Source organism: Notothenia rossii (genome assembly GCF_949606895.1).
Source record: "Notothenia rossii genome assembly, chromosome: 2".
In the NCBI taxonomy this organism is placed as follows: Eukaryota; Metazoa; Chordata; class Actinopteri; order Perciformes; family Nototheniidae; genus Notothenia; species Notothenia rossii.
In genome coordinates, this window is record NC_136904.1 from 30242070 (window position 1) to 30310858 (window position 68789).

The 68789-nt window shown below is 38.6% G+C and overlaps 1 long non-coding RNA gene across 1 annotated transcript; it reads left to right on the forward strand.

The window, feature by feature from the left end:
* The first annotated feature begins 30541 nt into the window (after positions 1–30541).
* Positions 30542–60517, forward strand: LOC307028638. Its single transcript, XR_013805052.1, has 2 exons — positions 30542–31669; positions 60051–60517. It is a non-coding gene; the product is annotated as an uncharacterized lncRNA (long non-coding RNA).
* The last annotated feature ends 8272 nt before the right edge of the window (positions 60518–68789 follow it).

Consider the following 68789-nt stretch of genomic DNA (forward strand, 5'->3'; position numbering starts at 1 on the left):
TGGACAGGCTTGTAGCATCCTTTATAGTAGAGGAAATGTTGCAATTTGCACAATGGTGAAATCTTGAAATGCTCTTTAAGTTTTCTCCGACTGTTAGCTTGTGCTAGCCTATTTTATTAAAGAGCATTTAAAAGAAAGACTTGTGTTATGTCTTCCTTATTGCAATAGTCATTGTTATGTGTTCAAATGTAGGCCTAAGTTTTAAGTTTTGGCTATAGGCTGATGCTGAGTAACGCAAAAGTAATGTAAAGAAACGAGTAAAGTAACGAGTTACTTTATGTAGAGAGTAACGATGTAAAGTAATGTATTAATTTTTTTAAACTAATAAGTATAATATGTAATATATTACTTTTTTTGAGTAACGACCCTATTTCTGGTCATCTGTCATTTCCATCAGCAACCTGCTGCCACTTTACACTTTCAAGCTGCATTGTTGTTACATTAATTGGTACAATGATGGATGGAGTAATGGCCCAAAAACAATATTGATGGTTTGGTATACAGGCTCAACAGATGACATACAGAAAACGGAGCTCATTATCTGGGCAATCATGTTTATGGTTCTGCAACAACACCTTTCCATCAGTGAAACACTCACTGTGAACACTTAGAACAGTGGAGGATGGAGAAATGAAGGGGGGACAATGCCCCCTTGTCTTCTTCTGTCGTGATTCAATGTACATTAAATCTGAAGAAGGCATCTCTCCTCCAGTTTTACTTTCAGGAAAGGTTTTGCTTGTTTCATTTATTTGTATTTAATATACTATATTTACAATGAGTTGCCAGTTTTTTTGTGATTCCTGTCTACAGTATACTCCAAGCAAACGCAACAGCCTTGCAGTAAGTAAAACATTTGGTGAAGCTCAATATATATTTGACATTATGTCACAAAAGCCTTTATTAAACTATTTTAGGATCGTTGGAGTCCATAGTCTTTGTTATTGTTGATAAATGCATATCAGTGTAATGCAGACACAACACAATTAATCAGGATTTCTTGTATCTCCTTACGTTTTTATATTCATCCTGTGTTTAGTGCAATGAAGTCTTTGTAGTTAAAAAAACAATATTAACTGAGCCTGTTGTGTTTTGGTAGAACATCACACAACTATATTAAATGCTGAGTAGGCGTCCCGCAAGGACCCATTTTCGGGGTCCTAATATTGAGTCTTTAAATCATATCTTCGATGTGCACCTGGGGCTTATCAAATCAAAGACACTATGAAAATCGTTAATTAAGATTCAAAACCATTTTCATTCAAAACGACTTCTTATGCTTAGAAGGGCTCCTAACTGAATTAAATGAAAACAGTTTGACGTGGCAGCCATGACAAGAGCTGTTAAAATTCTCGAATTGCTCAATGCTTCCCTTCTTAAGGCCCAGACACACCAAGCTGACACCAAAGAACACGTCCCGACGGAACACGACTGTTGTGTCGCCTCACGTCTTCTGCGTCTTGGCCAGCAGTTGCACTGGAACGCACCGCAAAGACTTCAGCTGACGGCCAAGTAGCACGCACGAACTGCGCATGCGTGAGTGGCAATAACTCTCCTTACCAGCAGGTGCCGGTAGTGTGTATTCGTCATTCAAAAGAGGCAACCGGAAGACAGACTGTGTGATATATACAAACTTCAGCTCTCTGAAGCAGAAATAAACTATTTAAGCATTGTGGTTGGCAACCTTAAAGTACTGCTGCTACCACATTCCATGCATCAGTAATTATAATCCAAGATTATATTAACATACAACATCATAACACTGACAGGCAAATGATGTATGATCATGTACATCTGGATCTTCTGACTTTTATTGTAGTATGGCTAATTGTATCCTCATTATAATGTTATGTTATCTAATGGCTGTAGTATGAAGGTCCAAAATAAAGTTTTGTATTTTGCAGTAGCGGTAGAAAGTGGTTTATTATCAAATTTAGAACTGTACAATGTAAACAATTGACTAAAATACAATAAGATAAAAATAGTAAGTAGCCTACAATAAAAAAAAAATAGCCACATCGTCCAGGGTCCTGTCCGTTAAATACTTGAAGAAGCTATATTGTCCACCTCATGCAGGAAGTGTGGCAGCATATTACGTGGCAACTGAGTTGGTCTTCGTGTTCTTCATTCCAGATCGCCATGATGTAAAATAAATGATGGCGTCCAGGTGAGATGAAAATAAAAATAATAGCCGTCTGTGTGTGCCTTCTTCACTTCCGTTTTGCTTCTCATGCACTGATTCGCTAAGCTGAAGAGCCAATCAGAGTGATTTATTTTGCCGACAGCTCCCCGATTCGAAATGTTGAATCGGGGGCGGAAGGTGTCGGCATGGACGAAAAGACACAATGGTGCGGGACACACCAATCTGAGTAGGGCGACAGGACACTCATCGATCGCCAGACATCTATCGACGTCTATCGACGGCCGAAATCGGCTTGGTGTGTCAGGGCCTTTATCCCTTAACATAGCCAATTACTGGACCATTCCCTATACCAAAGCAACGTTTAAAGGGATGAACCATTAAGCCGTCGATACAATTCAATGTTGCTATTTATCTGTATTTGGATAATTGGAAACACATTTTTTCCTTTGTAGGATGTTCAGTCTGGACAGGAATCCTTACTTGAGTGAGGAGATGAAGTTCAGGATGAGACATGCATGGTGGAGAAACCCATGTAAGGATAATGTGAGGATTAGACATCTGGTATATGTTTTTAGCTCACATGAGTTACATATCTGCGATCATTCACATTAAAAACATGATATGTTTATATAGTTTTTCCCAATATTTGTATACTCTAAAAGCATAAAGCCACATTAAATTACTACCGTAATCAATGTGTCATGATACAGATATGAAGAATATTGTGTGAGTCATTCCTGCTGAAATGTCATTTTTCCGCCCCGATGGATCACAGAGACTCTGGCCATATCGGGGAATACTTTCATGCTCAGCGACTATTTCCAGCAGACACCTCGCTATTGAACACACCATTCCTTTCTTCTACAAATCTCTTTACTGCCACTCTTTTAAAACAATATTTGGTAACACTTTATATTAAGGTACACAAATTAACCATCAACTAGTTGTTAATTAACATGCATATTAGCAGTATATTGGCTCTTTAGTAATCATTATAAAGCACTTATTAAAGCCTCATTCTACATGACCATATTCTACAAGTAACAGGCCATTAGTTGAGAGTTTTTCCACAATAACCCTCTAATTAGTGCTTATTTATTGCAAGTAATGAATTTGTTGTACATGAGTTTTGGTCTTAACCCTTTCATGCATAGAGGTCACTACAGTGGACAGCTATTCAAAAGGTGTTTTCTTGTATATGCATTGTTTTTTTTTGCATAGTTGCACCATCAGCCACTACATAGGACCCTATTGCATCATCCCATACACTGCCCCTCAGTGGAAAGTCAGTGTAAGTGCATGATACATCTCTCTAAACCAAGATGGACGACAGACCGCCAGATGGACCAAGTCACCTGCCGATATCCTGCCAATCCTTTTATGGAAAGCGATCCCTGCAGGTATAAAAAATGTGGTGACATCAAGTAACAACTAAGGAATCATACAATTCATAAATTGTCGAAGTATTGATTTTCTGTTGGGAGGAAATTGTGATTAATCATCTGTCCACTACAGTGGACGTCATGCATCACTGGCTATATTTCAACTACAATTCATACTGTTACTGCTACTGTTGTTCTTGAAAATACTTCATTTGAAATATCTTTTTGGGCCGTAAATCAATATACTTATGTTATTATAATGTCATTTTAAGATTTTGTATATCTTTATATTTTGTAGTGCTCAAAAGCAGACCGTGATAGAAAGGCCTACAAGATAGTGGAGGAAATACCATCTGACTCGAGTGAAGATGATGTTAGTGGCAGTGATGACGACATACTGCCAGAAAAAGGAGCTAATGAAACTGACAGCGCAGCTGAGGATGCTGAGGGAGATGAGGTTGAGGAAGCTGAGGATGTGCCACCTACCAGAGCAAGCATCTGGAAAATAGGAGACAACCAGTTTGAGGGAGACTTGCCTCTTTTTTTAGGACAGTGGAAAGCAAATGTTCAGGGAACAGAACCAGTAGAGTTCTTTATGCATCTATTTCCCGAAGAGCTGATCAATGACATAGTGTTTAATACAAACTTGTATGCACTCCAAAAATGAAACGAAAATCTGGCTGTGACCTCAGACGAAATGAAAACATTCCTAGGAATAAATATGGTCATGTCATCATCATCATCAGATACCCAAGATCAAGAATATTCTGGCTATCAGAGAAAGGGCTTCATCTTGATTTGATAGCAGATGCCATGCCAGTAAACAGATTTGAGCAGATTCTGAGTTACATTCACTTTGTTGATAATTACTCACAGGCCCCTTGAAATGCTGATAAGCTCTTCAGAATCAGACCAGTGTTAGAAGCACTCAAGGAAACATTCCGTACAGCAGTCGATCCTGAAGAATTTAAATCGATCGATGAGCAGATGATTCCCTTCAAGGGCCGTCTGTCTATCAAGCAGTACATCCCCAAAAAACCCAAACCCTGGGTTGTAAAAGTGTGGGTGAGAGCAGGATCCTCTGGATACATGTACAGGTTTGAAGTCTATCAGGGTGCAGCTGTGCGTGGTCAGATCAGTCAATTGGGAATGGCTGCAGATGTAGTAATATGCCTCTGTGACGACATACAGCAAAAAAATCACAAGGTGTTTTTTGACAACTTCTTTACTACCATTCCACTCCTTCAGGTATTGAAAAGCCAGGGCATCTGTGGCACTGGTACATGCCGAAGAAACAGGCTCCATGGAGCACAACTGATACTCAAGAGTGAATAGCAACTCAAGAAAGAAAGAAGAGGACCTTGCTCTTTTGTCACCAATGCTCAAAACCTGAGTATTACACGTTGGCTCGACAGTTCAGTGATCACCATGGCCTCTACCTGCACTGGCCAGTCCCCATCAGATGTGGCCCAGAGATGGAGCAAGAAAGAAAAGAAGATGCTCAACATCCAAAGGCCATTTTCTGTGAAGCTCTACAATCAGCATATGGGAGGAGTGGATCTCATGGATCAATGTGTCGCGATGTATCCCCACAGACGCAAAAACAAACGGTGGTACATCAAAGTGTTTTTCCACTTCTTGGATGTGACCACTGTGAATGCCTGGCACCTATACAAAATGTCTGGTCTGGAACAGATGGATCTTCTGCACTTCAAGGCATCTGTAGCTCGTGCGCTCATAAATGCAGGATCCATCAAGATACGCAGAAGAGGAAGACCCAGTGCCACCCCACCTCGGAAGCGCAGAGCAGTGTCCAAGGCACCCCCTGAGATCAGGTTTGGCTCTGGAAACCACTGGCCTCAGCTCACTGAAGCAAAAAATGCAAACAGATGCCAGGATGCTGCATGCACACGAAGAACCAAGTACATCTGCATGCAGTGTCACGTGGCTTTGTGCCCTGGGTGCTTTGCCAATTACCATGGTAGATAGAAAAGTGAAATAGAGTATTCCTAAATGGTGTTTTGGATATGTATGCAGATTTTCTTTATATTTACATATATCTTTAAACCTAAACGCATACTGTCCACCTGAGTGGACATATAAATATATCTTTGAAAAAACTGTATAAAAAAAAAATAAAGTTCAAATCTTGTTTTTCATGCCCCAAGAGCAATAAAAACACTTGGTAAAAAAAATCCTGATTGAGGCTTTCATAATTCATGCATGAAAGGGTATGCACTGCTCAATATGGGCCTAATAAGGCAGTAGTACCACAAGAATAGTAATTCTCCCTTAACAACACTTAACAAATATGATCTATTCGTATGTAACAAGACATGAAACTATAAGTGTTAATTGTATATGTATATCTAAGAGCATGTTGCATATTTTAAAGTGCATTCTTGTTCATAACCAATAGTCTAGTAGTTTGACTCTAATTAGGTATTTATATCAAAGAGCACATTCCCTATTTTAAAGTGAAGTCTTGTTCATAACCAATAATAATCAAATATAGTAGTTTGACTCTAATTGACCTCAACCTTTTCCCTATTCTGAAGTTGCCTCCTCTTCACACTTTGTAAATACATAATAGCACACAACTACTGAAATTAACCTCAACAGTAAATGAACAAAGTAGGTTCACGTTGACATATCTGTTTTATTAATGGACCACTAAAGAGAGGTTCAGACACATACCAAAACATTTGAAGTTTCACCAAGGCTGAGAACACATATGCAGCCTGTACTTTTTATGTATTTGTGATCATACTGTGTGTCCTGCTTGTATGTACTTACACAATAGGTGTACTGTTCTCTCTATGTGTTGTACTGTCTCAGTGTGAACATAGATTAAACAGACAGCCAAACTCTTTTGAAAGCCAGGGAATGAGCAGCCATGCTCCTTTATTGACTTATTTGCAGTCCACTGACATTCAAACGGAGTGAAACTATAAAAGAAGAAGTTAAAAGGCACTTAATGATCTCATACATGCACGTGTACAACAATATAACTGTGCAAATATGAAACATACAATATCACATTAGTATTGGAAGCTGAACTGTCAATACCTCAAAACATATTCTTAGATATAAATACCTAATTGTGAGTTATTTAGACACAATTAACCCTTATAGTTTAATGTCTTGTTACATAAGAATAGATCATATTTGTCAAGTGTTATTATGGGAGAATTACTATTCTTGTGGTAGTACTGCCTTATTAGGCCCATATTGAGCAGCGCATATTAAGACCAAAACGCATGTACAACAACTTCCTTACTTGCAATAAACAAGCACTAATTAGAGGGTTATTGAGGAAAAACTCTCAACTAATGGCTTATTACTTGTAGAATATGTTCATGTAGAATAAGGCATTAATAAGTGTTATATAATGACGAATAAAGAGCCAATATACTGCTAATATGCATGTTAATTAACAACTAGAGAATGCAATTCCTGAAGAAATTGCTAGTGGGAATGCTTTATGCTGAAAATATGACGCTAAACTGCTATGCTGAAATGTAATGTGTAAGAAGAAAGTGAATAATTTAGATTGAAATGATACCTGAACACTGGGGGCTTGAATGTGTGATGAGAGAAGAAATGAAAGTAAAAAGGCTTGGAAAAGCAGCAAAATATTTGAACTGCAAACTTCTGAACTAACTTGATGGCGAATGATCTGTCGCCATGGCAACGGCATTTGAAAAAATCTCAAAACTCTCCCGTAGATGTCTTCACGGCTGGACTGTTAGCACACTTGTGAAGTTTGAGCACTTTTTGAACATTTTCATAGGAGTTATAGCGACATCATGTTTTATGGCGAGGGATCCGTTTCCATGGAAACGGCATATGGTGAGATCTCAGATTTGGCGTAGAGCTGTTAAAGCATGGACCGGTGATATACAAGTGAAGATTGGGGGACGATTGGACCGTGTCGATGGGACTAACAGCCACATCGTGTTTCATGGCGAGTGGTCCGTCGCCATGGCAAAGGCATTTGATGACACCCCATACTACGCTTAGATAAGTTGATGGCTGCATCGTTACCAAACCTGTGAAGTTCTGGGCTGTAGGAGTATTTTCAGTGAAGTTATGAGAAAACCGTGTTTCAAGGCGAGCATTATTTGAAGAAATCTCAAAACTGTCCCGTAGATGTCTTCACGGCTGGACTGTTTGCACACTGCTATCTGAAGTCTGCTGTTCTGAGCATGTCAGTTGGAGTGATGACATCATCGTGTTCCATTACACAGGTGTTTATAGTTGAGCTAACGAGCTCTGTAGAGATCAAAGGCTTCATTGTTCTGAATGAGAGATGAACCTCTTACATGTGAACGTTTTGTGGAAGAACGATAACAGATATCTGTGAAATTTCAAAACGTGAAGCATGTCAAGGAAGTTGAGTATCTGAGGTGTAATTTGTGTGTAGTTTCAGGTTAATAATGTGGCCTTTTTGGCAGTTTAACTAAAGGTGTGCGGCTGCTGCTTTGAGGAAATATCTGCCTGAAATACAATGGGCTTTAATGGAGACATGTTGAACGTTTTTGTCACTTCATGCCCTCAAGAGGCACTTTGTTTAATTATTTTTGCTTAATTATTTATCATTTTTCAAGCTACGAGATGTTTTCCTAGGTTTATCATGAAAAATTATGTCTCAAGAATGTACAGTAGGGTTTGGGAATTATGGCAGTTTTTAAAAAATATATCAAGGCACATTTCAAGATTTCTTACCCTCTAGCTGTGACGTCACGCACTCTAATTAAGGTTCAAATGTGAAGAAAACCTCTAAAACAAGGTCTGAACAATGTTTAATATCTCTAAAAGTAAGAATCAGATTTAAAAGTTGTTTTACACGAATAATGTCAGAAAGATGTGTAACATTTGAAAGTTGGAATGAGGTTTCTGAGTGAAAGTATGAATGAACAGTTAGAGGTTGAAGTCGCATGAAGATTTGTTGAAGTTGAAGAATTTCTCCATTGACTTCAATGGTTAAAAATGTGATATATTATGGGATGTATCGCTGGAATTATGAAATTTATGAATGAGAAAAGTAATAGCAATCGATTCCCGACCGAGCTGAACGTTTTGATGTTTGAACGGAGTTTCTGCGATGTTCAATGCGGGAGGAGAAGCGCGGCAAAATAAGTCGGCGGAATAATAAACTTTTCGTCAGTAGAATAACAGTTAGTTGGAATCCCAACTAGACATTTTTGGTTCTAAAAACATTCTGAGAATGTTACAGTCATTGTTCTAGGAAGGTTTTCAGCGGGAAGTTTTTGTTTGGTTCCCAGAACGTTCTTCTGAAAGGTAGGATAACGTTCTCTAAAAACATTCTTAAAATGTTTGGTGATAACATTGTTAGAACATTATGCCCTCCTATTCTTAAAACGTTTTCAGCGGGAAGTTTTTGTTTGGTTCCCAGAATGTTCTTCTGAAAGGTAGGATAACGCTCTCTAAAAAAATTCTTAAAATGTTTAGTGATAACCTTCTTAAAATGTATTTGAAAACATTGTTAGAACATTATGCCATACTGTTCTTAAAACGTTTTCAGCTGCAAGTTAGATTTTTTATGTTCCCAGAATGTTATTATTTTAGAGAAGGATAACATGCTTTATGTTAAAGAAATCATGCAAATTCTCTATGGTAACCATTTACTAAAATATGTTTACATTATTTAAACATAAAGACATAATATTCCTGTAATTGTTCAACTCAAAATTCCTGGGTAAGAGGACTGACCACTGTGGTCATTAGGATAATTATGATAGTTTACTTAACTATTGGAATTTGACTATTAACACATGTCAAAGGATGACACGGAATCAGCTGGTGTAAGTAACATTTGTTTATTAGAAAAGGGGAGCTGGGAGTGGAGATTGGTTATGGCGGCAGTGGGAAACAGTTGTTCCAGGGAGGGTAGAGAGGCCTGGCTGGTCTTGGGAGTGTGGAAGGCCTTGGATTCCTCCTGGGAGAGACACAAAAATCAGGCTGAGGCAAAAGCAGGCAAAGTCGTCAAAGAATATGCTGGTAAAAAGCTAGAGCGGCACGCAACAAACCGTTCACGGCAACAATCCGGCAGGGAATGAGTACAGGCTGCAGGCTTTCATAGTGTGGCTGACGAGCAGGTTGCAGGTGTGGTTGATTGGAGATTGCTCCCAGCCGTGTAGAGCAAACCAGCAGGCAGAGAGAGAGACACACAGTAGAAAGAAACACATAAAAACACTAACAGGGGTTTCAGGGACGGAAAGTGATAGTCGGTCCGTTCTTCTATATGTCTGTCTTTGGTTTTCTAAGTGTTATTCGATCCATATGACAATAGAGATACGTATGTGCATAAACAACAAAAACACTTGGGGTAGAATGTTCGAACAATGTTATCACCAAACATTTTAAGAATGTTTTTAGAGAACGTTATCCTACATTTCAGAAATACATTCTAGGAACCAAAATAAAACTTCTCGATGAAACCATTCCGAGAACAATGAATGGTAACATTCTCAGAATGTTTTTAGAACCAACAATGTCTAGCTGGGAACTCAGACATGCCTACGCAAACATGCAATATTATGAATTATGTGCTTGTTTTTTTCTAAAAAGGAAAATGTGGTGACATCAGATTTCTTTTAAACATCCTTTTCAAACAAATGCAAAAACTTTGTTTTTTAAAGCGCACTACAAATAAATCTGACGTTGGCCATTACCCTGTTAATATTTCGCATCACAGGAGCATTTTATAAAAAAAATAATAACGTTCTTCATTTGTTATCATGTAACATTGAGGGAACATTTTATACAACCCTTTCTCTCATCTCAGGCCTCAATAACATCCTGAAAACATTATCCACATGTTGCTTCCAAAATGTTCTTCTTTGGTTATCATGTAACATTGAGGGAATGTTCTATAAAAGAACATCTTTAATGTGTTACCCCAACAACGTCCAAAACACATCCTTAGAATGTTGGAGGCAAAACATTCCACCTTTGTTGACTTATCACATTAAAGGAACATTTTATAAAACACTTTCTGTCATCTCAGGCCTCAATAACATCCTCAAAACATCCTCTGAATGTTGCAGTTAAAACGTTATGTCTTAGTTAACCTTAAACCTTATAGGAACATTATTTGAACAAATAAACATCCTAAAAAGGTTCTTTGAACATCAGATTAAAACGTTTCTTTAAAACCTTGTTAGAACCAATAGGTAACGTTAGCCAAAGTTGTGAGAAGGTTCCCCGCTAGCTGGGATGTATTTATTATAAACGTTAGTCCTTAACATCTATCACTGTGTATATCACCATTCAAACATATTTTAAAAGTTGAACAAATCCCTCACAGCTCTGTGAAATGTTGACTTTATTTAATAATTTCAGTAAAAACTAACGTTCATATTTCTATTTTTGATTATAATACTGATGAACGTTCAAAACAAAGCACTTTGGCAACTTACCACATACGTTTTAAAATAAGCACCGTAAGTTTCATGATATAATTTCTCGGTCATAATCGGTTGTTTCCGTGAACGGCCGACTGTTGTGTGATGGCAAATGCTGCGGCTGCAAGGCATTGTGGGGCAGCATTTTCTCCTCTCCTTTCGGTAAGGGAGGTTCAGTGGTTCCTAAGCTAAAGGAGGTTATAAAGGAAGTTTGAAACCTCCTTTCCTATCATGTAGAGAATTTGAACGGCACTTATTATTAAGATGTATGCGCTCATACATCTTAAGAAAGTTATCACTAAAAATGGTAAGAATGTTTTTAGAGAACGTTATCCTACCTTTCAGAAGAACATTCTGGGAACCAAAATAAAACGTCCCGCTGAAAACGTTTTAAGAACAGTAGGGCATAATTTTTTAATAATGTTATCAAAAACATCTTAAGAAGGTTATCAAAAACATCTTAAGAAGGTTATCACCAAACATTTCCAGAATGTTTTTAAAGAACGTTATCCTACCTTTCAGAAGAACATTCCGGGAACCAAAATAAAACGCCCCGCTGAAAACGTTTTAAGAACTGTAGGGCATAATGTTCTAATAATGTTATCAAAAACATCTTAAGAAGGTTATCACCAAACATTTCAAGAATGTTTTTAAAGAACGTTATCCTACCTTTCAGAAGAAAATTCTGGGAACCAAAATAAAACGTCCCGCTGAAAACATTCCTAGAACAACGAATGGTAACAAACATTTCTAGCTGGGAACTCACACATGCCACCACAAACATGCAATATCTGCTTACAGCTTATCGTGAATTACGTGCTTGTTTGTTTTTTTCAAAAGGAAAATATGGCGACATCGGATTTTTTTTAAAACATCCATTTCAAACAAATGCAACAAGTTTGTTTTTTAAAGCGCTCTAGAAATAAATCTGACGTTGACCATGACCGTGTTAATATTTGCCCTAACAGCGACGTTTTATAAAAAAAGAATAACATCCTGAAAACATTTTCAGAATGTTTCTTGGAGACTGTTCTTCCATTGTTATCATGTAACATCGAGGGAACGTTTTATAAAGAACATCTTTAATGTGTTACCCAACAACGCCCAAAACACATCCTTAGAATGTTGCAGGCAAAACGTTCCACCTTTGTTAACGTATCACATTAAAGGAACATTTTATAAAACACTTTCTGTCACCTCAGTCCTCAATAACATCCTGAAAACATTTTCAGAATGTTTCTTGGAGAATGTTCTTCATTTGTTATCATGTAACATTGAGGGAACATTTTATACAACACTTTCTCTCATCTCAGGCCTCAATAACATCCTGAAAACAATTTCAGAATGTTGCTTTGAAAATGTTCTTCATTTGTTATCATGTAACATTGAGGGAACGTTTTATAAAGAACATCTTTAATGTGATACACAACAACGTCCAAAACACATCCTTAGAATGTTGCAGGCAAAACGTTCCACCGTTGTTAACATATCACATTAAAGGAACGTTTTATAAAAAAGACTTTCTGTCATCTCAGGCCTTAATAACATCCTCAAAACATCCTCTGAACATTGCAGTTAAAACGTTATGTCTTAGTTAACCTTAAACCTTATAGGAACATTATTTGAACAAATAAACATCCTAAAAAGGTTCTTTGAACATCAGATTAAAACGTTTCTTTAAAACCTTGTTAGAACCAATAGGTAACGTTAGCCAAAGTTGTGAGAACGTTCCCCGCTAGCTGGGATGCTGTTAACAGCATTCCCACTAAACTAGTTGATGGTGAATTTGTGTCCCTTAATATAAAGTGTTACCCAACATTTTGCTCCTCTTTATTCCTTGTCTTTCTAATCCTGCACTTTGTTCATATCCTTGTGATCACTCACTTATTCTTCTGATCAGTTCTTGCCTCATTGTCTCTCTGTTCACTAAGCTTTTAGAATGAGGGGGCGAGAAACCCCAAAGCATGAATCATTAAAAGATGTGAAGAGAAAAATAGATCACTGCAGATGCACCTGCAAAAATAACAGCATGCGATGAAGAGAGAGGGATGGGGACAGAGGAAGAGGGGGAGGGTAGCATATGTCTTCCCCTCTCCTCATATGGGGGAGAATCTGCCCTATGCTTACAGCTTATAGTCTTTACACTGTAGTGGTTCTGTCGTACTACAAGTCGTGTGCTTTAACAGGCAAGCTAATTCACAAGATCATATCTTTAGCCACAGCTTTTTGTGGGTTTTTCTGACTTTCTGCTTATAATTTAGTTTTAAACCTTAAAGGTCACCTATTGTGCAAAATCCACTTGTTCATGTATTTTATACACACAAATGTGTCCCCTCTTGTAAAGAGATTCTGAAAGTTTCAGGAAAAAATATTTGCTCTCTTTTTGTCCTCCATTTAAATAAAAACCTGTCTGAAAATGAGCTGATCAGATTTTGGCCACTTAATGATGTCATAACGATTTTTTATCACCTGAATCTCCTCCTAAAGCACCATTGTGTTTTTTTTAACCAGATATCTCTCAGAGGGGCCTGGGGAGTGGCTCCTTATTTTCATCTAAAGTAACAGATAATCAGCACTTTTGAAACAGGGCTGAAACAGAGGGGGTTATGGGATGCTACAATGCATGATCTGTTTGGTGTTTCAGCTAAACACTTTCGAAACATTTTTGTATATATCCGAGACCTATAATATATTGTTGAAAAAGCGTATAATAGGAGACCTTTAATTCATATTTATGCAAAAGTAGGCAAAGGATGAGGTCAAACCAAGCGGCAAACTCTGTGGAAGAGCCGGGACGCCAATACGGAAGCGCCACAAACTGCAGTTCATATTGGCCGATAGGCGATGGCTGCAGAAAGGAGCAATTTCCATAGTCTCCCACGTTAAAATGCCCAATTTTACAGCAGAAAAAAACATGTTTCTATCCCTGGCTCCATACATTTTATTATTGATATAGTTAGATTCCACTTTCATTATTATGGATATGTGAGTGAAAATTTTTCTAACACGACCATTTTATTTATATTAGGTCTTAAAGTTTTTGCATAAATTAGGGCGTGGTAACATTGAGTGACGGCTCTGTGAAGTGACTGCTGCTGCTAGCTTCTTGTCTCTCCGCTAACTGCTCCATGAAGCTAGCTGCAGGGACTCTGCCTGGTCAGTTCATCCAGGCAACACAACTTGAAGCCGGCCGTGGTTGTTTGTTCTTCATCAGTGACGTGCGGTGAGGTTCATGGCTGGTGAGGCACTGACTCTTTCAGAGTCAGATTTACAAATATTATATTTTGACCTTAATCCAAATATTCGATTATTTTCAAAAGCTTTTTTAGTCTGATGCTTCAATTCATTTTAAACAGACCGTTCAACAAAAGGATACCCAAAATCTAAATATTGGATTGTTTTTTCTTAGTAAGATCCCATTTTCATTACAATTGTGGTCTTACCTTGACTTGAAGATTAAGTCCATGCTCTCCTTCTGGACAACAATCTCTATTAGTTATTTGTAAAAGTCCTCCTTATCTTCCTGTAGTTTCAAAAGTCTAGTTTGTTGTTTGTGTCTACCGTCTCTGTGTAGAATAACAGTAGCAACAAGAACCTGTGGGCTCACGTGCGCCCCCTTCAGTGCGGCAGAGGTTATGGCTGCCTCTCCTGCTGCTTTTTTCATTGCCGTTATATGATGAGACCAGCGAGCCTAAATATCATATATACGTTAAATAAGTTATTTAGAGACTATGGATGGCGATGATACATTTTCTAAAAGGGATCTACAAACATTACATTGGTGACCTACAGTGAGATGGTAACAGGCATGCGCTTAGGGCCCGCTTTCCAAACAGTTTCTGTGGGGTGACACATTCTGAGGTGAGGCAGAACTCGTCTGTGCCTCACCTCACCCCACAGTAACTGGCTTGAGCGCGCTCACAAAATAAGTGCCCGCGCTAAATTAGTGCCCGTGGTCCAGCAAGTTACTATGGGCTTACGAGAGGCAGAGCTCGTCCCTGCCTCACTTCTCATCGCTACCCGTAGTTGTAGCGGAGCTCGGCACATTTGCTGATTTTTACTTTAAAAAGCGATTGGAATCATACAGAAATCACACTTACATCATAGATCAGTGGAGCCATTTTATTATTATTACTATTTAATTTTTCTTTAGTTGTTTTCCCGTTACATTGGAGTATGACAGGTGAGGCTCTGCCTCCCCTGCCTCCACGTCGCTGTTCTTCATGCTTATACAGGACTGTCTCAGAAAATTAGAATATTGTGATAAAGTTCTTTATTTTCTGTAATGCAATTAAAAAAACAAAAATGTCATACATTCTGGATTCATTACAAATCAACTGAAATATTGCAAGCCTTTTATTATTTTAATATTGCTGATTATGGCATACAGCTTAAGAAAACTCAAATATCCTATCTCTAAATATTAGAATATCATGAAAAAGTATACTAGTAGGGTGTTCAACGAATCACTTGAATCGTCTAATTAACTCGAAACACCTGCAAGGGTTTCCTGAGCCTTGAAAAACACTCAGCTTGGTTCAGTAAACTAAATCACAAGTATGGAGAAGACTGCTGATCTGACTGCTGTCCAGAGGACCGTCATTGACACCCTCCATCAGGAGGGTAAGACACAAAAAGAAATTTCTCAAAGAGCAAGCTGTTCACAGAGTGCAGTTTCAAAGCACATCCACAAAAAGTCTGTTGGAAGGGGGAAATGTGGCAGGAAACGCTGCACAACCAAGAGAGATGACCGCAGCCTTAACAGCATTGTGAAGAAGAGTCGCTTCCAGAATTTGGGGGAGCTTCAAAGACAGTGGACTGAAGCTGGAGTCCAGGTATCAAAAGTCACTGTTCACAGACGTGTCCGGGAAATGGGCTACAATAGCCGTATTCCCATGGTCAAGCCACTTCTGAACTCAAGACAACGGAAGAGGCGTCTGACTTGGGCTAAGGAAAAGAAGCACTGGACAGTTGCACAGTGGTCCAAAGTCCTCTTTTCAGACGAAAGCAAGTTTTGTATTTCATTTGGAAGTCAAGGCGCCAGAGTCTGGAGAAAGGCTGGAGAGGAGCAAAATCCAAGTTGCTTGAAATCCAGTGTGAAGTTCCCACAGTCAGCGATGGTTTGGGGAGCCATGTCAGCTGCTGGTGTTGGTCCACTGTGTTTCATCAAGCCCAGAGTAAATGCAGCTGTGTACCAAGAGATTTTAGAGCACTACATGCTTCCGTCTGCTGAAAAGCTCTATGGAGATGAGGAATTCATTTTCCAGCATGATCTGGCACCTGCCCACAGTGCCAAAACCACCAGTAACTGGTGTACTGACCATGGCATTACTGTCCTCGATTGGCCTGCAAATTCCCCTGACCTGAACCCCATAGAGAATATGTGGGGTATTGTGAAGAAGAAGCTGAAAGACACCAGACCCAACAATGCTAATGAGCTAAAGGCCGCTATTGAAGCATCCTGGGCATCCATAACACCTCAGCAATGCCACAGGCTGATTGCCTCCATGCCACGCCGCATTGATGCAGTAATCCGTGCAAAAGGATTCCCAACCAAGTACTGAGTGCATTAATGGACATTTTCAAATGTTTGATTGTGTTTTGCTGTTATAAATCTTTTTTTTTTACTTGGTCTGAGGAACTATTCTAATTTTTTGAGATAGGATTTTTGAGTTTTCTTAAGCTGTATGCCATAATCAGCAATATTAAAATAATAAAAGGCTTGCAATATTTCAGTTGATTTGTAATGAATCCAGAATGTATGACATTTTTGTTTTTTTAATTGCAATACAGAAAATAAAGAACTTTATCACAATATTCTAATTTTCTGAGACAGTCCTGTATATCGGACTATTGTGACTCGCCCTGCGGTTAAACAGACGGTGCATGAATGCGGTTTTGCGGTAAGTGAAATTCGAGTGCTTTATTTATGTGTTAATGATTTTAATCAGCTACATAATTAATGTTAAGGGTTAGCGTGTAAGCGAGTGGTAGCAATCCTATGGGTGACAGCAATTGCTGTGAGCTAACAGCTGGACCGCTGGGCAAACATTTCTGTCATGAAATATTTTACCAGTCTGAATTGTGTATTCTTCTTTCACTACCACATGAAACAGCTTGGCCCCAATCCTTTGCACTTCCTCACCTTTGCATGTTATTTTATCTAATGCTTTAAAAATAACAATTATGTTTCACGCCATCAATCATACCCTAAAAGTCTCACTTATTCTTACCCCCACAGGATGGAGTCACTCAGTATGCTCCTAATGAACCCAATTAGCTGCACCTGTCACTCCTTTCTACTAATGCCTGCTTCTAACTACCCATCACTGGCAGTAATAAAACTGGGTGGAAGTATATTACAAAGGACACCAAAATACATTATTATGTGTTGCCAAGCGTACTTTCACATTTTGTTTTAGTAACTCAGACACTAAATGTAACATCAGAAAAGCAACAAAAATAGCAACGTGAAATGCGAATACACCCACACATGAGAGGACAGCTTCAACACAATGCTCCATCTGCTGATCACTACACAGTGCAGAGATGGCTAATTGCTTTATAATTGTTGTTTTTTAGCCACACTATTTCAGTCAGTACACCACTTCAATTCAGTCTTTCAACAATGGATTGCGCTGGATTTTTATTAAAATACTCATGGTGCCCAGAGGATGGATCCTAAGGTTCTCTGTTATCATATCTACACATGTTTGGTTGTGCCGCCATGAGTACAATTACTTATCAGATGTTGGATGGACTGTTTTTGAGCTTCATAAAAACATCCATCTCTGCTTAAGCATCACTTCTAAAACATGTTGCGATCAAAAGTGTTCCTCCACAGTCAATATGTAGGCAGAAGCAGAGTGTATAATAGTTTGATTTATGAAAAAATACCTGCAAAACTTTTGATATTCCCAATAGCGTCTGATATCATTTCAGTTTGGATCTATTAAAACACTGTAGAATGCTTAACGATTCAACTAAGACTGTGACAATAATGAACATTGTACCTGAACATCATGTACAATTTCCTTACTGAAAGAGTTAGGCTACCTACTCTTACCAAACCAAAGATAAAGTTTATTAAGAAGCATCTATGACAGGGGTGCCCAACCAGTCGACCGCGGGGAGATTCCCAGTCGGTCGCGAGATGTGTCTAAAAATAGAACAAGAATATTCAGTTTTATCGTTAATGTTCTATAACAGGGGTGTAAAACTCCAGGCCCGGGGGCCAAATCCGGCCCACGACTTCATTTTATGTGGCCCACAAGAGCTTGCAAAGAATATAATATGTTTATTATACGGTTACGTGCCGCTTTACAGGAGCACGTTGCCCATACATGGAGCACAATGCATCTCAAATTTGACTTTTTTCTCACAATTTGACTTTTTTTCTTCTAAATATGCCTTTTTTCTTAGAATTTTTAAATATTTTTTGTTTTCTTTTCAAATAATTTTGTGACATTCTCACTGAAGAGACTTGCAATTATTTGCCCTAGACTTCTGCTTTCAGACTTAGTTAATTATGAAGTTATTACCCTATCTTATAATAATCCAATGCAGAGCCAATAATGTAATATAATTAGGGTTGCAAAATTCCGGGAATTTTCAAAGATGGAAACTTTCCACGGGAATTAACGGGAATTAACGGGAATAAACGGGAATTTATAGGAATAAAATGGGAATTTTCAGAATTGAAGGTTGGCTCTTTACAGGGAACTTAAATATAGTTGGGGAAAGTATATTTTAACATAATCTTGACTAAAACAAACAGATGCCATTCAATTACACTTGAATATCCATGCCATAGCACACTGCCTACTGCATGGCTATTGAGACCACACAAAGGTTCGCAACAGGCTCACAAATGTGAGAGTGGAAAAACTGGTTGGCATTCGGGCAAACCTAAGGCTCTCTGAGCCGGACACAGAGCCATCCTCAACAAGGCTGGACAGTGACACTGAAGAGGAAGACTCAGAGTTGGATGTTGATGAGGCCCAGGAAGAGGCCATTGACTGAAAGGGTAAAAAATGCAGAGGATCGCTTGAAGGAAGATATGCATGTTTAATAGGACTTTTTGGAGGGAGAAGGGATCTTTTCATTTAACATTTTTGAATGGGACTTTGTGGCGATTTTTGGATGGGGGGTGCATTTTTGTTCATTTTTTAATGAGTAGGGTTGGGGTGGATGAGTAACATTTAACTCAACATTCCTGTTTTCGTTCTTCAATGAGACAAATAATTGTTCAATAAAATAATTAAAACTTGTTCTCTTCTACTTAAAAAAAAAATGTTTGAAAAAAAAGATCTGTTGAAATGTCATGTTTTTTTGTTTAATTTTGCATCTAATATTTCCAAAATTCCCCAGCTTAACTCCAATCATCAGTATGTAAATTATCTGTGTGTGTTGCTTCATAAACCAGCAAAGTGTGTGTGTGTGTGTGTGTGTGTGTGTGTGTGTGTGTGTGTGTGTGTGTGTGTGTGTGTGTGTGTGTGTGTGTGTGTGTGTGTGTGTGTGTGTGTGTGTGTGTGTGTGTGTGTGTGTGTGTGTGTGTGTGTGTGTGTGTGTGTGACACACACTTTCCGCCCCTTTGCAACCCTAAATATAATACATTATTTTATATATATGATATATTTATATATGTATTTTTATATAGTCTTAAAGTTACAACCGGCCCTTTGAGTGCAACCATATGTGGCCCGCCATGAAATTGAGTTTGACAATCTTCCTGTGCCAGAATAATGCACTTGAACGCATCAAAGCTTTGTGATAGAGAGGCGAAGTCACGCCCATCTACTTCCGGACCATGGGACCCCGGAAGCGAAAAATTATACATTGAATTTAATGGAGAGAGAAAACGTATCTTTTGATCCCGTTTGAATTGTGCCACGAACTACACATATGATGTTTGTCAATCTTAAACAATCATTTCCATGTCAAAAAAGTCACATTTTGTCGTAAAACTGTTGAAATATAAGAGTATGAAAAATACGCGACTACAAAGACTACAAATCCCAAATCCCATTCTGGGTCGCGTATGTGATGTCACAGACGATAATGCTCCAAGTGGTTGAGACTCGTAATTAAAGCGAAGAAGAAGATTTCATAACTGATTTATTCCCTTCAATAAATATAAGAGATTGCTCCAATAAATTCACTTTTACAAGATGCCTATGTACTTTGTACCATGTTGTAATCACAAAAGTGATCATACCACTTGCTCGTTCTATCGCTTCCCGTCTGATGAAAGGAACAGGAGTCGCTGGATCAGACATATCAGGTAATATCATAGGTAATATACATGTTGTGCATGGAACATAGTCAAGTTAGCTACCTAGCTAGTAGCGACGAGTAGCGAGCACGTTAGTTAGCATTACATTACTTAGCCTTGTCATTTTTAGTAGCCTTACCATGAAGTTATTATTTTATTACATGAAGTACACCAACATGTTAAACAGTAAGAGTAGTCATCATGCTAAGTATTTCGTGAAACATTTGAAGAGTAGCCTACTGCGCCCTCCACCGGGTGCTAAGGAAGCAGTTCAGGGAGAGTCGAAGGAAAGCAGGCAGGCAGGGAGCTTTGCATGACATTCTTCTGGACATGTGTCATTGTGATGACAGTGAGGGTGAGTCAATCTGTTTGTTGGAAAGACAGTAGTTGAGTGATTACTGAGAGAAAATTATTAAAAGAGATAATTATTCAGTGTTGTTACTTTAAAGTGTTGTTACTGACCTTTTTCTCTTTTATTTTCTTTACCTCACCTGTAACTGCTGAGACCCTGAGGAACATGCACACTGGACTGACCTGCTCTGGCAACCTGATTTCCACTGTACGTAATAGTATTTGGTTATGGTATATTATTTATATACATCAAAGGCACAATGCACCCCCCAGAGACAAACATGTATTGAGTGTGATATTTTGCATAGGTCATGTGAAATCATCTTTACATACTAGAAAACTGTAGGAGCGGCAACTTGTTTTGAAATTGAATTTTTAATATCCGATAATAAAGTTGATCTGTTTTCTTTATTCTTCTCTCTTCCCAGCTCCATCCATCACCGTTCTCTGTTCCTGCAGGTCCTGCTTGCTAATCAATGCTTTATTTTTTTACACAATTACAAATAAAGTCAATGTATTGTATGACATGAAGTTGTGCTTCATTCTGAGTCAATAATAAATTCATTCTGCCTTCAACTGCAAAATGATTGTGGACTGCACCAACATCCATGTAGCTGCCCCCAGTAAGATGAACCAAGCAAAGCTGACACTCAACATACAGCTGTGCTCTTAAGTTGACATGAAGAATTTGTGAAATATTGGTAATTATTTGGAAAAAATGACTGACGATGCAGAAAACTTTTTTTATATAGGAACAGTGGTCAAGTGAAGCATTTATCACTACATATGTGTCACACTTAAAAGGCCAAACACACCTCGTTTACAACTCCCCAGTTGACAGCCATGACTCCGTCTAAATTGTACCCCCCAAGCACCCTCTTCATGAGGGACGCGCATGGAGTGGATGAAAGTCCCGACCTCAGCACAGCACCAAAATTGCTGGCTGTCAACCTGAGGATTTGTCCGCTGTCCTACGGTGGCTGTCTGGATGGCAGCTTGCTGGTCTCTGCTCAGTCGCATTGAGGCAAGAATTGCCTCAAGCCCCCGACCCCCATGCTCCTTCACCAGCTCCGGCACGTTGAAAATGGCCTGATGTTGAGGCTGCAGCTCTGGCTCAGGTGACAAAAGCCATGCCATGCCACGCTGCGCCCCTCAGTGCAGACCTGAACCAGTCTACTTCCTCAGTGGCGATGTCTCTGGCCAGTGGGTTGTATGTCTCCTCTTGCTGTTGGTAGAGTTGAGACACCGGCTGGACTACTTTTGAAGTGCCAGGCTTCCTCCACTGGCACTCAACTTCTGTGGAGCTGATCTGCCACATGGCAAATATTGCCAATGCTGCAGCGTGGCTGCATTTGTACATCCCCCGTGCACAACCACAGACGGCGCTCTGCATCACGCCATCCTCTCCCATGTAGATCTGTACAAATAAAGTAAGTACCATATTTGTTAACATGCTATAATAGATTGAATGAGCAATACAAGGATGTTCCGGATCTGGGGGTGGGAGGGTTTATTTTTCCATAGTTTTGTCCTCTTGTCTGATTGTTGTTATTGTTTGTTTTTTCTGTATTTTTTGTAATTTGTGTTGTATTGGTTGTGATTGTACATTGTATTTTTTTAAATGTGTATTACATTTTTGAAAAACATTTGATCAAAAAAAAAGGATTTGGTCAGGATCTAGACTCAGTGTGTAGTTTATGAATTAATCAATGCTCTCTACATGAGGAAAACACATACCAGTGTACCAGAGGGAGTCACACACAGCTGTGCCTAGATAACCAAACAAATTGACAAGATAACCAAAATCCTTGAATCTACACACAGCAAATAAACTCAAATGACACAACGAAATGTAAAAAGGAGATCACACATATAGTCGATATAAAACTGGCCGCTTCAATCTGAAGAGCAACTAAAACAAAACACGGGAGTGTACCTTGTTCTTGTGAACACTAATGTTATCCATAGCATACACACCCGTATACACACCCGTTCTAGGTTCTGATTGGCTCTCTAGGTTGGCATTCTAGCTTCTGACTGGCTGTCCAGGTTGTCAATCACAGCCGTGGGCATATTATACTAGTCGACTCGTAAGATCGCTAAACTTTTTTTCTTGACGGTTTTCTCAGTCAACTAATGCTATTGATAACAGTAACATAAATTAACACAGCCCTGCACACTGCAGTCATTATATGCCGGGTCTGTGGTTCATCATCTTCTTTTTCATTCTCCTCCTTATTGACTGACATTAACGTTAAACATTGCACTCATGTTACTCACCGAAACCTTGTAAAGCCAGTCCCGCATGCTGGCTCTTACAGAACCGACTAACTCCCCTTTTGTGTATGTACAGCTCTCAACATGCCCAGACTTGTAGTGATTTTCACCTCGTTTTATACTTTTATTCTCATTCTGAAAGAATGAGGTGAAATGTGCCAACGTGACGGCCATCTTTGTGTTGGTGACGCATATTGTGCGGGACCAGAGACATGTAGTTCACTGAGCGGATTAACACAAAAAAATGTGTTACTTCACAGTTTTACGACACATTTTTATTTTTTTGACTTGCAAAATGTTCTTTTAAATTGACAAACATCATATGTGTAGTTCGTGGCACAATTCAAACGGGATCAAAAGATAAGTTTTCTCTCTCCATTGAATTAAATGTATAATTTTCCGCTTCCGGGGTCCCATGAGCTCCCCCGGAAAGGGAGGGACTTCGCCTCTCTATTGGCGTGACCCCATGTGTCGGGGCGTGGCTGGTGGGCAGTGGGCACTAGTTAGCTGACGTTGTCCATGTCAACAGGAGTGACAGGCCGTTTCTCAATCGCGAGGAAACTGGCTTCCAAGCCAATATTTCAAGGATACTACGTCATCGAGTGCCGCCGAAGGACTGTTCCAATCTTCAGTATACTTGGAATTCCACCGAGGCCACGTCCTTGATTTGGGGGTAATTTCGAGGCTGCACATGGGTAGACTTCGCGTCCTTCAAATCCCCACAATGCTTTGTGCACGGACCAATTTCAAAAACCCTTGCGGAGAATGGCTGAACCGATGCAGCGCAGCACACATTTAAATGTAAGTATGTAATGGCGTAGAACATGTGTTGGTAAATATGTTACTTTGTTGCATTTGTTATCACCAAAAATGTGTTCCGTGAAAGTAAAGCAAGTTCATAATTAGATAGACATCGTGAGGTATTTATTTTCGGTACAGTTTATGTTGAAACCATTAGAGAGAGGGGCACACTTGTTAGCCTGTTCCATTCTTCTTTGTTTTCCAAATCTGTGGCTTGGAAGTATACTTGCTTCGTTTCTGAAGGAAGTGACTTGGAAGTATGTGACTACCTAGCCAGTATCCTCGCGATTGAGAAACGGCCACAGTCCGCACAAACACAAGACCGCAATTATGGCAGAAGCAAAAAACCCCAAATATATAATTTTCACTCCGAGTGGGAGGATGATCATTATTTTTTAGTTTATTCCAATTCAAAGTCAATGTGTCTCATCTGCAATGCGAGTGTGGCTTTACCGAAGAAGGGTAATTTAGAGCGGCATTTCAAAACGGTGCACAAACGCTACGGGACGGAATTCCCTCCTAATTCTGCCCTACGCTCTTCTGTTCGTTGCGTGCATATGTAACAGAGTTAAACATGTGAATACATCATTATAAGTTTGTGAATGTTTAATTCATAATAAGTTGTGAATTTTAAGAGATGAGATTGTTTAATTTAATATTTTAAGTTTTGTTTCCCGTGGGAACACCTTCCCGTTGCACGTCTTTGTTTACTTCCGGTATGGATTTTCCACCCTCCGTGGACTGGCCATCTGTGGAATCTGGAGAATCACAGAGCAGCCGGCTCGATTCGCTGACGGCTGTCACCCCTGATCTATGACGTTCGTCTGTCACTCTTGTCTTATAGGGAACACATATGCTTCCGGTTTAGGGGTGGTGGGAATCAACCAAGCCCACCACCCGCTGCCCTCAACACACTTTCAATAGCCTATGTGTATTTTGATCTTATGAATTATATCTACATTGATTGAACACGAGTTGTTGAACATGTATGTTGATTTAATAGTTAGTTTTGGATAATAATGTGTAATAATCAGGCGTTTGTGCCAGTTCCCGAACAAAATGCAATCATTGTTAATTGATAACAAAATAATTATTGCATTTGATCATGAAATCATTCGTTACAAAAAGGCCATATAGGGAAAATGCGCACAGCGCCAAAACCATGTCCCGATATTCTGATCTCTTTTAGCAATGCTTTTGTTCTCCACATGGAACATTCACACTTGTTCCCTTGGCATTGCCAAAAGCAATTTAAAAATAAATCACATTACTAATGGTGTAGAAGTGCAGAATGCACACAGAAGCAAACCTGGTTAAAATAAAGGTTTTTCTCAAGTGCATTGAATGATTGTGTACTTGATCCGACATGAATAGTATTTTTGAGGAACATCTGTGCATAGTTAGTCTTATACAGTGTTCCAGATGTCATCTTTAAGGGAGAGATAGGTTAAATTGCTTGTGATTAGATCATCTCTACTTCCGACTGTGAAACGAGACCTCTGGGTAATTATTCCCTAAGCTCCTGCAACGCATCAGAAAATCGTTTTATATCTCATGTGCTGGTGTGCTTCTGGGTACACCATCATTATATTTAGATGTGACTTGAGCTGTGTTAAGGGCGGTTTGAAATTAGAACATGTTCTCCTGTTTGTCATAGAACGTTAGAAAAACTTTCCCAAATACATTATATTTTCCCACACCCCTGAAAGATTAATTTGGGATTATCTTTTGCTGCTACTCTGGCACACTTATATAAAAAAAACAACCAGATTAGGGAAGAGCCCTGCAGTTACCTCAGAAAGTGAGTGATGGGACACTTTTGAATGTGCTGGTCATTACTCCTTTCAGAAGGCCATTTCCAACATTGTACAGTCACCGGCTGAGAGCACAGCTGTTGCTGATCTACTTTATTGTGGCGGTTGAAACTGTGGATGTTGTTAATGCTCGGGCTACAGCTGCATTTGTGGTTAAAGCTAGGATTGCTGGATTTGGTTAAGAAGCTACTGTAACTAGTCTTCACTTTTCCTATCAACCTAAGCCAACCTTCAAAAAATGTAAACAGCTGTGTTCATACCCAATATGAAAGACATGTTACCAATACACTGCAGGAGTAAAGGAATAACGTTTCCTATACATAATCTCCATTTCAGGACAACCACACTATACCCCCCTACATTAGCTATAGTGATGACGTATTTGCGTAGGCCGACCCGGAAGTAAACTGCGCAAGGGTTCCCTTGACAAAAAAAGCAATGGGATTTATCCATAGAATTTTGGAATATTGTAAAAAATTAGATCGGTGGAAAATGAACCTAATTGATAAATGCACGTTTTGTTCAGCCGGATTATCTCTCCACAAAAAAAAGAAGAGTATACTTCAGCGTAGGGCCGCCCATCCTACAGGCCAATCACGCAGGCTGCATGGGGCCCCGCCTTGCGCAGGGGGCCCCGCCCAGAGAGCCTCAGCTGCTGTGCGCAATTCTCCGCTCAGTTCTCCGCGCACCCCCCGCGAGAGTGAGAGGTGACAAGGGGAGCACGCCTGTAACCCGACACCGTTGCAATGAATCGACATCTGACCAATCACGGCTTTGATACGGCCACTAGTGCAGGTGAAGAGATGTCGGTGAAAAGACGGTTTCAGTCCGGCGCAAAAAACAAAACATCAAGGAACTAGAGCACCCTCGAAGGTGGGTTATTGTATGAGTCAAATGTACAACTTGCGAATGTTGTATAAGTCAAATTGCCAATTGCCATATTAAAACATCAGCTGCAATTCACGACATGAAGAAGGCAGTCTCTGCATAACATATAGGCTGATGGAGATGTAGTTATTTCCAGCATTCTTTATTACCGTTCATTCAAGTCTGTTATGCCTTTTATCTGGTAATGTACAGGAGGAAGAGTGGTAAACTGTCTGTCTAGTTGGCTTACATAACAGTTAAAGTTTACAGCCTAAAAAACATGGAGCATTTTTTCCCCTTTTATTCATTTTTATGTCAATTTGCACATTTCATGGTGATACTCAGCCTTTCCCCTTAACTCCTAACAGTCATCATCATGTCAACCACAACACAGAGAAATACTGATAGAAATGGGGGCTCATTTCACAATGTTGCTTGGGGCCCCAAGTTGGCCAGGGGCGGCCCTGCTTCAGCGGAATATCAAAACAGCGGCCCGGGGGTGCAGAACGCATCTATGACAGCGACCCTCTACCACACAAAAAAACTCCATTTATATAAACACCTATCATGACAGGGCACCCACAGCCAAGTAACAATTGCCCATATTGAAAATGACTTAGGCCTACCTTTGATGATCAAATCACTTAAACACAAAGTCCATCCTCCTGTCCTTTTGGATGAAGTACTTGATGGTGGGGTCATGCAGCTGATCCTTTGCCACTCCAGTTTATCATTGTAACTCAATCTTGAAAATGACTCGGTTAATGATTTCGAAACGATCTCATCACTATCACTGAAGTGAGACCATCATGAACGAACTTATGCTAATCATAAATCTATCGATCATAAATCTATAGATCATAAATCTATCGATTAGATTTATGATAAGAAAATAATAATAGTAGAGTATGAAGCCCTCTGCATCGCAATGCATTGCATATTACAATTATTAATTTCATATTTCAAGATGATTACTTAGATATTACAATATGGTTGGTTGAGCTGGAGTTCCTTATTGAGCTTACACGTTAACTCACAGTCATCTGAAGAACGAACCCAAACCTTGTTGTTTTTATGAATTGCATTACCAAATTGGTATCAAATAAACAGTAAGCATTGGTAACACAACTTCCAAAGTTACAGTAAAATAAAAAGGACCCTGACTCGGACAATACACAATCCAACATGTTCAGCAGTAGAGAATCAGTTATATTGTTTGTACACATGATACTTTACATACATGTATATCTGTTTGTTTAAGGTGTCCAGGTGATGCAGACAGGCTGGACCAGAGAGTGAGAGACAGAACTGGACTCCTCACAGCAGTGAACTTCAGCTCAGTTACAAAGACTCTTTTTTTCATACTGTACAAAGAATCAAGAAAGATATTGGTTTAAATAAATGAAGTATTGACTTTAATACACTGATATACATTCCATTAAACAATACTAGATCACCTACACACCAGTGAAGTTGAGGGGTTTTTCCATGCAAAAAGTTACATTTAGATGTGAACAAGCAATATGATTTTGTCAGCTTTCTAATTTAATGTATTAAAGGCAAAGATATTTAACACATAGTGAGAACTGCTACTATTTATCTCTCAATATTGTCTGTAAAAAACGTGGTAAAAGTTATTCTTTCAGTGAGACAACAGAGCAAGCTTCTACAGTTGCACTACGTTTTGATAACAGTTACATATTATTTTGATAATAACATATGTTTCAATGTTGATGAACTTCATACTGTTCATTCATAATCTGATTGACTTTTTTAGCTCACTGTTGAAATAAAAAAAAAAACATTAAAATTACAAAATAATTATATCTACAGCCCCTAAACACACAAACACACCGCTTTCATAAATAACACACTTGTTCTGCAATAATATGTTTTATGTTTCCTTTAATTTTTGTTAGGAAAGGACATGCCTGAAAGACACGACATGTTCTCCTTCTCTGAGGGTCAAGAAGAACATCCAAGAGGAAAAATAAAAGCTGATGCTATGAGATTTTAAGACCAGTACACTAAGAAACTACTTTTATTGTAAAAACAGTCAGCTGATCGAATGCACCTATTTCCACATCTACACTCCATCAGCAGATTATTTATATTTGCCTCGCTTTATGAGCTTCACATCACTTGTGCCTTGTACCGCAGAGTTTGCAACGTCACAAATAAATGGGGCCAATCTTCAGTCAGATGTGAATGTGTAATCTAACATTTTCAGTAAGAATAATGGACAAAAGGAGTGCAAATACAATTTATTGAAATGTGAACCAAAAGTTAATCAAAAATGTTTGAAATAAAAAGCACATATGGACAGAAGGTGTAAACCTATTAAATGTATAAGTAAACACATTTAGTCAAATAAAGTGACAGACTAGGCCTGTGCAGTTGGTATCAGCTATGCCCAGCATGGGCTCCTCCATCAGGCCTGGTCCTCCTCACAGAGGAAAGACCCTCAGTCCTCTCCAAACCAACAGACAGGACGTCCATCACACGGAGGTTTCTCCCTGAAGTCTCTTCAGCTTTCTGGACACCACGCTGTCTCAATCCGTCCGAACTGAATATGAGAGGGGGAAAATGAAAATAACAAAATGCTTTAGACAATAACAAACATAAAGTTGACTGTTGAGTTGCTAATTTTTTTTAGATTGTCAATACTATTACTGTATAACTAATATATCAGGTTAAGAGGCACATTCAAATAAAGATTGGTCTTTAAATACATGTTGTCTTTTGAATTGTTTGTCTAAAGTCAAGGATCTAGAACTGGTACTTAGTTTTAATGATACAAGCTGTGTCCCAATTCAGAGGAGGACCCAGCCTCGCAGCCCGCGGAGGACCGCGAAATGAGACGGTCTACGGAGCATGTCCTTGTACGTCACCGGCAGTTACCCCTACATTTTGCCGCCCCCGTCACCTAGCAACCAGCTGCAGTCACAAGTGCCGGTAATAATTTCTGACACTAGGCAAAATATTTTCAAACTGTTTTCAAACTGTTTTCAAAACTGTTTTCAAAACTGTTCAATATGGAGTCAGATCTAGCTGTACTTATTTTTGGTGTTATATAATATGCAGTGCTTGAATTGGGCCGGTACTCACCGGTACGCAGTACCGGCACTTCTGATTTTTACCCATGTGGTACCGGCACTTCTTACTGAGTACCGGCAAGGTGCCGGTACTCAGTAAAATGCCGGTACTCAGCCGCTGGCAATATACGTATATATTGTAAACGCAACGCAGCGCAAATGTGGGTCTGACTCTGCCTCACAGAGGGTGACTGGCTGTCTACATGACGTGGCATGCCGACATTGCCACTTTCATACAGATCATACTAATGCCCTCGATTGGTCTCTGTGTGTCATTCAAGCTCGGGAGGGTGTGTGTTGGTGTATGTGTGGCGCGAGCGAGCGAGAAAGCGCGCGCACCGGTTACGTGTATTGTTGTTAGCATCTGGTGCTAGCTAGCTGCGCTAACGGATATAAGGAGCTTTTTCAACAACAAGGTGGAGGGAGAGTCCTTTGCTGTCAGACTGAGAGGCTGATAACTACAGCTCTGGTGAGGTAAATTACTCTCTGAGTCTTTAGATAGTTAACTTAGTTTAAGTTATCTCAGTGGGTCTCAAACGGTTCGGTCACCATTTATGTAAACACATATTTCCATTTGAGGGGGTAGTGATTAGTAAAATATGCATGAATAATACAAACAAAATGTTAACTAGGTGAAAAAAGGTAAGATAAACTTGTTGAGAGCTAAAACTAGTCTTTGCTGTTGCCTCAAAGAGGAGCAGGGGGGAGAGGAGGGAGACAGGAGAGGCCGATTCAGGAGCCCAGACACACTCACAACTATAAATGAACCAAAAACAAATAAATAAACAAGTTTCAATGTTTTTTCATATTGGATATTGTATGTTATTGGTTATGGCCATGTACTTATGATTTTATGATTATTTAAATGTATACATTTTTGTTTCATATGGGTGTAGTCTCTTTATTTCCCCCTCAAAATGCACCAGATTGATGCATTTAAGTCCAACATTTAAAAAAAAATCAAATAGATTTGCAATTTTTTTTAAATAGTAACCCATCTCCATATGTTTCTTTTTGGGTAGTAGATTTAAACTAGAGGGCTATCACTTTGTGCAGCAACGCTATTGACAAATAAATCCAGCAAAATGGCACAAAAAACTGGTAGTGGCCTCAGAGACGAGGAGTCATTTAACCAGCCAGTAGGAGTCAAGCTTTACTTTCTTTTATATCCATAAAGAAAAAGTAAATCTGTTTACAGTTGTTTCATTATGGATGTTGAGAGGTATCCATATATCTCTTCATTTTGCTCTCAAAGTGCACCAGATTGATGCATCTAACTTCAATATTTAAAAAAAAATGTTCCCGGGGGAGCATGCCCCCGGACCCCCCTAGACTAGAGGGTGTCAGGTCCACTCCCCACTTATAAAAATAGCACTTTACCACTGCACCCCCTCTAATCTCAGATGCACCCTGAGTCATTTTGTTTAAGTACAGTGAGCCTTTCTAAAATATACAGTAAAGAGACAAACCCACCAGCATTATAGGATATACTATGACTTTGTGCCAAATACTTGTTGCTGATTTAGAGTACTGGCACCTTTTTTATTCCAATTCAAGCACTGATAATATGTTTAAATTATTTTCCCGAGGTCGCAACAGGCCCCCGTGAAGAGGGCTTCATTCTCCCCGCGCATCTGGATAAATTGCGCAGTCTGCTCCTTGCTCCCTATCAAAACAAAATTGTTGCAGTAAGATTTGTATAACAAAAGCAGTTAAATAAATAAATTAGCTTTATAATGAATCCCAACAATATGAAAACCAAACAGGGTTTAGACATATTTTCACTTCATATTATTTTATGTATGTAATATAAAGAAGACATCTCCAATTGCCCGTATATTTAAATACAAAAATTAAATAGGTTTACTTTTCTCTCATGTCGTTTACTATTTGAGTGAGTACATTTAAAAACGAATCCAGCTGAAACCGTTGTAGCCGTTGATGGGACGTTACAAGCCATATATTTTTTTTAAAACTCATTCGTCACCGTCACCCGTTGCATCCTGGGATATGGTACACCGCGGCGTGTACATCAGATGTATCCTCTAAATCTGGGGAAAGAAGGCTGCATTTGCGGGCCGCATTCGGAGGAGTCTTGTCTTTTTTTTAAATTGGGACAGCCTTCGTTTGGAGGAAGTGACGTATGCGGTCTCCGAATGCATCCTCAGGAGGATGCGGCCGCTGAATTGGGACACAGCTCCAGTCTGGTTATTATGCTGTTTGGAGGAGGCCTCACAGGTAAGAGCACTAACTAGCTACCATCACATGTACCTTAGCTTGACTTAAATGTATTAAACGTATAATTAAGTGATATCAAAATATAAATAACTAATGTCATGCAAACATATTCATATTTGCTTGATTCCAGTGTTGAATTCAGCACAATTGCATACAAACGTTAAGGGATTTTACGATTCTGAAGTATTATGCTAAAAACGCAATAACTTAGATTATTATTTATAGTTTTGCTGAATAGTTTCATGTCCGCTTACCTTAGAAACGTAAAATGCCACGGCAGTGTGCAGATGGGGAGCATGTTAGCTTAGCTTGGTAGCTTCAGCTAGCTCTAGAACAGGGGTTGCCAACACGTCGATCGCGAGCTACCAGTAGCTCGCGGAGGTTTTCCGAGTAGCTCACCAGAGGGCGCTAAAGTGCAGTTGACATGTTGAGACATATTTATTTATGTAGTATATTTTGAGAGTAAGAAAGATAGAGAAAAAGAGATGTAAGATGCAGTCATGACAACTGAGGAAGGTCCGTCAAAGAAGAAATCTAAAATATACTACTTTCATGACGAGTGGGAACATGAATTTTTATTTACGAGCATCAAAGACAAGTGTGTGTGTTTAATTTGTGGCTCGAGTGTTGCGGTGGGGAAGAAGGGAAATGTCGAGCGGCACTTCACAAAACTTCACGAAAACTTTTCAAAGGAGTATCCCGCCGGCAGTTGCCTTCGCGTTGAGAAGGTACAACAATTAAAAGCTACGCTACAAAGGCAGCAGTCATTGTTCACGAAGCCTGCCAAGAAAGCTAGCCTAGCTACAGAAGCATCGTTCCGAGTCGCTCAGTATTTGGCAAAGAACAAAAAAGCTTTCACTGATGGCGGTGTTCTTAAGGGAGCGATGTCTGTTATGGCAGAGACTTTGTTCAGAGACCACAAGAGCAAGTTGGAGATAATGTCTGCCATTGACGATGTGCAACTGGGAAACAACACTGTGGCGAGGAGAGTGTCGGCGCTGTCAGTGGATGCCATGGGACAGTTGGAGCGGGACATGGTCAGGTGCAAGTGGTTCTCCATACAGTGCGACGAGTCGGTGGATGCGAGCGACACAGCTCAGCTGTCTGTGTTCATCCGGATGGTGTTTGAGGATTTTACGGCGAAAGAGGAATTTCTGACACTGCTTCCACTCAAAACAACAACAAGAGGTGTGGACGTGTATAATTCTATTAAGAATTATTTCATAAATAAAGGCGTGCAAATGGAGAAGCTTGTATCCATAACAACTGATGGAGCCCCGGCTATGAGAGGTCGCCACAACGGTTTTATCGCAAATTGTAAGTCAGATCCATATTTCCCACGTTTCCTGAGTTACCATTGCATCATTCACCAAGAAGCACTTTGTGCCAAAGTTATGGACTTCAATCACGTCATGAAACCTGTGATACAAATAATAAACTCTATCCGAGCGAAGGCAAAGCAACACAGGAGCTTCAAAGTTTTTCTTGAGGAACTGTCAGCTGAATATGGAGATCTCCTTCTCCATGCTGAGGTGAGGTGGTTGAGTAGAGGGAAAATCCTACAGCGCTTCCTCTCCTTGCTGAATGAGGTAAAGCTCTTCATGGAAGAGAGGGGGGAGGACACCTCCATCTTATCTGATGCTGGTTGGGTACTTGACCTGGCCTTTTTGACTGATCTGACAGGAAAATTAAACCAGCTTAACCTCCAGCTACAAGGCAATGGCAAAACAGTATGTGACATGATTAGTGCTGTAAAGGCCTTTAAAGCAAATCTGTGTCTATATCTCCAGCAAGTAAAGGAAAATAAATTGCATAATTTCCCCTCTGTTCAAAAAGTACTGCAGGAGAATAAAGCTGCTGCTGGCTTTCTTGACTTATCAAAGTACTGTGACTGCTTAACTAAGCTTGGGCAGGAATTTGAGGACAGGTTTCTTGACTTTAAACAGCTTGAGCCCTGTGCAAGTTTCCTTGCTAACCCATTCAACATCGTGGATGTTACTGACATGTCTGAGCAACTGGCCAGCCTTTTCAGTCTCAGTGCTTCAGAGTTTGAGCTGGAGATAATCAATCTCCAGAATGACATTCAGCTGAAAGCACATCAGATGGACAAAGATTTCTGGAAGCTATTGGACCCAGAGAAATTCAAAAACATTCAAACTGCTGCACTGAAACTGTCCTGCTTATTTGGGTCAACATATTGCTGTGAATCAGCATTCTCTGATATGAACTTTATCAAATCCAAATTCAGGACAAGACTTACTGATGAACACCTCAATGACTCAATCAGAGTGAATTTGTCAGGATACACACCCCAGTACAGTGCTCTGGTGGATGCTATGCAGTGCCAGGTGTCACATTAGCTGAGTCAGGAGAAAGACAACAATGCAGTGACAGACTGAATGTTTGAAGACATATGTTTGCTTGATGCAAGTTGAGAAAAGCACAAGCCATATTCCCCTTTTACATGTGAAACAAATTTGTGAAATGCTTGAAATAATTTAAATTATAGAGCTAGAAATGTTATTATTACAATTAGGAACTTTGCACTCTTATCTGTAAAACTGTTTACTGTAGTTATTGATGTTAAAGCAGAACTCAGTATTGCATGGTGATTATTTGTCTTTTTTTCTCTTCATGAGAAAGTCAAGTTTATTCATGTTAATGTTAATGTTTCTGCTCTTGAGTCACGAATGTGATATGTGCACTGAAATCTATATAAAATAACATGAGTAGCTCTTGGCCACTTTCTTTTTTCAAAAGTAGCTCCCGGTTAGAAAAAGGTTGGAGACCCCTGCTCTAGAACTTCCAGCTCGGTGGCAGCAGGTCCCGCCTCGGCTCCGCCTCTATGGAGCAGGCTGGAGAAGGCGGGAGTTGAACTCTGACGTCACTGTCGAGCCGTTAGTGGCCGACTCCGCCTACTTAGGGCTTCTCGGCAACTCTGCAGAATTCTATGGGAGACGTCACGGACCCTACGTCCATTTATATATACAGTCTATGGGACGTACCGTAACTCGCAGAGACGGCATTTAACCCTTCACATTCCAACTGAAACTGAACAGGCAGATTTGAAGGATTTATTTCTTTGGATATATTATTTTAAATACAATTAAATCAAGTTATTTTAAAACTAATTTATTTTAAAACTAATGAAAAATTTAACAAAAAATTATATTTACATTTTTTAATGTTTTCAAATATTATTTTTTAGAATATCTTAGGCCCTCACAGAGGGCCTAAGATATTAGAAGATATAAGATATAAGATATAAGAGGGCCCTGATGGCTCGTCACTGATTTTGAGTGAAGTTGGCTATTTAAAAATGTGTGTACGGTATCACGTAATAGGACAGTAACAATACTTTCTGAACAACGAGTGGTCTCCAGGGATTTAAGATTACCTTTAAGTATCAGACCATCTAATTTGGAGATGGTTTAAATAAAAGTACCAGGTAGTACTATCCAAACTTTTCTAATGGAAAACTAAAATAGAGCGATTTGAGTCATTCCGCGCAGAGCTGAGCCATGCAGTCGAAACTTGGTGAAAATAATCTATATTTTTTACGACATGGCTTTCAACCCAAATATATATTGTGATCAATGGATGAGAAATCCTATTTGTATTATGGGTGGATATAGTGTTTCATTGCATCATCATTAGCATGTGCTGTAGAGTAGAGATGTTAAGATTCACCGATTCGCATCGGTGCACCGGCATAAACGTTCAAGATGCGAGTGCACCGGTTAAAAGAGTGCACATCGGCTACAGTTTGGGTTGAACCGGGTTGAACTCGCGATGCATCGATTGCGTAGCGTCTTTGCATCGGTAAAAAAACGATTCATTCATATAAAATCCCCTCATCTTGTCAACGCTCAGCAGGGACGATCTTTGATATTTGCTTCGCCACTACGGAGGCCGAGAGTCTCAGTTATCAACCCACACGGAAGTTGAGGAGAAAGAGAAACACAGCGCACCGAAAAATACCTACAAATCAAACGTTTGGCAACACTTCGGATTGTTCAAGAAAGACGGTGTAATAGTCCTTCATGCTATATAGTTGACTGCAGGTCATGGAGAGTAATAAGGTATCCGTAGGCCTTTGTATGAGGTATCTTTATTACTTAACAGGTCTACAGCCATGATACTGTACATAGATCCGTCCTAGATGCGGACTTGCAGTACACAGTATCACTCCGCAGCCGCACCCCATCAGTAACGTCCTGATGGTATATGTGCACTATATACTACAGACGGTCAACTTGAAAAATCACTCGCAAATTGTTAACGATGCCGAGCCGCTTTAAAGTACACAAGTAGTTTGAGGAACTTAGCGACGCAAATAAAGAGGCGATGTGGGGTCTGCGGCTGAAAAGAGAAACCTGAAAGTTAGACATATGAGTTAAATCACTCAGTGAGGTGTTCTGTCAGAGAGAGTGGTTGAATAATAAAGGGAAGAAAAAAAATATCATACTTTTTTTTTTTTCAATAAAACATTTTTTTACTCGGAAAATGTTTCTTTATTACATAATAAATCTGATTTTTACAGCCTTTTTGTAGGATAGCAGTATTTTAAAGTGTCAAAAACAAAGTGACAGTAACAGACTGGAACAAGAAAACCAGTGTTTTTGTACCTACTGGTACTACCAAACAAAGTAAGCATTTTCTTTATGCCACTGCATCTCACAAATAAACAAGGACATTTAATAATCAGACCCTGCAATAAAATAAATCAAGTTTCACTTTAGTTTTTCAAGTAACTCAACTCAAACTCACTAGTCACTCACTCAGCATCATCAGACAGGTTTTTAGGAATATGAGAATGTCCACATTTCCAGGTATTTATAAGCTGGGGTGTTTGGGCATTTACAATATCCCCTGCTCTGGAAACAACTCTCTCGCTTGGTACTGATGTTGCTGGGACAGCAGTGGTCGCGTTAACCGAATATTTTATTTAACAATGACGGAAAAATCTGAAAGCAGTCTGTCATTTTGACGGATTAGAACAAACTCGGAACAGCGCCAACGTTTCCCCGCAGCGAGGCTCTGGTGTTATGCCGTGTTATGCATGCCCTCCAAAAGGAAATGATATAGTTCCCAAACCGTACTTTGCCGTACAGATCAATACATGTCTGGGAGGTTTTGCTTCACGCTGTGCGCGTCCCGCGAGGTGCATGCACACACGGCATAACACCGCCCCCCCGTTGACAGTTCACGAGCATGCTCTATCGTGAACTGTTCAGACCCGACGGGTAATAAGGGATTATGACGGATATTTTACGATCCTGTCCGTCAAAATGACGGACAGCGAAAAAGTCTAACGCCAGGCTTATTGACATGGCGAGATATAACTATATGGTTGGTACTTGTCAATGTCTCTAGGTGTGTAAATGTAGCCCTGTAAATACGATGTCCTTTTGTGTTATCTGTTGTTTTATTTTCATGTTGTAACCTACTTGCTGCCATGTTGGACAGGTCTCTCTTGAAAAAGAGATCGATGATCTCAATGGGACCACCTGGTTAAATAAAGGTTTAAAAAAAAAAAAGTGTTTAAAAAAAAAGAAATTTAAATTATTATTTTTTAAAATCGCGGTAGATTTTGTCAGTCTCACGACGGTATTGGGAAGTTTATTTACCGCGATACCGCGATATTCGGTATATCGTTACATCCCTACTGTAAGCAGTTATGAAATACCTGTTTGTGAAAGGTTATTTTTATTATTTATTGTTCATATAGAACCCACTGCTTTCTGCTCACTGGTGAGTTAGCCTATGAATGAGTGTAAGCACATCAGGCTGGCAGCTGTATGGGCATTGCTCTATGGTAGCTGTTATTTGCACATTGTTAATCATGAGCCATGCATCCTTACATTGTTTAACTGTGAGGTGTTATACAATTGTACTGTACTCTGGAGAGCTTTTAAAGGTAAAAGAATAAACGGCATGATGGGATGTGCACTACCAAATATGTAAAGCACTTTTTTGTTAATGTACGATTTGCTGCATATAAGGAATAAAACAAAAATCCTCTGTCGTACCATATTGAAGTATCATTATTTTTGCATCGTTTTGAATCGCATCGTATCGACCCGAATCGCATAATGTTGAACCAAATCGTATCGAACTGTATCGCAACAGGGGTGAATCGTATCGTATCGCATCGCCTGGTGTTTCAAATGTATCGTTAATGTATCGTATCGTGGCAATGTATCGAGATGCGCACCGCATCGGCCTCAGTGATGGAGATGCACATCCCTACTGTAGAGGCATCCTTGGCTTTACAGATATGAGCTACCAAACACGTGCAAATGCAATCATCCGTATGTAGTCCCCACAAAGACTCCATAGAAAACCATGGTGTTTTATTCTATGTCATTTGAGAAGCCATCCCTCCCTAACACAGCTTGTCCTTGTTTATTCTAGAATACACTGCCCCTGCAGCTTGACAAGGCAGAATTAAAGGGCTGCGTCTATCTCCTCAGTATTAAAGCCGCATTACAGCAATTGGCCTTCTGCATCTCGTAAAAAGCAAAGGAAAGAGGGCATGGAATGAGATTAAAACCCTTGGCACAAAGTAATAACAATTAGGTAAGTTTGCATTCGAGCCAGCAGTCTGTTTGTAGTTCGGTAACTCAAAGGAACTAAGCAGCAAGAAACGCCTTAGCTGATAAAGATCATCGCCATAATTCAAAAGGGATTTTGAATCATGACTGCAATCAGTAGTCTGGACTCCCTGCAGTATAAGTCAGTGAAACAAGTATTTAAGTTCTCATAAACTTCAAAAGGGTTGTGTCCCGCATATTCTTCACGATTTCCTCTGTGTTTCATCAGATAAGTCTTCAGGTTTATTTTTAATAAGTATGTGGCAGCTGGTATCACTGCATACTAGGGGTGTACCGGTATCCGTATTCGTCCCATACCGTCACGGTTCGGGCGTCACGGTTTGGCACATGCAGTCACACGGCAAATTTTTACGAGTGGGAAAAAAGTCTGTCACTCAGGGCAGTATTACACTATATATAGTCCAGGGGGCGGTATTGCGCCTACAAGCCAGCCGCCGTAAATAACAAATGAAGAATAAGAACAAAACACAACAAAACGAACACAATACATGAGAAAGAAAAGTTAGTAGCTATGGCGAGTTCACACAACACACAGGAGCTAGAAGACCCACCTGCTTCTTTTAAATCAGGTGTGTGGGAACATTTTGGGTTCCCTGTGGACTACAACAATGATGGGGTGCGAGTGGTGGATCGGACGAGGACGGTGTGTCGGCGTTGTTCGACAGCGGTGCGGTATGCTAGTGGTAACACCTCAAACATAATCAAACACATCCGAGTCAGTCTCAGTCCCCAGCGAGAGGGTTTTCTCGACGGCAGATGACATAGTTACCGCCAACAGATCTGCCCTCACTACTGACAACGTAGACAAACTCATCTTTTTGAAGAAAAACTTGAAAATAGAGTAAAGCTTGAGTACCTTTATTTAGGCATAAAAGCCTCACACACTCACAAGTTAATTACACATGTTAGACATTGCTCCTAAAGGTACAGATTTTATTTTGTTTTATATTTATCATTGTATTTATTTTATATTTGACATCAGGAGATGTTATACAGTTCTGTATTGCCTTTTATTGATTGTGATTGAAACACTTTCTTATTATTTATTTAAATATTTTCAAGACATTCTTTTTAGTTGTACAGCTTATTTAACCTTTTTGTTTGACATCAGCCATTATAAATAATATGGCCATCTGAGTGTGTGTGTTACTGTTTGTGGTTTGTTTTTAACTGTGTAATACAGTTAATGATTCCAAATGTTAGAGTTCCTTATTTTCATACCAAAACTTGCACTACTGTTAAAAATAAATAACAGCAAAATATATTATGCATTTGGGACTTTTTTTTGCTCTTCCTTGTTGTACCGAACCCGTACCGAACCGTGACCCCCAAACCGAAGTATGAACCGAACCGTGACTTCTGTGAACCGTTACACCCCTACTGCATACTATACTGCATGTCAGCATCTCTTTCAGATGGTCTTCAGATTGTTCTCCTTTGAACCAGTCAGAAAACACACTCATCATATTTGGCTTTGGAGCTACAAAACACTGCTGGCTGGCTGGCTGGCTGGCTGGCTGTGTTACTGCCATTGCGTCACCTTGACTTCCCCACTTTAGACTACTTAATTGCTGCTCGTGCCTCGACTATGAATAAATGGGCTGGGCATCTATCATTGCAGCACCATTTTACTCTCCATTACCACTCACCACTATGATCGTGCAGGACTGTAAGAAGGAGATAAGGACTTTAATGTATGAGAGATGTTTTAGTGGAGTATTTCATTGTATACTGTAGGTGTAATATACCATTTTGTGTAAGCTTAACCAATCAATCAATCAAATGTCATAGTATAGCCCGATATAGAAAATCACACATTTGTCTCAAGGGTCTACAATGTGTAGAGCATACAACACCCTCATTCATTAGACCCTGCAGCATACAAGGAAAATCAAACTATAAATGGAAGAAACCTCAAGATGGCAACAGGACAGACAGTTATGCAATAAATTGATAGTCATGTGTCATGTAAACAGATTTACAAAATAGGCATATACAATCAAAATGGTAAAAAGAAAATGTGAACATATATGTTTAAAAACATGGATTAAGGTGGATGTCAACAATCTTCCAGGTGCCGCCAAAAATGTGTAAAGTGGGCTTCCACTGACCATTGTTTTTACTCAACTGTTTACCCCTTTGGGCTGGTAAGTGGTTTTATAACATATCCCAAGCCAAAGTTGAGAGAATGTTGTCATTTATGTTGTCTCCCTGTTAGTACTTGTGTTCCCGTTGCTAGCGTGCCATAGAGTTATCGATTCTCATGTAATGGCCTTTGACTAGAAGGTGGCACTGAAACAGCAGAGTATACCACTACTCTGTATTGATTGCAATTCCTGCACTACAGAACCTTTCCATGCTTGTTTATTTAGAGCCTCTGGTGTGTTGACAGAGCAAAGCAATAACTGGCCCGGCACACGGGACAATCATGTCAAACCAGGTGGAGAGAGCCCAGAGATCCCATGAGTGATTAAATGTGATTCATTCACTGCTGTGTGTTATTGATTGCTGACAAGTATGGGGGGGGAAATAATTCACACCTTAAACACATAGCTTTAAGCTAAAATGATATATATACACGCAAAATAGAATCAATAACAAGAGTAGAGGCAAGTGAAATAACCATAATTTGCATTAGCTTCCATTTGGGATGGCAATTCAATTTAGGCACATATTGAACCCATTGTTAGAAAAAGTTGTTTTATTTGCTTAATCACCACTGATTAAATCTCAATTAGGGAAATAGGTCAATTAGGCATGCAAATGATATCAGATGTGTATAATTTAGTCTGTCAGCCAAATGGTGTTTTCTTGCTCAAGAGGGTATCTGAATTTCTGCATTGATGAACTTTATTCAAGTCACATAGCTCATGTCAAGCCTTCACTCGTTATCTACACGTTTAACCATCATACTAGGAATATCAATTCCAGTCAATCCTTGGCACAATCAATTATACTTTAATGTTAATAATGGCCCTTTGTATGCTGCATAGACTGTGTCCTTCACATTTGATAAATGATGGATGTACCATTACTCATCATGCCCTCATTATGATGTCATAGGACATCATCAATCTGTTGATCATAAATCTGTTGATCATAAATCTATCAATTAAATTTATGATAGTAGACATGTGGATATTAACCGGCTGAACAAAACTTGATCCGTCTCTTAAGGCCCTGACACACCAGGCTGAAATCGGCCGTTTTTGTTAGTCGGACGACAAAGCGTGCCCTGTCGCCCAAACTCAATTTGGTGTGTCTCGCACCGTCGGCCATGACACGCCTTATTTGGCCTTTCATGGCCTTTCATGTTGAATCGGCCATGCGTCGGGTCGGGTAGTCGGGCCAAATAAATCATTCTGATTGGCTGTTCAGCTAGCGAATCAGTGCATGAGAAGCGAAACGGAAGTGAGGGACATAAACAAACGCTTTAAGAAGGCACGAAGAACGTCTTCCGCAAGCAACACTCCAATGGCTGATAGCTCCAGTACCGCACGAGACATGTTTTCGATGGACGAGAGTGAAAATGGAAAGCACACGCTATTTGTTGTTTGTTTATATCACGGAGTCTGTTCTTCTTCTCTGTCTTCTGGTTGTTGCCTATTTTGAATGACGAATACACACTACCGCTGCCTGCTGGTAAGGACAGTTATTGGCACTCACGCATGCGCAGTTCGTACGTGCTCCTTGGCCGTCGGCTAAAGTCTTTGGGGTGTGTTCCAGTGCGACTATTGGCCAAGAAGCAGGAGACGTGAGGCGACACAACAGTCGTGTTCCGTCGGGACGTGTTCTTTGGTGTCAGTTTGGTGTGTCAGGGCCTTTAAATGTGTGTCAACTACAGACCTTATTTCGAGAAATTGCATTGCTTTTTTGTCGAGGGAACCGGAAGAAGCTTACTTCCGGGTTTTAGGACACGTCACTGCACCACTCTATTGGATCAATGTCAATTAAAGTACGTTTTATTCACTGCATGGTTTGATTTTCCATTCCTGCCAAGAGAGAAAAAGGGCTACATGTATTGGACATGGGGTTTACCACCCAACACCACACAACCTGACAAGGATTGAGTGATTCATTCTGAACAATCTCTGTGCTCTTTTCACTCTCAGAAATCCTCATTTCAAAATGTTTCTTACCAGCAGGTGCTTTCCCAAGTTGTCACAAGGGCTGTCAGCTATTGTGACATTCAATTACTCCTTCAGTGCCTGCCATTACAAAAGTGCCTCAACTGGGGCACACAAGGTCACACCACCCCTCTTCTGATTGGATGACTTGGCCTGGTCAAGAGAGCAAGTTTTGTGGTCTGAAAAGAGACACTGAGCACATCTGACAGGGATCACAAGAGTGGTGCAATGGGAAAAGGCCCTGTGTACACGTGTCCAAGCAGCTGTGTGAGTGTTGTACTGAGTATTCACAGTCCCTCAAGGTTCTCTAAAAACTAGGGTTGGTCAGTGGTGTGGAAGTAAACAACTCTACTGCACAAACCTTTATGTATCTACATCTGAAGATTCTGTCAGGTGCAGGATTTTCGTGTTGAAACACTGTTCTGTTGTCTTGACCTTCTTTACTGAAGACCTTTCTGTTTCTCAGCTAAGGCCATTTATGTTTTCTTAACTGTACAGTCAGACTTTCATTGTACTATGTGATAACACTTTATGTAGCTTTGCTGATGCTCATGTTTTGAATTCTCAAACTCTTCAGGTTCCCATCTTCTCTTTTTGTATTTGTTAATATTAACATTTTGGACAACATGATCATAATCCAGCCCTGACCTGGCTGTTGCAAACAAACAACACAACCTCACACCTTACTAAGCGGTTTAAAGTGCCATTCATATATAAGATTTTAGGCCAGTTTAATCCGTCAGGAATCACAATGTGACAGCTGACAGAATATTTCATGAATACATGTCACCATAGTGTGATATACCCTTTTACTGACGAGTCAGGACAATCATTGCTAGTCATATCATGCTTAAATCCAGCTCAAGCTATTTTTAGCTACACTGCTTCATTTGCCTGGAACCATCTGCAACCTGAGGTGGAACTTAGCTGGTCTTTCTCAACAGTTGTACTTATCTCTGTAAATGCTTTTGATGATTACATTACACTACATTTCATTTAGCTGATGCTTTTATCCAAAGCGACTTACAATAAGTACATTCGACCAGGAAGATACAACCTTGAAGAAATGATGATGTTTCTGATTGTTATCAGTATGTTCTCCATTATTTTTATTACTTTGTGTTCTGTAACTGTGCTGCTGCCTATCATGGCAAGGTTTAATCTCAATTAGAATTTCTGGTTAAGTAAAGGTTAAATAAAACAAATACAAAATTGGAAGCTATTCACATTTCATGCAACCATCATCCTGACTGAATAAATTGCGTTAACCTTGGAAAATGAATTGGGCAAATTAGTTAAAAAGGGGCTGAAGTAGGCAAAATGTCATGTTCACAATTTTAGAAGGTTCTGCACAGAGAGCCAAGGACTTTTGGTAAGGTACCATATTAGCCAAATATTGAATATGGTCCTCACTGTTTATAATATAAAAAAAGTTAACCTCAGTTCTGACTAAAGGGGAAATAATTCCCCTCAATGACGAGGAAGATTCCTTTAAATATGAATCTTCAAACTCATTTTAGACTTCTGATTAGCTGTTACATGCCCTTCTGTCACAGTCAAATGTTGCCAATGTACTTGCTTCTCTTTATGTTTGAATAACACATTTATTCTTTAAACTATTACAGAAATGTATTAAAAAACATAATCAGTTAAGTTGAACACACTTTGCCACAGTCTGCTGTATCTCATAAACCACGAGAGTCAAGCGTAAGCAAATTAAATACTTATATTGCAAATATGTGCAATAAATGTCTCTTGATGAGGTTTAAATTAGTAATTTTAAATGTCCTAGCCCTTATCGAGACTCTAGCCTATACAGTTGAAAAGCTGTTGTGTCTATAATACAACTCCCTCTTATTCAAACACAATTTAATTGACAGAGGACTCTAATTTGCACATTTGGATACTTAGTAAGTCTTTTTTATAAAAGGTTTGTTTAAAGCGTTTCTTAGTTTTATTTAGAGCTATACAACTTTTGATCATCTGTCTCAGTAAAATTGTGCTTTACGATTGGTAACTAATTAGCAGAAGGTAGATAACATAAGCACACCCAACATGTTGTTATGGTCCTAATTGATAGCAGCAGCTTACTCCTTATTGTAAAATATAATTATGTTGATGGTTCGTTAGAGATAGGATGAATCATTATTGTCTTGTTGTGTTATTGAATGTGGATCAGCTAACTTTGTGCAGCTGAGGGCTGCTGTTAAATATCAGTAGAAACACCTGGATAGGCTAAGCTAGGTCAACAGGACAGTGCAACTGAAGTGCATCCCTGTGAAATCTGCAGTCAATATATGTACACAATGTCACCCAGTCATATTTGTTTTTCAAAGTTAATGAGAGTTTTGTAACCCTTGGGGTTCCAGAGCCTTCCATGAATGATGTGATTAATGTGCTAAAGTAAAGGATTGTGTATATCTCCTGTTGTCAGGAAAGGAGAAGCTATAAGGGTGATTTAATCAGTAGTGGTAGTATCGGATTCCTTAATCAATAAGCCAGTTCTCATGTATGTCAGCTATGGTTGAGCTGGCTTAGCCATGATTGGTTTGAAGGCATTTCCCCCTGACCTTTTATGTATCTACCAATAAGCTCCTGCTGACTATCAGTTGACTTGCCTTAAGTTGAACCAAAGGATCAATCAGTTTAAGTATGCATGTACTGCCAATGACCTTGTGAGGTAAACCAGTTTAAACCTATAGGAATATGTCTATGCTTCTTTACGGTTCAATGTAGTTTGACAGACAATCACTGACCAAGTCTTATTACACACAGCTTGAATCAATTTTAAATAACAATGATCATGAGAACTAAGACAGAAGCATATAGCAATGCTTAGTTGACTTCAGCTAAGCATTCAGCATTCAAATGTAATGTGTGAATCATACAGTTTAGAGAATTTAGACATTAGAGAAGGGGATTATGCTGTAGGAGTTTTTTGAATAGTTTCAGTGAAACTACTGTTAAGACTTTCTAACTGACAGAAACCAAAGCCTAACATCTGTGCAGCATCAAGTAAGACACTTTTCGCAGCCACCTTTTATCTACAAGTTATTCTCAACATACATATTGTGATGATGAACAGCAGGTTACGGAAAATATATATATATTTTTTAACTTAATTAGAATATCATTTTTCGATTTTTGTTTTTGGCACTACTATAGTTACATGTTTGTATTGAAGCTAACACAATCTTTACATCTGACATCAGCATGTTTATTGCTTTAACACTGGATTTGATTCAAATGAAATAACAGTAGAAGCATGGTTTAATTCCATCCAAGATACACTGAACTTGGCACACACAATAACATTTACAGGTGTAAGGCAGCTCGGACGTATTTAGCGAGTTGTAAATAGAAATTCATGAAAAATATGTTGTCTGGATGAACAGGCAACGCCAGGTGCCATTAATTTATTCAGACAAAAGTATCGATAGTGGTAACGCAGCTGCATAAACTGCCACCTCAGCGTTCAACCGTATCATTGTTATCTCTGACAAATGCTTCCTCTGGTCAAAAAGGTAGGACAGAAAACGTGAATTTGTCATTGACTGGGCTCAATAAGAGATAACAAAAAAGCAGGAATGAAAAGGTGATGGGATATCAATTTCACATGCTGCTTATTTCAGTATGGAATGCATTGAAATATATCAGTAATAAATATTTGGTAAAGTGTAACAAAATTGGCTAAATGGCACAAGCTGCTTCGGCAATGTTGCCAGTTGGATTTCATTTTTTTCTATATTTAACATGTTTACATCCAATTTCAATTGAATCACTGCCATTTCATCATCCTATCATTTGAACCATCTTGTTTATCTTTGCCATTCCTCTCCTGCCTAACAGCTGTCCACATTGTGCCCCAGCCTTTACCAATCTTCTGATCCTCCACTGGCCTCTTATTACTCCTTACAATATATTTACTTGACCAGTAGACTTAGTTGTTTGTCTATTGTGCTCCAATCCCTTAGTGGTTCAGCTCTTTTTTAAATTGCTTCCCTCTCCAAGTGATGACCTTTTTGTGTGGCTGTCTGCTGGTTCCCTTTGAGTATGACTCGGCTCTGTTGACGTATCATTGGCCAAACTGTGTTCTTTCTATAGACAAATGTGTCAAGTCGAACTGCTCACGTTTGTCGAATGCAGTACAGATACACAATATAAATTGTCATAATGTTTGTCATAATGGTTTTTATAATGATTTATGTGTTTTAAGTTGTGACTCATTACAGTATTTGGAGAAACTAATGTGCACATGCGTTCCATATTCATATCTATTTTATTTCGATATAAAGTCATGTTTTGACCCTCAGGCCTTCATCATGACCTACTTTTGAGTCTACCTACAATTGTAACCATGTCACAATCAATATTTTCTAATATTTTACCATATGAATCAAGCCAATTGTAATACTTCCATTTATTCTTTGTTCTTTACCTTAAAGGATGCACTTCCAAGAAATCCCATCTTGCTAACGTCTTCAGGATTAAACTTCACCTCTGTGTTTCTTTCTATGCTATCACAAATTCTATATGTTTGTATCTCATACCAAAAAAAGGTGAATTTTCCCCAAGTATTTAGATTAAATCTGCCACATTCAATAATGCATTCACTGAGCTTCTCCAATCACAGCCCAGCTTGCCAATTCATACATGTATGAATGTGTGCAATCAAATAGTAATTGGGAGCCTCTGGTGAAAATAAATCACAACCGCATCAATTTCCATATTTCTCTCCTTAGTGCTATGGTCCACCCTTCGCACACATATACAGTAAATGCACACACATTACTGCAACATGGATATAGTTTTCAACAAAAGTCCTTGTTTGTCCTTGAAGATCAAATAAACTAATTGCAGCCCTGTGATGTATCTTTTTTTTATTCTAGAAACCCAGACACAAAGAAGAAATTGTTGCGCAATAAGGTTTGGAAGTATTCAATATATCTGCATCTGACACAAACCTTTAATTAATACCAAAGAGGCTTGTTTTTTCAGCAGAAACATTATCATGTTAATGATCTCATTAACACCTTTACAGATGCACTTCCCAGAATCACTCTGGGAGAACACAGAGTACAGCTAATGAGAGGATTCACATTTATGAAGCCACAATGTGAATTGACCGCCCCCATGAACAGTGACTGTGGCTTTTGTAACAGCCAAATACAGTTTATGTAGTTGCATACAATAGTTTTTCAAGCTTATGTCGCACAGTCAAGACTACATGTGCCTTTTTTTAAATTCTAATGTATTCTCTACCTTCTCTAGTCACAAATGTATCCTTGAAAGACTTTTGGAAATCACTGAAATTGTATCTTATCACAGCCAAGTGCAATAACAAAAGGCATTACTACAAGCAGAGTAAAATGGACGAAATAATGCTCGGTGAGATCAAATTACAAATAAAGATATGGAATCAAATGACATTTCTTTCTGCTGTCCTGATGCCTTTTAACAATATATCATATACATCTCCATCTATTGCCAGTATAAGGCTTTTCCCAAAAAGCAACAGCACATTGACAGATGACGAAAACCCTTTTCTCCATTTCCTCTCAATGTTTTAAATCCCAAAGTCTGGATTTATAAAGGGAAAATGTGTTATGGAGTGTGGCATGGCTATGCTCAGCAGCATAGACGGTTAGAGAGATGACGTTGCAGTTTGAAATCAAAACCAATTACTGCTTTGGGGTATTGGTTTTAGGTTTTTTTACAGGTGGCATCAGCGAGTGGGGATAAGATGGCAGAAAAGGAAGTGAGATGGAGGGAGCGAGTGATGATGTAGATGGGAGAGGAGGGGGTGGGCTCCTCAAAGCGCCTCTGAAAATCAGTGGCCCCCTAGGAGACCAGCTGAGCTCAATTACCAGGAGAATACAGTTGCAAAGGGAAGCCAAAAGGATACAGCATCGATCTGTCACACAATGGCAGCGGGGAAGAGAGCACTGGCAGGGAGGGGGGGGGACGCAGGCTCGAAAGGGTGAGAAAAAGAGATGAAATTGGATAATGGAGCGAGACAGAATAAACAGTGAAGTAAAAGAAGGTAGGCGTAAGTGAGAAAAACATTCTGCTATTTTAAGACAGATTGTACTATCTAAACAATATACATTTTATACATTTGTAATACAAAGTAAGTTTATATGTCCCAACAGTTAGAAAATAAATACAAATCCATTCTAATAATTCAAAATTCATCATCAAATCACACTTCAGTCTTTAGATTGTTTTTTTTTGTTTTGTATATCTATCAATAATACAGTACTCATTTGTATAATGTGTAAGTATTATAGCACACCCATGAGTTATTTTGAATTCATTGGATTATTGACTCACTTATTCATGACATATATACAGTAGAAGCAAGGCCCAACCTTGGGCTACCCTAATTAAACCACTAATTTACCAATACATATTTGTAAAACAATACTGTATATGCACCTCTACCACTTCCTAGTTCTTATTTGCATTGACTATGACATTTTCAACTTTCTTTTGGATGTGTTTCAAAGTTGAAGCTAATCATCATTATCCCTGTTTTTTTTAAAAGGTACGTTAATACAGAATATTCATTAAAGTAAATAAAACTGTCCTACAGCGCAGCAATAAAATACCTCACAGCAGAAAGCTCAAGGTATTACCCCCTGCATATGTTACTGTAATTATTTATTAAAGACTAACACTGGTAATTATGACATGTACAGCCTATTTTTCAATGTATCCATTTCATACAAATGTAATTGTACCACCTCATTAGCTCCTCCTGCTTTAGACATGATGTTCCTCTTTGGAAGAGGACCCAGTTGCAATGTAGAAATGAAAGGCTCATTCTAAAGTAAAAAAAAACAAAAACATAATTATAAGGTTTAGGTAATTATTTACAAAAACATTTTTTTTAATGACTTATATATTCAATTTCTGCTAATCATTTCCTTTGAATCATATACCCAATGTTGCGGTAAACAAATATTGTGTCTTCACCTAGAAATACTTTCACTTGTGTTGGGAGAGTTTATACATGATAGCACCAGTGAGGCTAACTAAACGTTCAGGTAGTATATTAAAGTACTCACAATGATAATATTGACATGCTAATGTTTGGCAAGTATTTTGTTTATCATTTTAAGCATGTTAATACTTGTTAAATGGTTGTGCAAAAGGGATTACAATTTAAATGTGAGACTGTGAGGATAGGTCAGGTGATCGTCAGAAGTATTGCAAATGATCTTGAAACTGCTGTTGTCCAAAAACACATGACAACTGTCAATCTAACTGCCATGAACAACATTTCGGGGGGTCACTAAAGTCATCAAGATACACCGTCTGGGAAATGCTGTTTGTATCAAAATGATATGGCAATTCATCTAATGTTGGTCTAGATGCTTGACAAACAGCCAATGAGGATTTTCCTCTATGACTAAATGTTGCGGTGCAGATAGACCCAGAGACTTTGAGATCTTTTATACATCGACACAACAGATACATGGCTCACAATAATACCAATTATGCTGCTAGCAAGATCACAAACATTCATTAACCCTGGAAGTGTTTAATCTCCTCCACCTTGGATTAAGTATCCAGTATTGTGAATAAATCAGGGTATTTTATGCAGATTTCCTAGAAAAAAACATTATCTCTATTCAGCCTGCGCTGCATAAGCAGGACTCTTGCTGATGAATCAGAATGTCATACGTTTGCTTTGAACCCCAAGGCAGGGGGAAGGCTATTCGCCAAGGATGATCTGTAGCTGACTGAATCACTGCACATAAGTGTCTGCTTATTGGCCTCCAGGATCTGTGGGATACAGAAGCATATGACGTGTGTCCCGCATTCACCTGAGCATGAATAATCTTTTAGAGAAAACCTTGATTTCTGTCAAAAAGGATTCCTGCTAATACAACCTGTCCAGGGCACATACATATTTACGTGTTACCAAACATATGGACCCGGAGACATCTCTTAACTAGTGCAGCTGTTTTTTTTATGAGCATAGAGACGCCATAGAAATTGTACAATGTGCGGAAGAAATTAATTTAGCTAATATAAAATGAATGTGGGTATCAAAGCCGCAGGTGCTTGCTCAGGCCCATTTTCAGATGCATTTATTAGATTGGATCAGTGAGTAATCATTTGTGAAAAATCAGTTTTCATTGGATTGTGTTGGCACTCACTGTCTCAGTGGGCTAAAGCAGCAGATATGTAAATGTTGACTTGTGTTTTTGAGTAGGACAGAGTCACACTTCATTGGTGACAGAACCCCTACAGCATGTTGTTTCTGACTCTAATGAGGTTGTCTTATGCAATAAAATGTCAAACCACCTCTCAAGGTTTTAAAGTAATATAAATGTTGGCCTTCAGTCAAAGGATCAGTTATTTCATATACTATTAAAACAACTGCTACCGCACACTCTGAGTCTTTGAATCAGATATTTAGAAATAAAATACTTCAAATTGTTGGTGGTTATACTGTGAAAACAGGTTTTTTGAAGTCTGGAGAAGAGGATTTTCTGCTCACTACAAGCACTGCCATAACCATAACAGAAACATTTTGTTTACATAAGTTTGTATCTATCTTAACCTAATAGCCTCAGTTGCAAACCTATTAATCAGTTCCCAAACTTTGAATCCCTGAGTGGGATGTTAAAGACTTGTTTCAGAATTTGGGGAGGACTACTGCATTGTGAAAATACTTTATAAAGACTTCAGAGTCTCCAGAAGGAGCTGTCTAAAGGCTGATCAATTCAAGCGACATCACCTAAGGCAATGGTGGTTGTGGAAAGAGAAAAGAAAAGAGCTCAAAAGACCTTTGCAGCCTGCTCCTTATCTCTGCTTTAGGCTAGTTGTAAGGCTACATTAGCCGCTACTAGCAGACCACATGTATGCCGTCAGTGGTCTATTGTAATGTTGGTAATGCAGGTGGCAGTTTTTGACCAAAAAAATACGATGTTTCTGGTTTCTGTCATTTTTTTCAGAAACTGTCCATGCTGAGGGCCAATGTGTTATAAGAATGCAATGCTAAATTACACTTACACTTAGTAAACTCTTTAGATTTCAGTCTTGGTTATTGCAACTCATGTGCTTATTGGTTTACAGTAAAGCACATGTTTTTTTTTAACATTGTACGGTGTCCTTGGGTGTCATGAAAGGCGCCTACAAATAAAATGTATTATTATTATTACAGTGTAATTAAGAATACAGATATTTTCAAAAATGCAACTAAAGAGTAACATGTGTCCTAGCCCAAAAACTTAAGCACAGGCAAATAAGTAACTGGATATACTGATAAAACTGCTCGTGTATTTAACTACTAGTACAACTCAGAGGTTGTAAGTAGGGGGACACCTATTGACTTTAATCATAAGAACAACTATAAACAGTCATTCTGTTGAAAACTGTCGACACTATGGCACTGTTTCTGGAAAGAGATGCTGCTGTTTCATTTTCAAAATGTCATTGTTTTAATATTGTACGACAAACAAAATGATATCCACTTCCAGGATGGATATCTCAATTTGAATTTAACTATCCAAGTACCAGACACCACTAAGGAGAAGGAAAACATTTGTATTTTATACTACTGAATGTATTAATGTATTTTAAGTTATTCATGTAAAATAAATGGGTGCTAAAACATAATAATCCCCATATAATGTATACAAACCTATACCCAAATACACTTCCTGTGGCAGATCTTTCCATTGTATTACATGTATCTTATTTAGTATTGCAGTGCCAGTTATTCCATTTGCTTGGCCTCCGTTATTGTTGTTTTGCAGCTTTATCAATAACTGGCCAACCAAACATCTTCACACTTTATACTGCTCTCCTGTCCTCAGATTTACACCCCCTAAACCAATCAGATTAACGGTTGTCAAATCTTAGACAAATATTCCTTCCATAATTAGATGGTACACTAACGGAACACAACATTCATTTCTGACAGTATATTCAGTCTATTTGTTGCCTTATATTTTATTTAACAAATAATTAACTTTGTTCCGGGCTCCATCACTGTATGTATACATTTATTAGCTCCTGTTGTGTGTGTTTTTCAGATATCCTTGTTCTTTTGCATCTTGCAGTGAGTCAGACTACCTGGCCCTCAGGGAAGAGAAATGGACATTCAGTGACACCATGGAAGACATTGTGTTTTGTATGATGATGAGCCTCCAGCTCCATTGGTCATTCAATGATACACCTTAAAGACCCAGTGAAGTGCATGTTTTTGCACCAAAATGAAATGGCAGTTTCATTCCTTACATATCATTGTGCCTGTTCATGGCTAAAATAATTTTTAATAATTCATAATTAATGAATTAATGAATTATTAATTTTGCCGTCCGAGCCTAACGGAAGTTGCAGACGATAGTGGCTGTGACGTCACAAGATGTACCCAGTTGCGATTGTAAACATGGCGGAGACTTTGGAAAGTGATACTAGTGAGAGAAATGATTGATTTGGACAGCTTTTCGGACAGGATAGATGAGGAAAGTGATCAATCTGGTGCACTTTGAGGGCAACATTAAGAGATTTATGGATACAGCTCTCAACACTCATATGAAACATATTTCAATAATCAAAAAACATTGGAAGGATTTCTTAACCTATTTTATACAACTAATATTACATAGATGGAAATATTTGTTTACATAGATGACCAAACCCACTGAGATAACTTAGGCTACAGTTTACCTCCCTGAGCTGACGTTATCTCTCTCAGTCCCACAGGAGAGCACTCTCCCTCTCCTTATTGTTGAAACAGCTAATCTCCGTTAGCTCCGAGCTAGCACCAGATGCTAACAACAACCCTGTAACTCTCTCAGTCTCTCTTTCTCTCTCTCTCGAATCGACCAGTGGCCTTTATTTATCATGATCAATCAAAGAATCTACGAAACAATGACACCAGCCAGGCTCACCTTCATCTTTTGGGAACAGAAACATCGCCACTTCGGCAGACTTGACATTACTACAGCCAGCGGCAATGCATCGTTTCCCCTGTGTTTTTCATCCCTCTTTCTTCACTGTCGCCTCCATTGTCAGGTTTTCTTGATTGGCAATCACTTCCAGTCGACTCCGACACACTTTCCAGGAAAATACTAGCTCAAAAACGTTGAGAAATTCGACTGTGAAAAAGAGAAAAAATGAACGGTGGTGAATGTAAACAGTGCGGCGGCGTCCATCTCGTGAAGTCACGCAGTAGATCGCAAGCCACGCCCACGAAGGCGAAGGTCGACTGCAGATTTCCCCGGCAAATTCAAAACTCGTCAAATTCGTTGCTATTCCAACATCTTTTGATATGGGTTCCAATGGACAATTTTGGTCATTACTATACGTATTAGCATAACAGATCATGCACAGGTGCACACTTCACAGGGTCTTTAAAGGCAATGTAGAATTTGTTGACTTCACTTTAATTATTTGTTCTTTACTGTGTAGTGCCAGATGAGTTGATTTGCGTAGATGATGCTTGTTTGACATATTACATTCATTCTCCTTTAAGTTCAGTATCATGCTGGACCACACGCCATGAACAGACGGCCATGTTGGCCGGTTAGCAATTGTTGGAAAAATGTGAGAGTTGTGTATTTATTTAAGTGGTGTGATAATTTGTGCAAATAAAGAGTAATAGCTGTGAGCCGACTTTCATGTTTATTTTTCGTGCTGGGGAAACTCACAGTGGCATGGACAGCTGCTACAAAGGTAGGCTTATGCTTCAATGGTGGCAAAAAGTTGTCAAAAAATAATAATCAAAGACTATTCAAAACATTTCCCCGACAGACAGCAGCAGCTGGGCACTAATTAAGAGGGCTAATGGGGCTTTTAACTACACTGCTCATTAAAGGGCTAATCTCCTATTGCATATTAAAATTGCATTGTAGTTGTAAAACCTTTTTGTGCAAAGATAGGCCAACTGTCGGAGACACACGAGACAATACATCTCTTCGCAATCACGCTCAATATACCTCATCTTTAAACCCAAATTACAGGGAATTTGGCCTTCAAGTTTTTGATCTGACATCCCTAAACCAGACAGCTTGAATGGCTCTGACAAGCTAAATGTAGGAAAAACGTAACTACCAGTGACAATCCAATCCGCCTTGTATTACAGTGTCCTCGGGACAGAAATGATTATGCGTGGAAGTAATATGACATCTTCAAAAAGGCTTTAAGACTCTGAAGAACGGGATGTATTCGTGCATGAATAGAACAAATGAACTTTAAATACTACAATCAAATCCAAGCATTTGCTTGTGACATAGCCAGAAGTAAAAGGGTTCATTTGTGTTTCGCATTATTGGAATAGGAACTTATCCAGGTTTATGCAAACCAAATGTGTCATTAATAGTCACAGTACTCCTGAGAACTGCAGGAATTGGAAAGCAACGGAAATCTCTCGAGGAACGTTTCCGGAGTCTGCCTGTGCACTGCAAGTCATGTGTGTAATCCTGAGTTACTGAGTGTGTCTGTCACATTGCAGAGGGCACCAGAGACGACAGGTGATGTCTTGGGTTTATAAAGTGCTAGAATATAATTTGGGTTGCAGGACAGCTGCATATCACAGAGTAGGGGGGAAATAAGTCCATCCCTGAACTGAAACACTTTTATTGTGGATAAAGTATCTCCAAAACTAATATTATTCAGCTTCTATTATTCTGTCTGTGCAAGCGCACACCATTTTGAAAAGTGAAGTCAATCTGGAAGTGCCTTATTCTTGCATTTTCTCTCATAGCCTGAACAGTGTCCTGTTGTATAGAAAACTAAAAGTAAAATACTGTTCTATTCAATTTCAATTCTTACATGAAGCATGATGTTGATATCATAAAGGATGGTACCAGCAGGGTACGCTTCAAAGAACGGCTACCTTGTGATTGACAAGACGCTACCACATGGTGACCGATTTGGGTGGTCCCTGTGATCTCGTCTTAAAATGTTAAACCTTTCACAGTGATTTTTCAGGTCATTGAGGTAAATTGCACATTTTGGGTCGGCTAGACATGTCTGGTTAAGTGTTGTACTTTAATATACCCTCTTGTGTTATTTCTGGTTGTAACAAAATATGATGTTATTGGCGAAAATGATAAACTTAAGGCTTAAAACCGAAGACCACAAACCGACTTGCTTTTAAACGTCTTTAGTGTGGGGCTAATTAGCCTTTTTCGCGATGGGTGCAAGTCTACTGATGTTGGGATTTATATTAATATATTTTTATTTTCTAAATCACAGGACACAAAGATAAAATACATGTTACTTAATTTATAACAGTTGCAGCAAGACTTCCCCATGTTATGTTTCACTTTCCTAATCTCCCTCACGCTCTGATAAAAAGCGCCAAAGGACAGGAAAAACAAAAAATAAGATCTATATCAGGTAATGTATATAATTATATATTTCAAAGAGAAAAGTTGATGCAATAGAAGAGCCATTTTCATCTCTAGTTTTGATAATACAAGCCCTCTGGCCTCTTTGCTCTCTGTTATATTTTCATCCTCCCCTTTTTTGCTCCTTTAGGACCAATTTCACATGGCAGTTATTACAAAAACAGAATGCTTTTAGAGCCTCTTAGCTTCTCAAAAGAAGCAGATACATGTAAGAGAATAAATCTGTGTTGCATAATGCCAGGATTAACCTACCATACACCCTGACTTTTCCCAAAAGCAAGGCAGCCGACAGGGAGAAAAATACTGTAAAGGATATCTCAAAAATCACTCAGTGTGGATGTTAAATCTTGCTTTTAACCTAAAATGACACTAAATCAGATCCATGGAAAGTTAGTCTGCCTAGCTATTTGAATCCAGTTAATGAAAAGTAAAATGCATTTGGCAAGTCAATAGGGATGATTATCGAATCACACCTCATCAGTCAATCAATAATGTTTTTTTTGTTAATTGGTTGGCCCAGCTGTTAATGAATATATTGCACAGAGTTCATGAAAGCCAACTTATTAATTTTTTTTTTTTTTAAATCAGCAATATATCCTCAAAAATATATCTGTAAAATTAAAAATAAAACACCTGATTCAGTTGAAACCATTGTGGAAATACATACAGTCTTATATAGTATAATAATCAAATCAATAAAATGTATGTTCATACATAAATATGTCGCTGCTGATATTAACACTGGTTGGACACTAACTAATCCTCCCTTTCTACCCCAGGCTTTGTTTTTAAGTGAATCTCCCTCTGAAGTTGAATGGTCAGTACTTGCAAGAAAGAAAAGCAGGACTTTGTCTGTGACCTTGACCGTTGACCCAAACACTGTTTCTAGAGACAAAGGACATGATTTACAGATAACCGCCATGGGCCCCTACACAGACACACATGCACACACTACTGCCCTCTCTGTCTGCTTAGCCATGTGGTCGATATTCACTGGTGCATGTCATTGTGTCTGGGGAAGGGAGACAAAGGTTAATGATGGGGTATAGGGCAAAACCTCCCTCCCCCGGAGTGCAGTTTGTGACCACTTTGACTGAAGAAGCAAACAGGCAACACACTAGAGAAGGATAAACATGGACAATCATTTATGTATTTCTGCTGTTTGTAATAAACTGTGGCCTAAAGATAATAATTTCTCATTAGACAAACACTATCTGGGTTTTTTTACTTCAATGTATTCTGTGCTCTCCGTGTTAATCTCAGGTTACATTGTGGAAGTAAAATTCCCGTTTGGCCGCAATTATTCATTTCTAGATCACAGAGTTAACCAAAAAAAACTCCTTATGACACATATTTGAAGTTCAAAAGTGTGTTTATACCCTATTTGGTAACACTTCATTTTTGATAGTCCATAGTTAACACTATAAGTCATCAGTTGACATTCAACAACACTGTTTCAACAGACAAGTAACATGCATTCAACTAACTGCCAGTAGAATATACATTAACCATTAGTTGATGATCAACAGATAAGCAACTAAAGTTTAGTTGACTATTACATTAAGCATTAGTTGATGATCGACAGATAAGCAACTAAAGTTTAGTTGACTATTACATTAAGCATTAGTTGATGATCGACAGATAAGCAACTAAAGTTTAGTTGACTATTACATTAAGCATTAGTTGATGATCAACAGATAAGCAACTTTAGAGTTTAGTTGACTATTACATTAAGCATTAGTTGATGATCGACAGATAAGCAACTAAAGTTTAGTTGACTATTACATTAAGCATTAGTTGATGATCAACAGATGAGCAACTTTAGAGTTTAGTTGACTATTACATTAAGCATTAGTTGACGATCAACAGATAAGCAACTTTAGAGTTTAGTTGACTATCTGTTGATCGTCAACTAATCTAGAGTTGACTATTATTATACTTTTAGTAGGTTCTACACTAAGCGTTTGTAGGCATGTTTTAGGACTATCCAATTAAAGTGAAAAACAGTTGAGAACAGTAGAAAGTCTATAACCTATCAACAGAACACATACATTCATCCACTAATGATATGCATCAGACATGGGAATAAAGCGAAATGTTTTGCACAACTGATCACGAACACTGGATAACTGAAGTCAATACCAGACTATAAAGCACAGTAGAACAAACACTATACACAGCATATCAGAGAAAAAACGCTTTTTTATTTTAATTTTATATTTTGTTATTGTAACACAATAACAAAATTAACACCACTAATTATTTTAACGCGATTAACGCATGTGTATTTTTGGTCCTAGGCCGCCCCGTAGTTTCAGAGCGCATCATACATCGCGATGCATCTTATAAATCGAGAAATGTCCACACCTCTAATGCTCATCTACTATGGCTGTTTGAGCTGAACCTGTAATGAATAATGAAATATAAATAATGTTCTCACCAGTTTTTACCACCAATATGTTTTTTTATCAATAAATAGCCAATTATCTAACTAGATTTGCACACTGCGCATACAGGCACACTACCTAGTACCTACTATAAAATACAATACATGTTCTAAAACAAATGGGAAGTCACACACGTTCATCCAAGTTGTAGTCCCTTTTCAAGAGAAAATATGTGAGAAACACTATGGCTCACCCTGCAACTAAGATACTGCACACAATACACACCACTAGGGCTGGGCGATATATCGAGTTTACACGATACATCGTGGATTGCACTCCATGCGATGTCGTAAATAACCACATCGTGAACATCGAGTATTATGTTGTCAAATCAATTTCCCGCCGCGGCCAAAATGAGCTTTCCTTTCTCCCTCATAGACACAGTCATACACACGCAGGCACACACGCAGGCCCCGTCTAACTTGCACACAAACATTACACACATGCACAGTGACAGAGAGCAGGGCTCGACATTATAAATGGCCCGCTGGCTCGGAAGCACTATTTAGACACCCCGGGCCAGCATAACGTACTTTCCACTTGCCCGCTTGGGCCACTAAAAATATTGCTTAAAAAAAAAAAAATTGTCCAGTGGTATAGGTACTTTGACAAGCAATTTTGTTAAATTGTTTCGTTTATTAACGCTACAACATAGCGTTTCGTGAGGCGGTTGTCGTTGTTGGGTGAAAGGCAAACGGGAGCCTGCTCGCGCTGTCTCCGCAGCAGCTGTTTGCTGCAGAGCCAGCGCGAGCAGGCTCCCGTTTGCCCGTGAGCGCCGGGCAAAAAACTATCTTCAAATAAAAGAAAGTCACTGGAGGAGTTAAAGGAGAGTGACAGGTAGCATGAGAAGAAGAGGGAGAGAAAGTTTCAGCCAGCTTGATCGATGGAGTTGGCTTCTAGTGGTGCAGCGACGCGTCCTAAAACCCTTTTATAATCTATCGATTAGATTTATGATTCGAAAATTATAAAAGTAGGGTAGACATGTGGACATTATCCGGCTGAAAAAAACGTGCATTTATCAAACAGGTTTGTTTTCCACAGGCCTTATTTCCAGCTATTTTCCAAAACCCTGTGGAGAAATCCCATTGCTTTTTTGTCGAGGGAACCAGCAGCTTCCTTCCTGGTTTAGGACGCGTCACTGCACCTCTCAATATGATGCCAATATAAACAAGGTCTTCTGTCGGCTCTGTACATCAATGCCGACCTATGCTGACAAGTAAGTGAAGAGTAGAAAATATAAAAGGTATTGGCTATAGGGAAATGTCCCAGCAGTTTAGGAGAATGAAGGTTATAATCTAATCTAATACATAGCCATTACATGTCTAATTCCTGATAATGACAGGAAGACAGAAAGCGCATTATACTAATAATAATAATAATACTACTCATAATAATAGCAGACATTTTTGAACAATGACCACAATATCATTATTTTCATAAACCAAATATGAACAATTGAGGAAAATGAGGAAGAACTGATGATTCAAATGTTGTAGTACAAGTAGTAATGTAGTTAGTGCATAAATTACTATTGCAACAAATGTGTTAATTTTCTTCATTATTAGTCGATTTTTTTTAATGCAGACATATGTTGCAGGGACTACTAGAATCATCATACTGGCGTGACTGTAAACATCAGGTTTTTTTTTTTTTTAGAGGACATTTCAGAATATCGCGATATATATCGTAAATCGCGATATAGTCAGTAAATATCGCGATATCATTTTGAGACCATATCGCCCAGCCCTACACACCACAAAAATTATTGGGGGGCAATAACATTTATTGACATTAATGTATTCTTTATTTTTCAGTGTCTTCCATCTCAGATGTGGTGAGAAGATATTGGCGTGTCCTTAAACTGGTGCAGAGAGGCTTCAAGATGACCAAAGCTTTTAAGAAAGCTCATGTTTCCAGGAATGCTGTGAAAGACACTGCAGCAATTGCTGAAGTATTCCTGGTGGACAAAAGTGTCCTAGACCAGTTTAAGGGTAAAACCACACTTTTAAAATAGTCGGTGAACTGGCAGAAAAGATTGCTTAAATGAAAAGCAACAAACAGCTCATCCCCTTTTCTGCCAGGTAATTCTGAATGTGGGTTGAGCGTTGTTGTTGTTGTAGGGGGAGAGTTTTTTCATTTTGGAAAACTACTTTGGGGAAGTTTTTTGGCGACCTGTTAATAATTATGTTTAGATGTCCTTTAGTAGGATTGAATGTGGTTCACAACTGTTCAGTTTTTACTTGTAGTATATTATTAAAATAAAAAAGCTTTCTTTCTCTGATATGCTGTGTATAGTGTTTGTTCTACTGTGCTTTATAGTCTGGTATTGACTTCAGTTATCCAGTGTTCGTGATCAGTTGTGCAAAACATTTCGCTTTTGTCAGTTGCATATCATTAGTGGATGAATGTATGTGTTCTGTTGATAGGTTATAGACTTTCTACTGTTTTCAACTGTTTTTCACTTTAATTGGATAGTCCTAACACATGCCTACAAATGCTTAGTGGAGAACCTACTAAAAGTATACTAATAGTCAACTCTAGATTAGTTGACGATCAACAGATAGTCAACTAAACTCTAAAGTTGCTTATCTGTTGATCATCAACTAATGCTTAGTTACTTTTCGGTTTGAACGATGCTGTTGAATGTCAACTGACACATGTCAACTGATGCACTGTTGACATGCTACTAAATGTCAACTGATGACTTATAGAGTGTTAACTATGGACGATCAAAATAAAGTGTTACCGTAATGGATGTAGTTTAATTAAAGATGTGGCGTTGAGATTAGTGCCATAAAAGCCTCAATTTCAATACAGTTCTCTCTGCCTTTGGTTTGAAATGTTTCTGTTCTTACCTACTTTCAACTTTACCCAACGTTTTATTGGTGACATCGCTGTTGAGCATTCACACATTTTTCAAGGAAACGTAATGTTGCTAGAATTTTTTTTTCAAATGCTGGTACCGGATAGTAGATAGTATAAAGAAACACCAAGGTGTGGGATATCTCTGTTCTGTGTTAACGACTCCAGGGCCACAGTGAAAACAGACTCCTTAACTGCACCCTGCTTCTCTCACCAAAGAGAAAAAACTATAGCTGCAGAAAATCATTTTTTTTCTCCACAGCCCAATAACAAAGGCCCACATTTTCCTAATGGCTATGCACAAATTACTGATGGAGAGAGTGCAAGATAGAAGGACAGAGAGAGACAACAGTATCAACAGCTGGTTTCATAAAACAGGATGCCATGAGCACACATAAGGTCGTTGTGATTCAGACAAATAAACAGTCTCACTTATAACACGTACTTGTTCTGCCTTAATTTAACTCATTTGGTAATTTGCTGATTTTGGCCTAAGACTGGATGTCCCATGGTGAAAATGATAGTGATGGTTTTCTTATCTCTCAAGTGACCAACTGACAGATTTAAACCAATGCCTGAAAGGTTTTTACAAAAGGAAATTAATCTGAGCCTTCCTGATTTTCACTGAATACAACTTGTGTTCCTTAAATCCACCTTTTAGACTGTTGGTATTTATCTGTGAATGTGAGGTAAGGTGAACAATATAATTGTGCCTTTAATACATATGCAGGTTTGTTTGTCTTTTTTCCGGATGTTGCTGAATTATGTTAGGAAAAAAAACATTGAGACAGGTCCAATGTTTATGAAGGACAACTCTTTTTCAACTCTGTTGTTTTGGTTAGTCAGCAGTCTGCTGTATTAACACAGTGGCATCATTAGAGTGAATGTGTGGCAGTGCTACTATTGGTCTGAACACAGCATACTCTAAGTGACTTCAAGAGTTATTCAGCCGGGTGTTTGAATTTATGACTGGTGGGGTTAAAGGATTTCCAGTGATTTATTACTGCCCTTGACAAAATATTCTTTGGATTACTGAACATTATTTTATTGTATTTGTTGCTGAATCACTAATTCATTATTTAGCCTGCATCCAGTTTTGAGCAACACACAGAAATCAGGTGGTCATGTTTTTGAAAGACCTGGATTTCATTCAGTGCAGCAGCAGACTGGGTCAATCCAATACTTTCAATATTTAGGGGAGAATGAGCAACCCCTCCACATTTGGACTGATCATAGTTTTCTATTTAATCTGATTGGCCCAATGATTCTTCATCATGGCTCTATTGTAGTTTATGGTTACAAGTTGAAAGATATCGAGTATCTGAATCTGATATAAATTGAAGCATTTGTAACTATTTTTGCATTCTATTTTCTGACCATTTTTGGTCCAAAAGTTAGCAGTATTTTGCAGTAAACTGTGTCTTAGTGTACCAGCTCACCTTGGCTTTAATGGTGGGATTAGTTCTGATTTTGTGCAGTGGTGATTTGCTTATACAAACTGAGAACAATCGGATTCACTTCATACCACAAAAATCGAATGAGTGTTAAAATGACTTGCTAAAAATGTTGGCTTGGACCCTTCGGGAACTGCATTAAAGGCCTCTCACTCTCAAAGTCCCCGGCTGAATTTAATTCCTAGTAATGTCCCTGTTGAATGTGTTAAAAAGCCTGATGATAAGATATTCTCCTGTGAGTAGAGAAAGCCTTTATAACCTTTATTATTATTTGAACAAATGTATAGTTATAGTGAGTTTATCAGACGGGCTCAAAGGCATGATTGTTGGCAGCGTAGATTCCAAACAATGTTCAATCACACAGCTGGTCTGTGAGCAGCAAACTGAATCCTGATCCAGTTATATTAACATATTACCAGTCGGTTAATGTCAGAATAATGCTAGAACAGTATTAATGAAGCATAGGGGAGGTTTGGAGATGGCATTTTACAGTCTTTACAACGCAAACACACAGGCACAACATCCTTGGTTCCTTCTTTATTTAATTGATCTAAACCTTATGCCTATAAGCATTTAATAATTGTGTAAATGGGATTATAATGACAGCAACAAGGCTTTCACTCTTCTTGTAGAGAATAATGGGGACTATATTAATACCCTAAAGGCCGAAAATATATATGCAACTTTAGGTAACCAACTCAGATAAATACCTGATTCTAAATCCTGAGGACGCTGGATCCATTAACTAAAATGTAACGATACAAATTATGTTTTTAAGTTGATAACAGCATGTTAGCATATTGTTCAGCATCGGCCAATGCTTTTGTTCCAGTGCTTTTCAGTTTGATGTCTCTCTGTAGCCTCCTTCACATACCTTTGGGTGTTTTTCCTACTTCAGCTCAGCAGTATACTGTTGGGATCAAACTGTATAAATGATTCATAATTTCCTATAGCTCTCAACCCAAACCCTGCCTCCAATCCCCACAACACCCCTTGCACAAGAAAATAGCTTCATAAACACACTCAGGAACGCAAACCACCAGCAAAATGACTGCATTCACTATTTAGAAGGTATTAAAGGTGCTTGCAGGCCTCAGTAGAAAATAAAACACTATCCTAAAATGGAAGTGGCTTTAAAACAAGCATGTGCAGAACATGTTAAAGTCTAAATCTATGTTGGTTGTTGTTGTTTTTGTTGTTGTTGTTGTTACATATCAATGTCAGATATGTTATAACCAAGGCATACAAACACTCAACAACTTGCATGGCCAAACACCAACAGGGCTGAGGGAGAATCTTGTTTTTCCTTCGGGTTTTTTATTCCATTAAGATGCAGCACCAAGTTACTGTATACTATTTTTGAGTGATGTTGATACACTGGACTGCATTATAATTAGGTGTTTCCAATATTTTCTTCCATTAAACAATTAAAACATTAAATTAACCAATCTAGTACTGTATGAGAGGTTTTCAACCCTTGTGTACAACAAATGTGCTGTTTTTTTTTATTTATAAATATCGTATAGTGAACAATTCAAGTTTTGTGACATTATAACCTCTCCTCTTCTCCCAACGGCAGCTTTTTTATGAACATATTTCCCAGATGCATTACTCACAAAGACATACAACTTAATGTGCCCATTCATTGGCCTTCGAGAAATAATCCATAGATTTGTTTTACACCCCATGACCTTTGTTCCCCCTAAGGCCACAATTTGAATGTCTTTGCATAAATATGATTTATGTATTTTACAGTCAGTGCAGGCCAACTGGGAGAGCATATTTGTTTTTACGTATTATGAGCATGTCATTTATACATTCAAACTTTTTTTTAAATGTTGATTATAAATGTTATATTAAGTTACATTACACAAGCTATCTTGGTAGGGGATTTAATAAAGCCTGAAGTGAATAAGTATATTGTTCAATGTCACCCACTCTGACTGCTGGTTATTGAACAAGAACAATGGTGATGTGATAGAATGGGGAAAGGACAAAAGGACCTCATCCGCCTTGACGTGTTTGCCTGTGTGTGTCACTTAGAAAAGAATAAGGGAGCATTAGGAACATATGTTGACGGAACCTTGTGCAGAGAGGAATTAAAAATCAATAGTTTGTTCTATCATCTGTGCTAGTCTTTCCTTTTCATCACAAGCTGTGGTGACCATTGACCTCTACAGACTGTTCATCATGAGAAGCTAGAAGAGAAAGGAAGAGAATAATTCGTCGACCTTGATTTTGTCTCATGAAATGATGGATGAAACTGGCGATAAACTGAGAAATGTAATTGATCTCTATTGACATCAAACAATAAATATAATTAGCAGTCTTCTTCTCAAGTCCTCTCAAGTTTGAACCAGGGAGATTTAAAGACCTTTTCTTAAAAATGTCTGATGTCAGTTTCAAGGACGATTATATTAAATGTGCCTCAAATTATATTTTGTAAAGATATCTAAGATTATTTAAATTGTCTGCTTCAATTAATACATTTCTGTATTCTTTACAGTGATGTTATGGCTTAAAATGTGCTTTTGATATAACCAGCAATCCTGAAGCAACAGTTGTATTTAATAGAACTCATGTTTCTGTCGCCACTGCTGACGGCTAGCTCCGTTTTACTTTTCGCTGCTAGATGTTCACAAGCTAACATTTGCTATGCTCATGTTGCTTGGCCTTTCCGGGTCTCAGTTCTCCCAAGCTACACCAGTACCAGTCTGTCATTGTCATGCTCATACTTGATGGAGTCGCAAACTCCATGCAAGTTTGGTACATTAGAAGGATACAAAGTATGGGTTTACTAAGCCTAGTAGGCCAATGCTAACACAATCCTCAAAGAAGAACCAGATCAAAACTGTGATGAAAATGTATGTAATGGATTGGAAGCAGGAGTTAAAGTAGCTATAATAGGACACGTAATTGTGGATTGTGTTCCCAATTCCCAACAAGCCAATAGATATAGCTGTTCAACTGAATTGATAGTTTTAGGAAGCACCAAATCACAATTCATGGGAAGAGTAGACTACAAAAACGGTGCATAAATGCACACCTAGCAGCTATGTTGCCTGAAAATATATGTGAGAAAATTAATAAGATCATCAACATCCCATTCTATTATGTATGTAACAGTAATGCATTTAAATGTGGGCCACCAATAGTGTACTTTAGCCACCAAATGTAGGAGCTTGGTTAACTGTGGAGCCATCTTGAAAATATATTCTTTCATATGCATTCATGTATCTGTGTTATTTGAAATGCCATTTTTAATGAGGTTTCTCTAAAATAATCTAAATGACATCATGAGTTATGTTGCTGAATAGGTTTATATTTTAGAGTGTTACATGCTGCATACAGTACCTTGATATTAATGGACTTAATACAGGATTTCGAGGCTCTACTTGTTTTGGAGTATATCTAAAAAGGATGCTACAATTCAGTGACTACTCTCATCTGAGTTTGAATAAAAAGCCTTTGAAATTCTGAAAATAAACCTTCAAAAACAAAAGTTGCCCTGACCATTTCCCAACCTTCCTGCATTGCTCTTTAAAAGGATAGCTAAATTATTTAGTTTATCCCAGGAGGGCAAGATCTGTCCTAAAAGAAGGACCGATGAAATATCTACAAATTAAACCAAGCTTTATGTCAAATATACATATAGGTATACCTCTGAATTGCTCTAAAGAACACAAGCCTTTGTGATTTATATTAAAAAGATGTGCAGCAGGCTATTTGTCATCTGAACTTTGGAAGAAAAAAAGAGCATCCCCCACAGTTTATTGACAGATGGTAACAGATGGAGGAAATAACACAAGCACGCACAGAAAGCTCTTACAAGATACGAGTAATAGATGAAAAAGGTATGATGAATGGAGCTTTGGTGCTGCCATTGATGTGATCTTCAGTCATCACCCAGAAGACATTCAAGTGCTTACATGATATCGCTTAAAAATATCGGCCTTACGGATTTAAAATACAGTTGTGATCATAATCTGTAAAAGTCTTAAACTGAGTCTTAGGGTGCCTGTCCGCAAACTCGCAAAACACTGCTTGATTTCAGTTTTAATTCATAACATTTGTATTGAATGCCTGAAATGCCTCCATTGTAGTGCTTTGTTTACTTTGGTAACATAACAAACTAACTACATAACACTCACGCATCTATTGGCTAGCGCTCCATTTGTTTATGATAGGCTATGGGGCAGGACATCTCTGTTACAAGCTGGCTCTGCTTGTAACATAAGGACAGCAGTTCCACACAGGAGTTGCCCAAAACAATCATTTATTTTAACTAACAGTGTCTACAACCAACAATAAAACAAACAGAAGAGCGGTGTCCTGCTGCACCGAGCAGGGCAGCTGAGAGAGAGCGAGAGCCTGTTCTGCAGCCCTCTTATATCCTGGAATCAAGGGCCACAGGTGAGTCCCATCACTGCTGATTACAAGAAACACACAGGTTACAGCAGCACCACCTGATGGACAACCACAGGGTTGTCACATCTCTAAGAGATAGACCAATCACAACTGATACAACCAGCTAACCAATCACAGCAGTCTGGGCTCTGGTTTCAGACAGAGGGTGAAAAGAGGTGATGCCGCACAAGCAGTATGAGAAAAATAAAGACCTTTTTGAACATTAAAGCATGTAAACATGTCACAGTAGAGGCATACAATACAATAATTAACCGTAAACATAGTATAATGGGGCCCCTTTAACATGTTTTCAAGCACGCAATACATTTTTGTTTATCAAATATCCCTATGAATACACGTCAAAGTTCCATACTTATGCCAAGTAATGGCAACTGAGCAATCCCCATCCACTGAGTATGCTTCATTAAAGCTACTGAGCGGATATTGAGGGACAGTTTTTTTAGCTGTTTTTGTAAGATTGTTTAAAGTAAAAATGTTAATATAGGGGAAGAGGGCAAGAAAGAGATTTGACATGCAACTTAGGTCGTTAGGCCCGAATCCAATCACTGAAATCAGGGTCATATGTGAAGCGTTGTTTAACTAACCAAGGTCGTAGAGTTTTAGTATGCAGAATATTTCAAGTGGATTTGAAATTCAAAAAGTGGGCTTGGGCATGGATGCAACTCTAGGGTATACCATGTTCATTTAATATGCTGTGTGATACACATCTTACAGCATTGTGTTTGATCTGTATCATCTCATGTATTTTGTACAAATCATTTTGGAGTGAGTGGAAGGAGGAAATAGAACGCATCTTTGGTAAAAGGGCAATTTTTTGTTTCTTTCTATCATCATCAATCATTCAAACAATGCAGTGAGACAATGACACTGCAGAATGTATCAATTTGTATGGCAATATAGTACTGCATATTATATTATGTGAAATAATGTTAAGCGACAGAGAAAGAACTATGATAACATGCTCAATATTTTTCATTGGTATGTTGATCACTGCATTGGAAAGTAATATCTATATAATTTCAGTTGAATTATATGAAAGACTTAATAAGTACATATATTTGTGTCATCTGCTTCTGATGAAGGAGAGTATTTTCACAGCAATAATGTGTGACAATTAATAACAACTAATTAGTACTGTACATTCTGAATTACAAATGCCAACTTTTAATAGTGTGATTATGATGGGTGCTTGCCTTTGGATGGTTGTTATGTTTTAATTTCTGGATTAAATAGCCTCCCAATAACCTCAGACATGAAAATCCTAAAACTGCAACATTAAGTGTTCAGACTAAAATAAACATTGAACCAATATCACCATCTAGTGGACATTATCGGACATGGCTAATTTATGTTGTGCTTTTAAGCATAAATTCATCATTATGTCCCCTTAAAAAAAAACTGTCTTATCTATGTGGTAACGTTTTTTAAATAAACGGTGATAATGATGTCAAAAATAATGATCATAAAAAGAGAAAATCTCAAGCAGGCCGTTAATTCTATATGAAGTGTGTCTGGCACTGGTCCTAAACAGACATATAGGATAATGTTACTGAATTTGAAGGGTTACAAATAAGACTTGTTATAATATCTTGACATTTTCCCCTTATCCATCACTTTTGAAAACAGTATGTGCTTTTAACAAAAATACAAAGCATATGAGCCATATTAGAAGTGAATCTGCTTTAGATGGACACCTGTTCCTGCATGCCTTTCTGCTTCAGCAGGAGGAAGAAGCCATTTCAATCTTTAAATAGTGTTTACCTTATGCAGAAAATAATAATACAATTAATTAAATCATTTACGTAAAGG